This window comes from Aegilops tauschii, chromosome 1 (assembly GCF_002575655.3).
Source record: "Aegilops tauschii subsp. strangulata cultivar AL8/78 chromosome 1, Aet v6.0, whole genome shotgun sequence".
NCBI lineage: Eukaryota > Viridiplantae > Streptophyta > Magnoliopsida > Poales > Poaceae > Aegilops > Aegilops tauschii.
In genome coordinates, this window is record NC_053035.3 from 239,054,062 (window position 1) to 239,126,150 (window position 72,089).

Consider the following 72,089-nt stretch of genomic DNA (forward strand, 5'->3'; position numbering starts at 1 on the left):
AACCTGAGGACACACAGTCCTCACTGTATTCTCCTTGAGCTAAGGTCAGACAGACCTCGCACAATCACTCGTGGTAAGTCTTCAGGTGACTTCCGAACCTTCACAAACTTGGTCACTCGGTGATCCACAATTCCTCTTGGATGCTCTAGACCATGACGCCTAACCGTCTGGAAGAAGCACAGTCTTCAAAGGTAACAAGCATCGGATCCACGCGGGATCAACCTCTTCAGTGATGCTCAATCACTTTGGGTTTGTAGGTGTTTGGGTTTGGGTTTTCCTCACTTGATGATTTTCGCTCAAAGTCCTCGGAGGATGGGATGCTCTCAAATGACAAATGTAAGTTTCTCTTGGAGCAGCCAACCAGCTAGTGGTTGTAGGGGGCGGCTATTTATAGCCTAGGGAGCAGCCCGACATGATAAGACATAAATGTCCTTCAATGATATGACCGTTAGGTGGATAAGATATTTTGAGACAGCTGGCTCGAAGCACAGCAACGGTCGGAAATTTGAGGCTCAAATTCCTCAGGGCTACCATGTTCCTCACTGTGTAGGCAATCCGCACTGGCGAATTCCTAACTCCTCAGTCAGAACAAATTCCTCAGAGACCAGAAGAACTTTGTCTCTATCACTGAAGAATATGACTGAACTGTATGAGATTTCCAATGGCTTCACTCAAAGGGATTGGTAGGTGTAGGATTTTGAGTTGAGCATCACATGGAAATTTTTCCTTAGTATTTCCTCGACCCCCTTTAACAGTACGGTGTTTCCTATGACTCAAGAAAGAGAAAATGAAACTACGAAAACAAAGTCTTCACGCTTCATGTTCCTCAAACTAATACCAAGTCTTCAAGGTCACACCAATTTCTTCACTTTCAAAGTCTTCAGAAATCCAAAGTCTTCAGTCGAAGAACTTCATTTTTAGGGGTCAACTTTCTCTGTAAATATCAAACTCCTCATAGACTTATAGACCTGTGTACACTCATAAACACATTAGTCCCTTAACCTATAAGTCTTCAATACACCAAAATCACTAAGGGGCACTAGATGCACTTACACACCGGCGAAGTTTGCACCAACTCTCGAGGTGAGAAAGGGCAATGCACGGTACCGAAGAGGCTAGCAATGATGGAAGGGTGAGAGTGCGTATAATCCATGGACTCACATTAGTCATAAAGAACTCATATACTTATTGCAAAAGTTGATTAGCCCTCGAAGCAAAGTACTACTACGCATTCCCCTAGGGGGATAGATTGGTAGGAAAATACCATCGCTCGTCCCCTACCGCCACTCATAAGGAAAGCAATCAAAGAACACCGCATGCTTCAAATTTGTCACACAACGTTTACCATACGTGCATGCTACGGGACTTGCAAACCTCAACACAAGTATTTCACAATTACTCAACTAGCACAACTCTAATATCACCACCTTTATATCGCAAAACTATTGCAAGGAATCAAACATATCATATTCAGTGATCTACAAGTTTTATGTAGGATTTTATGACTAACCATGTGAATGACCAGTTCCTGTCATCTCTCTAAATAGATATAAGTGAAGCAAGAGAGTTTAATTCTTTCTAAAAAAGGTATGCCCACGCTCTAACAAATATAAGTGAAGCAAAAGAGCATTCTACAAATGACGGTTTTCTATGTGAAGAGAAACAGGCAATCCAAACTTCAAATGATATAAGTGAAGCACATGAAGCATTCTATAAAGCCATACTCAAAAGATATAAGTGAAGTGCAAAGAGCATTCTATAAATCAACCAAGGACTATCTCATACCAGCATGGTGCATAAAATAAAAGTTAAAACTGAATGCAAAAGACGCTCCAAGATTTGCACATATCGCATGAACGAAACGAATCCGAAAACATACCGATATTTGTTGAAGAAAGATGGGATGCCTTCTCGGGCATCCCCAAGCTTAGATGCTTGAGTATCCTTGAATATTTACTTGGGGTGCCTTGGGCATCCCCAAGCTTGAGCTCTTGCCTCTCCTTCTTCTCCTCACATCGAGACATCCTCGATCTTCGAACACTTCATCCACACAAAACTCAACAGAAAGCTCGGTAAGATCCGTTAGTATAATAAAGCAAATCACTACTCTAAGTACTGTTGCAAACCAATTCATATTTTGTTTTTGCATTATAGATACTGTAATATAACTTTTCCATGGTTTAATCCACTGATAGGAATCGATAGTTTCATCAAAACAAGAAAACTATGCATCAAAAACAGAATCTTTCTTAAACAGGACAGTCTGTAATAATCTGAACATTCAACATACTTATGGTACTCCCAAAATTCTGCCAAAATTAGAAAAAAAAATAAACAATTTGTATAGAAAGACAGTGCAAAAAATTTCAGAACCGTTTAACGTTCCAGTAAGAAATGTAAAATCGCGCACTACAGCCAAAGTTTCTGTCTTGCACCGCACAAACCAACAAGTAATCTAAAACATCCTAAAGGCAAACCTTGGCACATTATTTTTATAATACGATGGAATTTTACAAGGGGATAATTATTTTTGTTGAAAAGGTTCTGTAATCAATATTCACAAAGTTTCCATGAGCATGAACAAAGTTCAAGGCGCTCCCCCACTTCAACAATGCTTGTCTTTCTCACTTTCACTTTCCTTTTTGAAAAGTTTTGGGTTACCCTCTATATTTTTTTGTTTTTAAACTATATAAAAGCACTCAACAGAAATAAATGACTCTCTAAAACTTCCGGGTTGTCTCCCTAGCAGCGCTTTCTTTAAAGCCATTAAGCTAGGCATATAGTGCTCAAGTAATGGATCCACCCGGATCCCAAGGTATATCAAAGCCAATTTTAATTAACAATGATTTGTAATTTAGTAGTGAGCACAAAGTAACATATATCATGTAATGACGAAGTCTAACTCTCTTCCTATGCATCGGCATGTCATAAAAGAACAATTCATGCACACAAAGTAAAGGCCAATGCATAGTATAAACAGTTTCTTGCAATTTTATCGTGTTGGAAACATAGAGAGGTGGAGATGTAGTTCCTCTCTCATAATAATTGCAAGTAGGAGAAGCAAGCACATGCATATTATATCTATCAAAATCATCATGTGTAGTAGTAAAACGCAATCCATCAATATAATCCTTAATAAAGGCAAACTTCTCCGATATAGTGTAGTTTGGAGAATTCAAAAAGATAATAGGACTATCATGCGTGGGTGCAATAGCAACAATTTCATGTTTAACATAAGGAACTATAGCAAGTTCACCTCCATAAGCATAATTCATATTGGCATCTTGGCCACAATCATAGCAAGCATCATCAAAAAGGGATATTTCAAGAGAATCAACGGGATCATAATAATTATCATAGCATTCATCCCTGAGTAAATTCAAAGGGAAATTAAACAATGTATGAGTTGGAGGGTTACTCTCATTAGAAGGTGGGCACAGGTAGCTAATCCGCTCTTCCTCCTTTTGTTCTTCGCTCTCCTCCTCATCTTTTTCATCCAATGAGCTCACAGTTTCATCAATTTCTTCTTCCATAGACTCCTGCAAAATAGTTGTCTCTTCTTGGACAGCGGAGAATCTCTCAATAAAATCATCAATATCGGAATTGAATTCATAATTCTCATAGCAATATTTAAGTATAGCAAAATTTTCAGGTCTGTAAACAGCATCATCAAGATTTTCACACTCTTTAAACAAAGATTCAATTTCATAAGCACCCATAAAAGCAACGAATTCTTCTATTTGTTCCACATCATTGTAATCATATATACCATTAGCATAAGAAGCCAAGGTTTTATCATCATTAAATTTGCATGAAAAGGGAAGGTGTGGAGCCTTCATCCTAGAGCAACAAGTATAATCATATCTCAAGCATAGTTCCCGAGCATACCAATGCAACATATGAATTTGATCCCACAATAGTTTCCCTTTTTGAGTCAAGCGATAATCCCTAAAGAATTCACGTTGATCCAACGTGTCTCCCATTACATAATTGAATGGGGTTTTCTCAGGATTATCAAAGTAGTACATAATATTTTTCACATAACCAGCATCGAGGGTTTTAGGAGGTTCCCCATCTCCATGAGTAGCAAGTACACCTAATTTTTTTGGTATTTCGTGTTCCATATCCATAACTAAAGATAGAGAACAACTTGGAACAGCAAATAAAAACTACTTAGTGATAAAGCAAACAAGCACACACGAGAATATTCACCCCACGTTATGACTCCCCGGCAACGGCGCCAGAAAAAGGTCTTGATAACCCACAAGTATAGGGGATCAATTGTAGCCTCTTTCGATAAGTAAGAGTGTCGAACCCAACGAGGAGCTAAAGGCAGAACAAATATTCCCTCAAGTTCTATCGACCACCGATACAACTCTACGCATGCTTAACGTTCGCTTTACCTAGAACAAGTATGAAACTAGAAGTACTTTGTAGGTGTTGTTGGATAGGTTTGCAAGAATATAAAGAGCATGTAAATAAAAACTAGGGGCTATTTAGATAAAGACACAATAAAGTTAGTATAGCGAGTGTGGAAAAGTGGTGGTAGGAGTTGCGAAATTGTCCCTAAGCAATTGACTACTTTACTAGACCGATAGCAAGTTTTATGTGGGAGAGGCCACTGCTAGCATGCCATCCCTGAATTGGAATTCTATGCACTTATGATTGGAACTATTAGCAAGCATCCGCAACTACTAACATTCATTAAGGTAAAAACCAACCATAGCATTAAGATATATTGGTCCCCCTTCAATCCCGTATGCATCAATTTCTATGCTAGGTTGAAGCTTCTATCACTCTTGCCCTCCAATACATAGTCCTATCAACATACAACTAACCCTATGGTGTGATCCACGCGCGCGCTCATATGATGGGCACCAAAGGACAACAACATAACCACAAGCAAATTAAACCAATCATAGCAATTCACCAATTACCGATAGGACAACGAAAATCTACTCAGACATCATAGGATGGCAACACATCATTGGATAATAATATGAATCATAAAGCACCATGTTCAAGTAGAGGGTACAGCGGTTTGCGGGAGAGTTGACCGCTGTAGATAGATGGGGGAAGGTGATGGAGATGTTGGTGAAGATGATGGAGGTGTTGGTGTAGATCGCGGTGATGATGATGGCCCCGGCGGCGTTCCGGCGCCACCGGGAGAGAGGGGGAGAGAGCCCCCCTCCTTCTTCTTCTTCATTGACCTTCTCCCTAGATGGGAGAAGGGTTTCCCCTTTGGTCCATGGCCTCCATGGCATGGGAGGGGCGAGAGCCCCTCCGAGATTAGATCTGTCTCTCTGTCTCTCTCTGTTTCTGCTTTCCAGATTCTGCCCTTTCACCGTTTCTTTTATAACCGGAGATCCGTAACTCCGATTGGGCTGAATTTTGGACACGATCTCTATCCGGATATTAGCTTACTTGCAGCGAAAGAAGGGCTCCAACCGCCTTACGGGGTGGCCACGAGGGTCCAAGGCGCGCCTGACCCCCTGGGGCGCGCCCCTGCCTCGTGGCCCCCTCGGGCATTGTATCGCGTTGATTCTTCTTCCCAAAAATCACATATATTCCAAAAAAATCTTCGTCAGTTTTTATCCCGTTTGGACTCCGTTTGATATGGATTTTCTGCGAAACAAAAAACATGCAACAAACAGGAACTAGCACTGGGCACTGGATCAATATGTTAGTCCCAACAATAGTATAAAAAGTTGCCAAAAGTATATGAAAGTTGTAGAATATTGGCATGGAACAATCAAACATTATAGATACGATGGAGACGTATCAGTGTCTAGATTGGATCTGGTGGTTCTGGACTCTGCGGCGGTTGGAATTGTTTTTCGTTGCCTCCCCTAGGGTTTCTGGAATATTGGGGTATTTATAGAGCAAAGAGTCGGTTCAGGGGGCACCCGAGGTGGGCACAACCCACCAGGGCGCGCCTGGGCCTCCTGGCGCGCCCTGGTGGGTTGTGCTCCCCTCGAAGCACCCCCAGGCGCTTCTTCGGCCCACTGGATGTCTTCTGGTCAAAAAAACTCCAAAAAGTTTCGATGCGTTTGGACTCCGGTTGGTATTGATTTCCTGCGATGTGAAAAACATGCAAAAAACAACAACTGGCACTTGGCACTATGTCAATAGGTTAGTACCAAAAAATTATATAAAATGATTATAAAACATCCAAGAATGATAATATAATAGCATGGAACAATAAAAAATTATAGATACGTTGGAGACGTATCACTCCTGCTGCAGGCCTGTCACCTAGCGGTGCATCAAGGACATAATTCTTCTGTGCAACAATGAGGATAATCCTCAAGTTACGGACCCAGTCTGTGTAGTTGCTACCATCATTTTTCAACTGACCTTTCTCTAGGAACGCATTAAAATTCAAGGGAACGGTAGCACAGGCCATTGATCTACAACATATATATGCAAAAACTATTAAGACTAAGTTCATGATAAATTTTAGTTCAAATAATCAAATTACTAATGAACTCCCACTTAAATCGACATCCCTCAAGTTGTCTGAGTGATACATGATTGAAATCAACTAACCCATGTCCGGTCATCATGTGAGATGGGGGAGTATTCAGTGGTGAACATCTCTATGTTGATCATATCTACTATATGACTCACGTTCGACCTTTCTGCCTCTAGTGTTCCGAGACCATGTCTGTACATGCTAGGCTCGTCAAGTTTAACCCAAGTATTCTGCATGTGCAAAACTGGCTTACACCCGTTGTATGTGAACGTAGAATCTATCACACCCGATCATCACAAGGTGCTTCGAAACGACGAACTTTGGCAACGGTGCATACTCAGGGAGAACACTTTTATCTTGAAATTAAGTGAAGGGATCATCTTATAATGCTACCGCCATTCTAAGCAAAATAAGATGCATAAAGGATAAACATCACATGCAATCAAAATATGTGACATGATATGGCCATCATCATCTTGTGCTTTTGATCTCCATCTCCAAAGCATTGGCATGATCTCCATCATCATCGGCATGACACCTTGATCTTCATCGTAGCGTCGGGGTCGTCTTGCCAACTATTGCTTCTACAACTATTGCTAATGCATAGTGATAAAGTAAAGCAATTACATGACACTTAAATGATTGACACGCAAGTCATACAATAATTAAAGACAACCCTAAGGCTCCTGCCGGTTGTCGTACTCATCGACACGCAAGTCGTGAACTTATTACAAAACATGATCATATCATACATCAACATATATCACATCATATCCTGACCATATCACAACACAAAATGCACTGCAAAAACAAGTTAGACGTCCTTTACTTTGTTGTTGCAAGTTTTACGTCGCTGCTACGTGCAACTAGCAAGAACCGTTCTTACCTACGCAAAACCACAACGGTGATTATCAAGTTTGTTGTTTTAACCTTCTGCAAGGACTGGCTGTAGTCAAATTCAATTCAACTAAAGTAGGAGAAACAGACACCCGCCAGCCACCTTTAGGCAAAACAAGTTGCATGTTAGTCGGTGGAACTGATCTCATGTGCGTGGACATGTAAGGTTGGTCCGGACCGCTTCATCCCACAATATCACCGAATCAAAATAAGACGTTGGTGGTAAGTAGTATGAACATCACCGCCCACAACTCCTTTGTGTTCTACTCATGAAAATCATCTACGCATAGACCTGGCTCATGATGCCACTGTTGGGGAACGTTGCATGGAAAACAAAAAAATTCTACGCACACGCAAAATCTATCCATGGAGATGCATAGCTACGAGAGGGGGGAGCATCTACATACCCTTGTAGATCGCTAAGCGGAAGCGTTTATCAACACGGTTGATGTAGTCGTACACCTTCATGATCTGTCCCGATCAAGTACCGAACGTACGGCACCTCCGCGTTCAGCACACGTTCAGCTCGATGACGTCCTCGCCTTCTCGATCCAGCAAGAGAGGCGAAGTAATAGATGAGTTCCTGCAGCACGACGATGTGGTGACAGAGGTGGTGAAACTATCCGCAGGGATTCGCCAAGCACAACAGACATGGACGGAGGAGGAACTAGAGCTAGAGGGAGATGGGGCGCCACACACGGCTTGCGGATCATGGTGTGTGTTGCCCCTCTCCATCCTCTCATATATATAGGTGGGGGAGGCAGCCCAGGGCGCCCCAAGGGGCCGACAGCCAGCCCTAAGGCGCCTGCCCTAGGCGCCCCCCTTTCCTTCCTAGGGAGGTGGAGGAGAAGGCAAGAGGGGGGCCGGCGGCTCCCTTGCCTTAGGCGCCCCTTTCCTTCCCAAGAGGGCCGGCGGCCAGAGAGAGGGCGCGCCAGCCCCTTGTGCGCTGGTGTGTTCCTTCCCTTGGCCCATTAGGCCCATAAACTCCCGTAGGTCTCCCGGAACCCCTTCTGGTGACCCGATGAATATCCGGTGCATTCCGAAACCTTTCCGCAGACAAAATAGTATCATCCTATATATCAATATTTACCTCCAAACCATTCTGGATCTCCTCGTCATGTCTGTGATCTCATCCAGAACTCTGAACAACATTCGGTCACCAATTCTCATAACTCATATAATACTATATCACCAACGAACGTTAAGCGTGCGGACCCTACGGGTTCGAGAATGATGTAGACATGACCGAGACGCTTCTCCGGTCAATAACCAATAGCGGGACCTGTATGCCCATATTGGTTCCTACATATTCTATGAAGATCTTTATCGGTCGAACCATTATGACAACATACATAATTCCCTTTGTCTGTCGGTACGTTACTTGCCCGAGATTCAATCGTAGGTATCTCCATACCAAGTTCAATCTTGTTACCGGCAAGTCTCTTTACTCGTTGCGTAACACATCATATCGTAAGTAACTCCTTAGTCACTTTGCTTGCAAGCTTCTTGTGATACTGTATTACCGAGAGGGCCCAGAGATACCTCTGCATTACACAGAGTGACAAATCCCAGTCTCGATCCATGCCAACTCAACAGACACCTTCGGAGATACATGTAGAGCATCTTTATGATCACCCAGTTACGTTGTGACATTTGATAGCACACAAGGAATTCCTCCGGTATCCGTGAGTTGCATGATCTCATGGTCGTAGGAATATGTATTTGACATTAGGAAAGCAGTATCAATAAACTGAACGGTCATATGTTATGCTAATGGATGGGTCTTGTCCATCACATCATTCTCCTAATGATGTGATCCCGTTATCAAGTGACAACACATGTCTATGGTTAGGAAACCTTAACATCTTTTGATCAACAAGCTAGTCTAGTAGAGGCTCACTAGGGACACGGTATTTGTTTATGTATCCACACATTTATTTAAGTTTTCGGTCAATACAATTCTAGCATGAATAATAAACCTTTATCATGATTAAGGAAATATAATAGCAACCACTTTATTATTGCCTCTAGGGCATATTTCCAACCATGGGGGCGGCTATTTATAGTGTAGCGACCCGACCCGAATCATCCCTGGATCGGTATGCTGACACACACAGTACTCGAGGATTTATAACAAAGGTAAATCACATGTATAAAGTAACGTAAATACTATTACCTCAATCCAAATAGCGGAAGTAACAACAAGGTTGTGGATTCCCATCAACACCAACGGCAAAGTTGATTGTAGAAATCGTAACCCTAACGTATCACTTACTCGTCGTAAGATTCCTGCAACATGAGACGTTGCAGCCATGTAGGTCAGTGCATTGAATGTACTAGCAATTTCACACTATAGAGCAATGCTGAATAATGGCTATCACTACATGCATGTTTGGCTAGTGGAGAGCTCTAAGTTTATTTTTGCATAAAGCCTATTTTTTCCTACAGCAAAGGAATATATTTTATTTAACTACAAAGTTTGTTGAAAACATTGAGAAGGTTCCTCCAACTCAATCCCAAAATAATAGTTATACCCCAACAAATTAATTAAGTAAAGTGTTGAGATCAACATGATAATCCAAGTACCAGAGACTCAAGATGTCCATAACCGGGGACACGCCTAACCATGATTAGTTTGTACACTCTGCAGAGGTTTGCGCACTTTTCCCCACAAGACTCGATCTCCTCCGTTGGATTTCTCGCACTTCATGATGTTTGAGAAGCGAATGACCGAGACACAGTCTTTCAGAAACGTTAACTCTTTACTCTGGGTAGACAGTACCACCTACATCCCCTACATCTGCTAGCCTACCACTGAAAGAGGTCACGCAACATACTCAACTATGCCAGAGCCCATAATGGCTTGTGGCTGCACACGGAAGTTTCTAGCATGAATAATCTTATGATCCCTTTGAGCCTGGGTGGCATTCCATAGGGTGATCACACGGGTACTCCGGGATCCCCTTGGGCAAGCACTAGGTTCTCCAGGTGCCCGAGCAAACCATTGGGTGCTCCAGGGTGCCCCAACCAATCCACCCAGATGTGTATTTAAGTAGCCTCCTTAAGTTAACCATTAATTAACAACTCTCACTTCTGTCATGGATACACTCAACCAATCCACATCTACGAGCATAGCATAGCAGTATAAGCATAACGTAGTAACCCCCAGGGTTTGAATGCAAGACAATAGGTTCCTACCTCATCAACTACTTCCCAATACCCACATGTTATCAAATCCTAACCATGCAATGTTTGAGGGGTTGAAACTAATGCATAAAAACTGGGTAATAAAGGTATATGATCAAAGTGTGAACTTGCCTTGTACTGTTGATGAAGATGATTCGCACTCATAACTCCTGATAGTTCAACTCTTCACACTCCGATCAATCTATCGTAAGCAAGCAATAGTAATCACACATAAGCAATCAGCCAAAAGATCAGAAAAAACGAAGAAACAATTCGGGAAACTTCAAAACCAAGCGAATAACTCTTGCAACAGGAAGAAATTTCTAAAAGTACCAAAATTAAGTGAATTTGGCCTTATCAGGAAGTTTAGGTCAAGACATTCGATTTGCAAAAAGAATCAACTCAAACAGAGTTATAAAACTCGAGTTACGATCAAACGAAGTTCAAATACAAATCTGTTTGAATTCAAATTTTAAAACTTTCAAAAACAGGTTTGAGTTGGATTACTGGATAGAGGGGATCATAACGAAGAATTTGGCGTTGGTTTCGTTGAATTTGGACTAACGAGTAAAAAGTAGCGAAGGTTTGAAAATCAAGGACTAAACTGTAAAAACTTTAATTGCGAAAAGGTCCCTGGCCTAAATAAAACAGAAAAGGAAAAACTTATCAGACGAACGTTCGCTACAGAAGCATAAGCGACGAAAACCGATCGCTACAAATCCTAAACTAGCGAACGTCCACTAGTTAACCTAACTAATAACTAAAACCGGCTTTAGAAGAAAAACCAAGAAAACCTAAAAAAATTAAACCGTACCGGGGCGGTTTATACCGGTTCGGGGCGGATCGGATCCAGCGGTGGCGGACGTGGCGGTGGCTGCGGGCGAGGCAACTCCGGCGCGGGCGGCGCTACGCAGCGGCGGCGGCGGCTGCGCGGGGCAAGGCGGCAGCGGCGGCGCGTGATGCGTGGGCGGCGGGTGGCGGCGCGAAGCGAGGAGGGGATCCGGGGGCGGCGCTTTATAGGAGGGCGGGGCGGGTCTGCCTTGGCGGAGGGGACAAGGCGGCGGGTGGCCGAGTCGGCCACGGCGTCCATGGCGGTAGCGATGCGTGCGGGAGGCGGAGACCTCCCGGGGTCGGGGACGGCAGCGTGACGTGGGCTGGGCCGCGGCCTGTTGGGCCGCCCAGTTCGGCGGCGGAGGAGAGTTTTTTTAAAACAAGTGATAAAATAAAATAAAATCGAATAAAATAAAAATATAGTACAGACATATAATATATCAAAATTTTCAGAAAAAGATTTTTTACAACATGAACATTTTTCTAACATTAAATAAAATTGAATTTTTTTAAATAAAACAGAGAGTGCTACTGTTGCAATAAAATCTAATAAAAATCATTTTTTAAATTCCAAAATGATTTCAAGTTTATTTCTCTCCAATTTTCTGATGTACGGAATCATTTTACCCTATTTTCCATATATTTAATTTTTGGAGAAAAATAATTTGAATAAAACCCCAAATTACTCCAAATTGAAAATAATTTCAAAATGACTTTAAATTTGATCCTTTTAGACTTCCAACTCATATTTCATATGTTTTGAAGAAGTTATTTTATCTTCTCTCATGAAAATCATTGAGTTGCTTAAAGTTTCTGAGTTTGAAATATTTTCAACAACCCTTTTCATTTAAATAAATGGAAGAAGTCATGTCATCTTCTCTCTAGGGTTTTGTATTTGAAAAGAATTTGAATTCATGGAGATCATAAATGCAAAAATGAAAGTTTGGCAAAGTCCTTTTATTCCCTCTCATTTAACTTTCAAAAGTTTCAATTTCACTCACTTTCAGCCAATCAATCACACAACAATCAAACAATCAACGAAAACTATTTATTTAATATAACATTCCAAAATTTAGAATTTTGGGATGTTACAAACCTAACACCCTTAAAATGAATCTCATCCTCGAGATTCGGAGAGGCTAGAAAGAAATAGGTTAGGTTTGGGGTTCTTCTCAAAATCCATCGATCGTCTCCGGGGGTCTCGGGTGCTACCACCATTAGAAGCATTGTTACGGTTCCATCAAAACTCCTATACTCCATCCTTATTCTTGACAATGTCAGTCTTCTCAGATTCTCGGGAAAATTCCTTCTCTGGGCTCTTCCGGTAGTGGCATAACCTTTTTCCCCAATTCCTGTGTCCTTCCATCTTGGTAAGGTTCTTCCATGACTGGGTCTTCTTATCTGACGGGTCTGGCGCCAATACTAAACAACTATAGATATCTCATGGTGGTCATCAGACAAGTTGACTGGGTTCCTGCAGAAAACGGGTCTGGGCTTCATTCTCACTGTATGACCTACGACTGGGAACAGCTGCCTTGTACAAGGGGAAGATTGTCATACCATTCTAAGGTTTAAACAAGGTTTTGATCGTCGTCGCTCTACTATGGGTAAGTCACTCAGATTTACCATCCCACATAGCAAGGCGAATAATAAGAGTAAGTCGGTATGGTGATCAATCCATCCCGCATCCAAATCATTACCTCGTATATGGTTTAGCGAATCTCGCATTCTAACACTCGGTCATCCTAACAAGCATTGAAGAATTTCTCTTGTCGACAAACTAAGTTCGGATAAATCCATGTATTCTGCAAGCCAAACAAACATCTATCGTTTCTTCACATCTCTCGGGTTTTGCGTTACTCCTATAAGATCGTCTGTTGATAAAGGCATATCTTCTTCCAGGGTTTTTCCTTCAGCAAGAGTGTGCTTGCTTCTTGGCAGGTCCTGGGGCCTGTGGGTTATGGCCCATCTCATCACTTGTAATCCTTGAACTCATTATCGGGGCAACTGATCATTATTCCAACATCCAGCTTCCTAGCATACTTAAAATCCATCCAATTGTACTGTCTCCCTTCCTTCTATTGGTACCAACTAAGACGTGATTACTCAGACTCATCATGGAGTTATAATTGCTCCATATTACCAACATTCTACCTCCTTTATATCCAATAGTACTTCATCCCTTCATATTCTTGGGATAGCCCACATATCGAGACAAAACTCGTACTTATTTTGTCCAAAGTCCACTCCGTGTAATATCATCTTCTTTTCCAGGGGTCAAGGGTCCTCACAGGGTACTACCACCCTTGAAATGCACAAATTCATCCATAGACCATATTTCTCATATCCTCGAAAATGGTCAAAATCTTTCTTCATAGAGTAACAACTCGTAAAATCCAAATCAGTACCCACGGTACTAACTTTATTGATTATCAAATTATTTCAATCTCCTGCATTTCTATTACATGCATCAACTCAACACCTCACTAATAAAAGAAATGTCCCCACTACTAGTACTGTATTCCTCGTTGCAACTCAACTATTAATCACAAGTCTCCTTCTCCTTGGGGCATTCTCTGGCAAAGTGCCCTGCTCCCTTACAACGAAAACATATTACTTCTGACAAGTCTCGAGGTTTCCTTTTTTGGGCAACCGCTGAAGTAGTGCCCTGACTCCTTACACCTGAAACAGGTGATATGACTCAGGTCCTTCCTGGAATCCAATCTATTTCTCTTCTTGGACTTTTCCGTTCCAATCAGGGCTTCTATTTCCTGTGGATCATACTCTACTTCCTCTGTCGGAAATTCCACTAGGTCCCCATTCAAACAATTCTGGGAGATGTGTCCTTCTTCTCCACATGAATAGCATGACTTGGTGCAGGGTTTAATTGGGTCTCCTTCGGGTGTGTCCTCCACCTCTTCCTTCATCACATGTTCTTCTAAAATTTCCATGAGGGCTCCTTTCATTACTTCTTTCTTCTGCTGGATGGTTCTTTGTACCATGGGGTAAATGTGACACTGAGCAGGGTAGTGGGTAGTCCCTTCGCACAAGAAACAAATGGCCTGCCTAGTTGGGCATTCTTCAGCTGGGTGACTTCCTTCACAATTAGGGCATTCATCCTTGTGTTCTTTATGGTTGTGTCCTATTTCTCCACAGAGCTTGCATGCACAAGGTTTCTTCATATCATTTCCATAAGGCTTCAATTTCTGGGACACAAACCGAGACTTTGGCAAAGTCAACTTAATTTCTTTCCAAGTGGTTACTCCTTGACATCCATTGATGGTTTGGTACATCCTCCACCAAGTAGCAGCACCTCTTTCAAAACACTGAAGAGCATGCTGGGTCATATCCTTTCCAGCTATAGTGTTATTCTTCATGTGATCCTCCATGTTCTGAATCCATCAGTCTGTCTCCAATTGACTTATCGGTCCAGAAAATATGAGTTCATCTCCATTCATCCTCTATTGGGTCCATGGGTTTTGGGGTGAGATAAGAGAGATAGAGAGGGGTACACACAAAACAAACAAAAGTTTTGAAAAGACAGATTTTATTTTGTGGCTGTCAGAAAAACAACAAACAAATGACAGCTCACAAATGTTGCATCTAACGTAAGTGTATAACAGGGGTTTGGTCTTCTAAAGGTCAATAAATCTTCAACGTCGCCAAACTCTCCAGGTCTTGTTCATGTCTCCGATGGCTACTTCCGATCGTGCTTGTCCTTCTCAAATTCTTCCGCCAGGCCATCTCTGTTGACGCGAAGTCTCTCATGATGTCTTTTAATAGTCTGGAGTTGCATTCCAAAATTCTGTTGGAAAAGGATCAAGTATGTGTCCAGGCATGCGCCGAGGAGGACCCAAGTAAATTCCCTCTCCGGAGTTGTTCAGGAGGAAGTGCCTGTAGTGAAGAATTACCCGGATGTGTTTCCAGAGGAGTTACCAGGCATGCCGCTGGACCAAGACATTGAGTTTTTGATAGAGCTGTTGCCAGGCACCGGACCGATATCGAAGAGACCATACCGGATGCCCGCAAATGATCTGGAGGAGATTAAGAAGCAGATCAAGGAGTTATGCCCCAGTGCTCTTGGTTGAGAAGAGGGATGGATCCTTGAGAATGGTTGTTGATTATCGGGCATTGAATGAAGTGACAATAACGAACAAGTACCCACTGCCGATGATCAATGATTTGTTTGACCAGCTGCAAGGAGCTAAAGTATTCTCCAAGATCTATCTGCAATCAGGATACCACCAGCTCAAGATTCGAGAACAGGATATACCCAAGACAGCTTTCACCATAAGGTACGGGTTATATGAGTATACGGTTATGTCATTTGGATTGACTAATGCCCCAGCCTATTTCATGAGTATGATGAATAAGGTGTTCATGGAGTTCTTGGATAAGTTTGTCATGGTGTTCATTGATGATATCTTGGTGTACTCGAAGAATGAAGAGGAACACAAGGAGCATTTGCGTTTAGTTCTCGAGAAGCTCAGGAACATCAGCTATATGCCAAGTTCAGCAAATGCGAGTTTTGGTTGAAGGAAGTAGGATTTCTTGGACATGTTATATCAGGAGAAGGTATAGCCGTGGATCCTACCAAGGTTAAGTCAGTCACTGATTGGCTATCACCCACCTCAGTTGGAGAGATCCGCAGTTTTCTTGGACTCGCGGGATATTATCGGAGATTCATTGAATTTTTTTCAAGATTGCGAAGCCTATGATGGAGTTGTTGAAGAAAGACACCAAGTTCAAATGGACAGATGAATGTGAGGCAAGTTTTCAGGAGTTGAAGAAACATTTGGTTACAGCTCCAGTGCTGATTCTGCCGGATATACGCAAAGATATCCAAGTGTATTGTGACGCTTCCCGCTTAGGACTTGGAGGTGTACTTATGCAGGACGGAAGAGTTGTTTCATATGCCTCACGTCAGCTTCGACCGCATGAGTTGAATTATGCCACACATGATTTGGAGTTAGCAGCTGTAGTGCATGCGCTCAAGACCTGGAGACACTTTCTTATTGGAAATCGTTGTGATGTGTACACGGATCATAAGAGTTTGAAGTACATTTTCACACAAAAGGAGCTGAATCTCAGGCAAAGGAGATGGTTGGAGCTTATAAAAGATTATGATATGAAGTTGCACTATCATCCAGGCAAGGCCAATGTCATAGCAGACGCTTTGAGCCGGAAGAGTTATGCCAATACCCTCGTAAGCGGAGGATTACCAAAGGAGTTGACCGAAGATCTCAGGGAGCTTCGTTTGGAGATAGTCCCTAGAGGTTTTGTTGCAGCATTGGAAGTTCAGTCAACATTATTGGGAAAGATTCGAGAAGCTCAAAAGGATGATAAGGAAATTGCCGAGATAAAGGAGAGGATGAGTAAAGGAAAAGACAAAGGTTTTCGTGAGGATGAGCATGACACCTTGTTGTTTGAGGACCGTGTTTATGTACCCAATAATGCAGAGATCAGGAAGTTGATACTTCAGGAAGCTCATGACTCGCCATACTCGATACACCCCGGAAACACCAAGATGTATTTGGATTTGAAGGAGCGTTTCTGGTGGACTGGTATGAAGAAGGATATTGCCGAGTATGTAGCTGTATGTGATGTGTGTCAGAGAGTGAAGGCAGAACATCAGAAGCCAGCAGGATTACTGCAGCCTATGCCGATACCCGAATGGAAGTGGGATAAGCTTGGCATGGATTTCATCACCGGATTGCCCAGGACCCGATCTGGATATGATTCTATCTGGGTAGTAGTGGATCGTTTGACCAAAGTGGCCCACTTTATCCAAGTGAAAACCACCTATATGAGTGCGAAGTTGGCCAAGATATATATGACCAGGATCGTATGTCTGCATGGAGTTCCGAGGACCATCGTATCAGATAGAGGAACACAGTTTACCTCGAAGTTTTGGAATCAGCTGCACCCGACTTTGGGTACCAGGCTAGAGTTTAGTACGGCCTTTCATCCGCAGACAGATGGGCAGACTGAGAGAGTCAATCAGATTCTGGAGGACATGTTAAGAGCTTGTGCGCTAGATTATGGATCTAGTTAGGATGACAATTTGCCTTACGCGGAGTTCTCATACAACAACAGCTACCAGGCCAGTTTGAAGATGGCACCTTTCGAAGCTTTGTACAGAAGGAGGTGCAGGACACCATTGATGTGGGATGAAGTTGGATACCGCTAGTTGTTTGGACCAGATTTGATCAAAGAGTCCGAAGAGAAGGTTAAGTTGATTCGGGATAGACTGAAGGTAGCTCAGTCCAGGCAGAAGAGTTACGCAGATTCAAAACGCAAGGAGGTAGTCTACGAAATCGGAGACAGAGCATATCTTCGAGTGTCACCTCTGCGAGGAGTTAAACGTTTTGGAGTTAAGGGAAAGTTAGCCCCGAGATTTGTAGGACCATACCGAGTTTTGGAATGTATGGGAGAAGTGGCCTACAAGTTGGAGTTACCCGAAGGACTGTCAGGAGTTCACGATGTGTTTCACGTTTCTCAGTTGAAGAAGTGCCATGCTGAGATGGCCGATATCCCTCTGAGAGATACAGTGCGCCTGGAAGCAATTCAGTTGGATAGTGATCTAACCTATGAGGAGAAACCTGTCAAGATTCTCTAGTTTGCCAGCCGAGTTACACGCAGCAGCAAGTTTTCCAAAGTTCAGTGGAGCCACCATACCGAGGATGAAGCCACCTGGGAACGAGAGGAAGATCTACGGAAAGACCACCCACACCTATTTTCTAGCCAACCCGAATCTCGAGGGCTAGATTCACCTTAAGGGGGGTAGGTTTCTAACATCCCAAATTTTCAATTTGGAATGTTATACATAGGTCATCATATGCATATCATATTTTATTTGCATTTTGGATTTTGATCCTAGAAATTCTAAGCAACTCAAGGACCCACGGAGAGAGTTGGGGATTTCATTCATTTTCATATTTGAATTTTTCTCAAGTATTGAAAAGAGGATCATTTTGGTTTTAATTATTTTTCTCTCCGAAAATATTTCCAATATAAAAATAAATGAGAGGAGATAATATGACTTCTCGAAAATAAAAGAAATATTGGAGGAAAAATGTTAAAATCAAATAAATAATTTTATTTGGAGTTTATTGCTATTTTATTTGAATTAGAAAAAATATGCATTTTTCAAAACTGCATTTTAGGCCAAGAAAATGTTCACTTTGTTCTAAATATTTTATTTAGACGGTGAAAATTGTTTTTGGTATTTTTAGAATTTTTTATATTTATTTAGGATTTTTCATTTTCGGCGAAATTGTTTTTATTAAAAAAAAGGTTCCTGGACCGAACTGGGCCGAAGCCCAGCCGCCGTCACCGCCCCCGCCGCCGCGGCTTGCCACATGGGCGAAGTCGGACCCCCTCCCCTTTAAATGCCGCCCCCGTCGCCCCCTCCTCTCCTCGACCCGCCCCGCCGCCTCTGCACCGCCATCGAGCCGGTCGCGCTGCCGCCGCCGCTCGCGCGCTGCCGCCCGCGCCGCCCCGCAGCCGCGCCTCGCCGGAAGCCGCCGCCGTCGGATCCGCCGCCGCCATCGTTTTTTCGGTTTTAGGTAAAAACCGCCGGTTTTTCTTAAAACCCTAGATCGTTTTTTTTGTTTTTTTAGATCGGTTCAGTTTTTCTCGGTTTAGTTCCGTTTGCAAACGTTCGTTCGTTCGTTCGTTTTAACGAACGAATTCGCCCATTCATCTCTGTTAGTGGACGTTCGTCCGATAGAATTTTCTTTTTCCGTTTATTTTCGGCCAGGGACCTATCCGTGATTATTTTTATCGCAGATTAGCCCCTGATCTTCAAACCCTCGCAACTTTCTCACCGTTCGTCCAAATCCAGTGAAACCAACGCCAAAATCTTCGTCTCGAACCCCTCTTTCTATTTAATCAACTTGAACAAGGTTTTGACAATTTAAAATTTGGTTTCAAGTAGATTTGAATTCGAAGTTCTTTTGATCATAGTTTCAGTTCCGTAGTTCCGATTCGATTGATTCTTTTTGCAAATCGAATCTCTTCAGTTGAACTTTCAGATTCGATCTTCTTATTTGAGTTTTACCCTTGCATCTATGCTTGAGTGCTTATGTATGCTATTGTTTGTTTGCGATAGAATTTCCGGAGTGCGAAGCGTGCTACTACGAGTCTCTAGGGTTTGCGGATCGTCAGCAAGGCAAGTAACACATTGATCATACCCTTTTATTACCTAGTTTTTATGCATTAGTTACAACCCTCAAACACTACATGATTAGGTTGTGATTAACATGTGGGTATTGGGAAGTAGTTGATGAGGTAGGAACCTATTGTCTTGCATTCAAACCCTGGGGGTTACTACGTTATGCTTATACTGCTATGCTATGCTCGTAGACATGGATTGGTTGAGTGTATCCATGATAGATGTGAGAGTTGTCAATTAATGGTTAACTTAAGGAGGCTACTTAAATACACATCTGGGTGGATTGGTTGGGGCACCCTGGAGCACCCAGTGGTTGCCCGGGCACCTGGAGAACCCAGTGCTTGCCCAAGGGGATCCCGGATTACCCGTGTGATCACCCTATGGAATGCCACCCAGGCTCAAAGGGATCATAAGATTATTCATGCTAGAAACTTCCGTGTGCAGCCACAAGCCATTATGGGCTCTGGCATAGTTGAGTATGTTGCGTGACCTCTTTCAGTGGTAGGCTAGCAGATGTAGGGGATGTAGGTGGTACTGTCTACCCAGAGTAAAGAGTTAACGTTTCTGAAAGACTGTGTCTCGGTCATTCGTTTCTCAAACATCATGAAGTGCGAGAAATCCAACGAAGGAGATCGAGTCTTGTGGGGAAAAGTGCGCAAACCTCTGCAGAGTGTACAAACTAATCATGGTTAGCCGTGTCCCCGGTTATGGACATCTTGAGTATCTGGTTCTTGGATTATCATGTTGATCTCATCACTCTAATTAATTTGTTGGGTTATTAATACTGCTTAATTGGGATTGAGTTGGAGGAACCTTCTCAATGTTTAACAACTACCATGATAGTCAAACAAAATATATTCCTTTGTTGTAGGGGAAAATTGGCTTTTCGCAAAACACTATAACCATAGAGCCTCCACCGGCCATATATGCATGTAGTGATAGTATTTATTCTGTTCATTGCTCTACTGTGTTACATTGCTAGCATATTCCATGTGCTGGCCCGTTTCGGGCTGCAACATATCATATTGCTGACTTTTCAGACAAAGAGTAAGGTGCGCTAGGTCGTTGTCGTGCACTCAGCTATGTCGTTGGAGTTGATGGACTCACTTTATCTTCCAAGCCTTCCGTTGTTATCTTTTTAGATGGCCTTAAGCCATATCTATTGTAATAAGTTCTCTTTTGAGACATTCAATGTAATAAGTGTGTGATTGAACTCTGTTATAAATCCTTCAAGTACTGTGTGTGTCAGCATTACCGATCCAGGGATGACACTTATGCACAGAGATTTTACCGCCTGAGGTTGGATCGCTACATATAGACAGGGGCAATCAGACATGAATTGTCATAAATGCCCTTCTCAGACATGACCGTTGTCAGGATAAGGATCCACTCGACAACTGGCACGCGGCGCAACAATGGTCAGAAATTGAACTCTCAATTTTGTTGGGGCACTCAATTTCCTCACGATAGGCATATCACACTAGCAAAATCCTAACTCCTCAGTGTGACCAAATTCGCCAGCGACCAGATGAACTTCGTCACTATCGCTAGCAAAGTCGTCAGCTATTCCGGAGATTTCCAAAGGCTTCACTCGAAGCGGCTTGTGTATGTATAGGTTTGAGCATCACTTTGGAAATGTGAAATATGATTCACCTAGACCCGCTTTAACAGTACAGGTTTTCCTATGACACAAAAATAAGAAGAAAACTATAAAAACAAAGTCTTCACATTAATTTCTTCAAAGGCCTTACCAATTTCTTCACCTGAAGAAATACATTTTTAGGGGTCATCTTCCATGGGTTAAACCAAACCTTCATGGACTAACACATGTGTACACTCACAAACACATTAGTCCCTCAACCCATTTGTCTTCAATACTCCAAAACCATTAAGGGGGCACTTGATGCACTGACAACATCCAAGGATGATTGTGGGTTGCAAGGAAGGTTGTTGGATTATCACCACCGTGGCTCGCTCAGAATCAAAGGATTTTACAGTGTCACCACTAACCCTTCTTCTTCGGTTCGCCGAATCGCCTTCGATCACTCATCTCCCCAAGTGACAGGAATTATGTTGCAAACTCGAGTGGCCAGCGTACCTATCGAGCTTGGGAGATCGAGGGCAAGAATCGATAAGTCAAGATTCACGTGGTCCGTTCTGACTGTTGGCCCTGGTGGATCGCACCTGGGTTTGTTACCAATACGATAACCTTCTGGCCCAGAAAACTTTAGGATTCAGTAGGGTTAACTCCGTTTGACCCTGGGATCGAACCATATGACAGCCACACAGACGCTCCGGCATCACACAGCTGCAGCCGCAACAAGATGCAAGTTGGAGGGTAGCCGGTCGGTCGCCGAAATAAGCTAGTCAGCACGCCCCCCATGCTGCTTCCTCTGTCTTCCGCCTCTCCTATCTCCCGCTAGAGTCGGCTCACCCCCATAACTAGAGACGGGCCAAGCATATCACAGGGATGGTGCGCCACTCCCAAATAGCCCAGAGCGCGTCCGGTCAAGCAGAGTACGTCGGGGAGCGAGTCGGGAGCCGAGTCAGGGCAGGGATGGTGCTCATGTTTCTGCCTCCTTCCAGGCTTTCTCCTGTTTGCCTCTCCTCTCCGCGCAAATCACCAAGTCCTCCCCACCGCCGGATGCAAAATGGCAATCCAAGAGAAGCAAGATGCTAACGACCATGAGGTGGTCATCGCAGGAGAAACAAGGAGAGGATGGTGAGCTTTGATACATCTCCAACATATCTATGATTTTTTATTGTTTCATGCTATTACATTATCACTTTTATATACTTTATAAACCATTTTGTATTGTTTTTATGGACTAACCTATTAACTCAGTGTCCAGTGCTAGTTCCTGTTTTCTGCATGTTTTTGGTTTTTCAGGAAATCCATACCAAAAATGATGAAACTTTTTGACGATTTTTCTTGATATAAAGAGACCCTGGAAGCTTTGGGAGGAGACCAGACGATGCACGAGGGAGCCACAAGGCAAGTGGATGCCCCCTGGGGGTAGGGTGCACCCAGGTGCCTTGTGGCCCACTCGTGGCTCCGTTTGCCCTAATTCATGGCCTATAAATTCCATAATATTCAGAAACCCCCAGAGTGAGACCCGAAACAATTCTTCCATGGCCGCAAGCCTATGTTCCGAAGTGATCCCATCTGGAGGCCTCCGCCGGTACACTGTCGGAGGGGGAAACCATTGGGAGGGCAATCTTCACCAACCTTGATGCCTCCATGATGATGTATGAGTAGTTCCCACAGGACCTATAGGTCCATAGAATTATCTAGATGCCCCCTCTCCCTTTTGATCTTCAATACAATGATCTCATATGAGATCAATCTAATGTAAACTTTTGCGATGTGTTTGTTGGGATCTGATGAATTGTGGAAGTGGTGCATAGCTATGTATGCCTTTTCCGATCTATGAGTTTTCTTTAGCCAAGTTGATGATTAGATCTTCAACGGAAGTGGTGCATAGTGGTAGGTTCAATCTTGCGGTGTCCTTACTCTATGTCAGGAGGAGTTGCAAGACACATATTGTATTGTTGCTACTAAGGGTAAAACAACGGGGTTTGAACATATTGCATGATCTTATTTTGTCTACATTATGTCATCTTGCTTAATGCGTTACTCTGTTTGTCATGAACTTAATACTTTGAGATGCATACTGGATAGCGGTCTTGGGGTGGAGTAATAGTAGTAGACGCCAGTAAGTTTAACAGTCTACTAGTCACAAACGTAATGTCTATATATTAATTATGCCATGGATGATCATCATAACTATGCACTTTTCTATCAATTGCCCACTAGTAATTTGTTTACCCCCCGATGCTATTTATGAGAGAGATGCCTCTAGTGAACGCTATGGCCCTTGGGTCCATTCACTTCTATATTAAAACAAACCTTATAATTCCTTGTTGTTTTCTTTTTTACTTTTATTTATTATATCTACCACTACCAGATTTGATACTTGCAACTGGCAGGAACAAGGGGAGTGTCGCCCCCTTGCCTTTGTTAGGTGCAAACATTTGCTTTCTGTGTGTGTAGGTATTGCCAATATTGTTTGTGTGTCGTATCCTATTGGTTCGATAAACCTTGGTTTTTAACTAAGCGAAATACTATTTGCTACTATACTACGTCGCCCTTTTCTCTTATGGGAATCCCAGCAATATCACAAGTAGCAAGATTCTGCATTAGTGAGGTGATATACAAATTAAGGCATCATGTGGTGCAACCTACTTGTTCATGATTTTTGTTGCTACACCACCTAATTTTTTGGCACAAGCACAAGATGTTGTACAACTATATATATTGCTCCTAGTCAACAGTTGTTGTACTAATGTATGGCCGGACCTAAGAACCTAAAGGTTACTCCAACACCAGAGACGGACTAGATCCCTTGAATCTTGGCCGATAAGGCTCTCATACCCTTGTCAGGATCGTGGAGAAAGTCGGAAGGTTTAGGTGGGGATCCTCGCCAAAATTGGGGAAAACTATAAGAGCAACTAGAACTAGGGTTTCTAAGTGCAAAAAAGTAAAGGCAATAAAATAAGGGGTTTCCTTCTTATCCTTCATTAACGCCGTCGAGGAGCTTATATACTGCTCGCGAGGTAATTCGATCTCAGCCAGAGGAGTTGTTTTACCGTCATTGATTTTTTTTACAAAGGTTAAGAAGTGAAACAATTAATAAGGTAACATTTTTTAATAACGACACCCAAGGGGCATCTTATATCCGATTAATATCGAGGAAAACAAAGGCCAGTACGACGATAGACAATTGACGTAGAAGGACCAGTAAAAAAAATTAAGCACTTCTTCCATTGATTGTATGTAACTCGCCGAAGATTGAAAAATGCACTGAACCAACAACAAAGAAAAGTGACACCTGCGAATGCCCTTGCCATACTAGGCTTTAAAGACTGCAATAGCCACTCGCCCCTTGAGACGAGATATAAAAACCGCTGAAGCAACATTGGCTGGAGCATCACCGTAGAATATGCTTGCAACACGACTAGCATAGAGGCTTGAAGAAACCGGGCCAAGCCAAAGAACAACACAGAAGATGTCGTAGTCGCCACATCAATAGTCAGCCAAAACCTCTTCTTGAAAGACACACAAACTGAAGGGAAATAATAGATCTGGGGATGCAAACTATCACAATCCTTCATTAGCGTCTGATCGAACGTCGTCGAGGTGGGGAGAAACCAAATAGACCTTATTTCAACACGTCATTGTCGCCACCACCTCGTAGGCGAAGCAAAACCTAAGAAAAATAAAATAAAACTTACAGATCCCCACTCCTCAGATTTTTTAGTGGCATGGCCAAGCGGTAATGCAGAGGACTACAAATCCTTTATTCCCAGTACAAATCTGGGTGCCCAAAAGAGGTCGCTCAGAAGAAATAGATATATTCCAACCTCTATTGATCTCACGTAAGACTTTTTTTATGCGACATGAAAAAGTACCTACGAAGTCTTCTTTTTGTTTGCGAATCTTAACATGCACATAGATGCATTTTCCTTTTTTACGCGACACGAAAAAGTGACTATGAAAAAGGCTAGGTTTCCTTTGTCTCCTACCGGCTCCCCTGTCGGTCCGCCTCGTCTCCTGTGGCCTTAGGGCCATGGCGGCGCGGTGGATCCAGGCTCTTGCCGACTGGAGGGCTCCGTCTTTAGATGTATTTTCGAGTTTTGTTAGGTTTGTGTCCTTCTCAAGAAGATAAGACGGTGACGACTTTTTGAAGATGGAATAAGGTTCTCCGTGTCAAGTCCCCGTTTCGGTGGTGCGTTAAGCATCGTCGGTGTGCGTGTGGAGGTATGTTTCCGGTGGATCTGTCATTGGTGGATTTGTTTGGATCTTGTCATGGTTCGTCTACGTTCGTGTGTCTTCAGGTTGGATCCTTCCGAACTATGCTCCTCTTCAACGACGGCGGTTGCTGTTCTCATGCGCTGGTCCTATGGGGCCTTAGCACGACAACTTCCCGGTTGTCTACTACAACAAGGTTTGCCCTGCTCCAGCAAGTAGGGGCGATGACGGTGGCGCGCCTTCGGTTCGCTTCAGTGCTTGTAGTTGTCGCTAGGTGGTCTACGGATCTAGATATAATTTTATTATTTCTAGTGTTTGTTGTACTACCATGATTGAATATGAATAGACTGGAAGTTTCTTTGGAAAAAAATAGGAAAACGTTTGAGATCGGCAGACTGGCCGAACGCAGCGTCGGTCGCCTCGCGCATGCAGCGCTCACTCCATTACGCGCGACGTTGTACAGCGGGTCCCACGCACCGCCTCCCTTCTTTTTTTCTCTGTGCAACTTATGTTTTCCTCATCCAAACACATCCGTGGACAACTCCTGGCCACACCTCCTCATTTTTCTGGATCGGGAATGAGATACTGAGGAGGCAGCACACCGTTGTTTGGATGCTCGCGACGCCGACTTTCGCTCCCTCGCCATGCTCCGCCGCATTCGCCCCCGCAAGTCCTACGAGTTAGCTCTCCACTCCCCTCAGCAAACCACCATGGATCCCTCGAGTTGAGCTCTTCTTCATGTTGTTTTCTTTCCTTCCTGCAGCAATCCTTCATGGACCACATGAGATTCAGCTCACACGTGTGCTACTGCACGACCACACCGTGCTGTGAACCGGTGTTTGCTGTGAGCTGCGACGGGCAAGCGACGGTTGGTGACCACGACCGGCGAGTGCTACAATTGCGGCAACCAGATGCTGGGACCAACGCTCAGTTTTGCTACCACCAACGTTTTGATTTGGCCCAATCTTACATTTTTTGCTACCACCGTTTTTTGTTTTGCTGGAACCAGAACAATTTTTTGCTACCAACAACATTTCGGTTTTGTTGGAATCAATGCCAAATTTTTGCAATTTGCTACAACCGGCGTTTTGGTTTGCTGGAACCAGCAGCATTTTTGCTACAACCGGCATTTTTTGCTTTGTTGGAAGAACGCCCAATTTTGCATTTTTGCTACCAATGTCATTTTGATTTGCTGGAGCCACCTTCAACTTTTGCTGCCACCGGTGTTTCGGTTTTTGCTATAACATCGCCCAATTTTGAATTTTTGCTTCCACCGTTTTTAATTTTGCTGGAACCCGCACAAAAATTTGCTACCACCGCTGTTGGCTGCGAGCTATGGCGTCGTCGCCATTGAATCTGCAGGGGGTGAGGGGGCGTAGTACCGGCGAGGGGCGAGCGGCGGCGGTGGCTGTCGACAGAGGGACGACACACGCTATGCGGCGCGGCGGAGGTTGCTGCCGCCATGTCTCCCTGTGTTTGGTGGAGGTTGCTGCATCCCGAGGATGTGGACGGGCTTCGGACACGGCGCGGATACTGCGAGGAGCGGGGCTGACGTCGAGAGGATGCTGCTTTTGTGCCTCGCCAGAACTGCACGCGTGTGGATTGAAGGTGGAGATGAGTGCGTCAATTCGCCATTAAAAGGCAGAGGACATTTTTTTTCTTTTCATGCGTTGACTGTGTGTGCGGGGAAAAAATAGAAGACCATTGAACGGTGCCTATTGTTTCCATCCAAAGGCCGCGCGGCGACCGGCCGAAGTTGGGCCGGTCGACCGACGCCTAGCGTTGGCCAAAAAAATATACTATAGCGAGGATCAACTTCTTATGTATACTACTAGATTTGTTCAGGTTTTTTTGTTGTTGAAATAAAACAGTAAGGTCACTTTGCCGAAGACTAGCTGGACCTTTGGATGCGACGCTCTACTGCCGTCAGATGAACATAACGATTCATAATACGCCTTCTCCCCTGTATGGTTACGCTTTCTTCCCTGTTTCTGACTGACGAACTGGACGCTGTGCATTTGGGTCCTGACACCCGCCCGCCACCACTGCCGGTCCTCCGTTGCGGCGCCTAGCCAGCCGAAGCCTCCGCTGCCTCGCCGCCGGCACAGGAGCCCAGCAGCGCCTCCTTCCGCCGCTCCCTCCCAACAACGCCGCCGCCCGGAGCTACGCCGCTGACCAGTCCATAGGCAGGTAGCCACCTTTCCTTCGTCTTCCCTCCCTCCCTCTTCCCTCGGCCCCCCTCCCTCCTTCCTCTTGCATCCTATGTTTGTTCGATTTTTTCCCTGATTTTTGTATTGGTGAGTACTTGCGTAGATTGGATATTCTGAGAATATAATGACGACTATTTCTTGATGAGTACTTGCTGCATGATTTTTCCGGTGCATGTTCAAGTTTACATGTGAAAGGATTTTGCTTGGTAGGTGTTTGTGCTAATGCTTGTAGGGGCAAATGTTTAGTTTGATTTTCTTTTTTTTTTCAGATGAGCAATTGTTTTGGTTGAAACGCATTAGCAGTGGAATATGCAATGACTGGCGATATATGAAAAGGAAAAGATTAAGTTGTTTTATCTGCACCCTCTTGACCTGAAATCAAAGCTTAGCAGTAACATGCAATTCGAGAGAGCAGGGTTTTGTCTTGGTTATACTGGCCGAAATTGGTTAACACATTAGTACTACTAGTGGTATTGTTGTTGTTGATTTTGACAGTCAGACCTAAAATATCACCGTTTAAAGTGATTGTTTCTCCTTTTGCATGTTAGCTGATTGATCTCCAGGTTCCACCTTTCCTGTTATGCCATGCTGCAAACCTTTCTGTATTTTTGCTCAGATCGTGCTACTGTGCACACAAGAGAAATTGTTGGTTTCTTGTTTATTCATACAATTTCTCCTGCAATTATGTGTTTCATGTTACACAAGTCAACCATTCTTTGGGTTTTCATCTAGTCAACTTCACTAGCAATGTTACACATGGCTTCATTTTCTGGGTTTGAAGTTAAAATTAACTTCTGTGTCAATATATACGCTAGGAAGGTATTGAATTGCATGTGTATGTACTTCCCAGTGCTAAAAAAGGGGGTGTCCCCAACACAAGCGGATCCTGTTCAAGAGGAGGAGAATGAAAATATCTTGAACAATATTCATAGTAGGATAGCCTATGCGTGTTTTGCGAGAGCAAGATAGGTTAGCTATGTTGATGAAGGCCATCATCATGTGAACCATATGTGTTCCATATGGTTCATGTCTTAGTAATAATAATTATACGTATGCAACATTACAAATAGTCGTTGAATTTCCTATATGTTAGCCGTGAATTGTCTATATTGTCTAATTTTCCTTTCCAAAATGGTTGTTGAAATGCCTAACAATGCTCAAACCACTGCTTTACGGTCAATTAGCACATAAATATTCTTTCAGCCCTGAGGGGCATTACAAATAATTCATGCCAAAACTACAATTTCACAGTTGTTTCAATCAAACAACTTCCAGCCTTTTCATAGTTCTCAGCTCACAGCAGCTTTCTCACAGCTCACAGCTCACAATTGCCTTTTCAGAATCCGCAGCTCAATCTAACACACCCTAATTCTATCCCTTTGGAATTTGGAGTTGGAACACGGCATCAACATTGTCAATTGGAGAGGCTTGGAGCTGCTTCGGCATCCTCAGAACAAACAAAAAGGTAACATGCTGTTCCTAGCTTATATACATTTTTTTGTGAACTAAAAAAATAGTAAAACGTATCCCCGTATTGAAGCTTTTCCAAAATGGCGAATTTATGTATCCCTACTGGCCCAATACCGATACACGTATCCGTATCGGTGCATTTTAGGATGCCACTAACAAAATGAGAATGCTTTTTCCCTTGTATCACACTTTTGCTTTGCGTTTGTTTTTTCCATCATCTTGTCAAAACAAGGATGATCGTATGAGGATTTTTATGCTAGCTCTCTAACTCTCTAAATATTGTTTATGTGTTACCTTTGCAGCTTCTTTTTGGGACTTCCCAGAGATATTCATGCACCTTCATGCCTTATTCACCTTTCCTTCCTTGTCAAATGTGTGGAGTTGCAGTGAGGAATAGTTCAATAAGGAAAATGTCTCTAAGAACTAGCTCTCAGCTCGCCCTACAGCTCAAAAGTAGTGTCTTTTTTACTACTGGGCTCTCGGGTTATCACAGTTTTGTAAGTTCCAGAACAGCAGATGTCTGTGGAGTTGCTTTAAAGGCTACCAATAGTGTTAATTCACGGTTCTTCTCAACTGCATACGGTAAAAAGTTAAGGTTTCTCATTAGCAATAAGAGCTCATTTATCAATCCAAATATAAATAGGGAAGATGGAGGTGCTGCCCATAGGTACTTCCATAGATCTGAGAGACGCCAAAGCACACTAGCTGCATGCAGCACCATCGCTGATGAGGCTTCCACATCTACGAGCAAGTGCAGTGAGAGTGGTACAGGTACTAAAAAGGACATTGCGAAGAATAAAAATTCTGGAGGCAGCAAAAAAGAAGTTAGCACAGATGTGAAAGAAAAGAAAGTATCTACCAAGAAAAAGAGCAGTTCTACTAAAACTAGTAAATCAGCAGCAAATACAACTGAGAAAGCAAGTGCGAAGCAAGAAGAAAAGAAGGCCGACACATCTAAATCAAAGAAAGGGGTTGGTAGTTCCAAAGAGAGAAAAACAGTAACCAGTTCGAAGAAATCTTTGGAAGCAAAGGAATCTGCTGCTATTGCAGCTGCCGAAGCCAATAATTACATGAAGACCACTGTTGATGCTTCTGGTAGTGAGAGGAGGCCACTTGTACCTCTGTACCCCCCCTTAGCTAAATCAGTTGTTGTTGTTGAATCAGTTACAAAAGCAAAAGTTATTCAACAATACCTTGGGGACATGTACGAAGTATTACCCAGCTATGGTCATGTGAGAGATCTAGCTCGAAGGTCAAGATCTGTCCGCCCTGAGGACGACTTCAGCATGGTATGGGAGGTGCCTAATGGTGCCTGGACATGCCTTAAAAGTATTAAAGTTGCATTGAAAGGGTATGTTTTATAGGCTGGTTATCAGTAACTTTGTTCAAATTTCGTTCTTGGCATATAGGTTTGCTATGCATTAGTTGCTGGGAAAGTAGGAAAAATTCACATAATTTGTTACTTTTATGGTATGAGTCATATCTTTGTCTCTAAAAACTTGTATTCCATGCAATACCATTTGTCCATATCCTTGTCACTTTCTGCAAGGCTTAGTTGGGTGAACACATGATAGTCGTCTTGGTTTCTGTTTTACAACTTGTAGTTTGTAATCTTTATTGGAAGTAATGCAATGTTGTGAGTACTAATACCTTTTGGATCCATGCGCCACTCACCTTTGAGCATAAGTTAGCTTGTCCGTGAAGTGTGCACAGAGTGATAAACAGTACCATGTCTCCTAGATTTATTATGTTCTATCTAAACTTGATGGCTTTTCGAGGACACATAGACAGAAACTATAACAGCAGTATGGTGTTGGTGATGGTTGATTCATCTCATATGCAGATTTCGTTGTTAAGCTGTCCCTGTAGATAATTTTGTGTCAAGTATCTTATGCCTATATTCTTGTATGCGAATGTCACTATCACCAGGTGTATGTTGGCATACTATACCTGCACATCACTTGCGGATGAATACATCTCTATTAGACCCATACATGTTCTGTGAAAATATATCAACTGAACTATTTAACTGTATACTTAAGTAATAGACGCTCCATTACCAAGTTACAGTCTTGGTTGTTCATTTACTTCTATTTATTTTAATCTTTTGCATATTTCACATAGCTGATTAAATTGGTTTCAACCGGAGCTTCAATTAAATTCTGAACTCCGTGAGTATTTTCTTCATTGCTACATCTGAGTATCCGTTAATTAGTTGAACCTTTTTTCTCTAGATCTGCCTTCCGCTTATAGCAAGTGTCATACATGTGTTTGAGTTAATTCTTTCTTGTATATGTTACATAAATTTGTTAAACTTGTGCTGGTGCAAGTTTCCATGTTGAGTTCCCCTGCTTTATGAAGTTGTTGCTGATTGTCTTCTGTTATTGTTGCTTATTTCTTATCTCCAGAGCAGAAAATTTGATTCTCGCTTCTGATCCTGACCGTGAAGGTGAAGCAATTGCTTGGCACATAAAAGAAATGCTTGAACAGAACTTGGCTTGCCATGTTACTGTTGCAAGAGTTGTCTTCCATGAAATTACAGAGGATGCTATTAAAAACGCCTTAATGTCTCCAAGATATATTGATATGGACTTAGTTAATGCTTATCTTGCACGCCGTTCCCTTGATTATTTGATTGGGTTCGCCATATCACCACTTTTATGGAGGAAGTTGCCTGGTTGTCAGTCCGCTGGACGAGTCCAGTCTGCAGCTTTGTCTGTTGTTTGTGATCGGGAGACTGAAATAGAAAAGTTTAGCCCACAGGAATATTGGACTGCTGATACTGAATTTGAAACCCAGTGTTCAGATTCTTCAAAAGGCATATGTCTTACATCCTGGATAAAGCATCTCAATTCAAAAAAGTTGGATCAGCTTTCTATAAGCTCTCAAGAAGAAGCACGAGCTCTAGAAAAGAGGATTTATTCTTGCCAATTTGAAGTAAGAGGTGTTCATAGAAGCAAAATTCACAAGAATCCTCCGATGCCATATATAACGTCCAGCCTTCAGCAAGATGCAGCAAACAAACTACATTTTGGTGCAGGGCATACCATGAAGGTTGTTTCTACTTAACAAGAACTTAGATGCATAGCTTTACTATTATAATACTGTCATTTACATGTAGTGACCTTTTGACTCATATGGTTCACTATGTGACTGCAGGTAGCCCAGAAGCTTTATGAAGGGATCAATCTTTCGTCAGAACAAGCAACAGGATTAATAACTTACCTCAGAACAGATGGGTTTCATGTACGTTCATTCTACTTTTAGTTGATTGCCAAAGTAGTCTTTCTGTTTATAAATGTATCTGTAGGTCAGGTAAAACACACTCTTGGTCTCTTCTCTGTGATCTGTGGTTGTTGGTTAAAATTGGTGCATTCACAAAAAAACCCATCAAATTGGTCACTATATATACAAGTGAACTGTAGAGAAAGATTCCACATGGCGCTGACTTTGAGGGGTTTGACACTCAGATAAAGGAGAGAGATTATAGAGTGGGATGATCTAGGTTCTTGCTTGAATCTGATGCTGACACAGTGACAATACTCATCCTTGGATAGGAAGGCGGAAGCTGAAAAGTTTTTCGAGTAGAGAGGCCAGCTTGATGCTATGGCCAAAATCTGGATACTTTTGCTTAGTAGAAGAAAAAACTTAGTATATCGGCTCAAACATCTGATCAAGAAAATGGAGTTCTATAGGTCCTTATTGCTATTCCAAATAAACTGTCAGCTCTATGATATTTTGACTTTCTGTTCTCATTATTTAGTTCCATTCATGTATATTTCTAGGACCCTGGGTTAACTACAGTAGTAATAATATCACAAACGAACATGTAGAAGGAACTCATGTGCATTTTAATACAGAAATATATGCATGACTTTTTCAAGTGGTGATGACTTGAACTTCAGCGGTGAGATTGTGCATCCATTCCCGCCCAAGCGAGCTCAGCGTAATTTTAAATTTAAGGCAACTTCAGTTACATGAAACACATCATGTGTATATATGAACATTAACTCAAATACTCGATTTGGCTACAAAATCTTAATTGTGTTGCGTGCATGAAAGATATCATTTTAATAGCCTGAAGCTGTTGCCTTATTTGTTTATTCTGTCCTTTCCATTGAAGATTTCTCATGGAGCTGCAGAAGATATTCGTTCGTTAGTGAAACAAAGGTATACTCTACTGGAATATTTTGTCAAGCTTGTGTTACTAAGTTTGTTCTGGATTGCTAATCTATCTTGTTTCATGTTTAATTGATCGGTTATGTTGTGCCAAATAATCTGATTAGTGCTCCAGTGATTAATTTCAGCAAAATTGCAGTTTGCAGTTCTGCTTATTTCTTTCTCATTGTCAGGATTTATGGGATTGGATATTGTGAGACACAATATTTGATATCACTAAATATTTACAACCCTTCAATTGTTTTGTATGTTACTATGTTTGATGGAATGGCTGGAGAGCTTTCTGGTATCATTTTTATGAGTTTGTTTCTTTTCCTGTCTAATCTTATTCTTTAGAAGCTAGTTTGAGAGAATCAGTATCTTGGGAGTTCAAACATGTTACCTTCCTGTTTATGAGTATGTCACCTGGGGCTTCCACTCTTGCTAACAAGTATTTGTTCTAGGTATGGTGAGCAATATGCATCAGAGGATATTAGGAAGTACTTGAAGAAGGTGAAAAATGCTCAAGAGGCCCATGAAGCCATAAGGCCCACCAGCATAAGGAGGTTGCCATGTAATAAACCCACCTGTAGTTCTGTGTTCATTAACGATGTTGCACTACAATAAATCATTTTTGGGTGTGTGTGGGGGGGGGGGGGGGGGGGGGTTGTTATCATTACATACTCATTTCCCAAGTTTCTGATTACCATTGATGGTTTTGAAAAACATACTGGGTATGTGCTAGTGGCTTGTGAGTTGCAGATTTCATGTATAGATTATTTGACAGTTCATGCCCATTGCAAGCTTTGGTTGCGGAAGTTCTTATTACTCCCTCCGTTCGGAAATAACTGACGTGGTTTTAGTTCAAATTTGAACTAAAACCATGTCGGTTATTTCCGAACGGAGGTTGTATTATGTATTAACTAAAGGTGTTTCCTTTACTTATTGTCCTTTCTCTGGCTGTTTAATCCTTTTAAACATTTCTCATTTGTTCCCATGGAGAGAATTGGGACAAGGAGATTTGGAAGTACAATGGCACTGGGTGATGGAGAGCCACTGTTGGGTGAGGAATACATCCAAAAGAGACTATAAAAAATAGATAACCATGGGTGAGACAGTCGTAGGATTCTAGGGACCATTGAGCTAAATCCGATAGTCGGCTTTTTTTTCTCTATCGATGTTCTACGAACAAGAATCTCTTTTTTTCCCCCTGTAGATTTGACCACCTGCACCCTCCCTCCATTACGACACTGACAGCCCAAACCCTAGCTCCTTCTACCCACCCTTCTCTCTTCCCTATGGCTTTCTTCTGCAGGATTTGGTGCTGTGCTGGGTGTTGTTTACTAGTTCATTACGAATCCAGAGGTGATATATATTATGTATTTGAATGGCATGCTGGGTGTTGTTTACTAGCTAATTGTAAGTTCGCATGTACTCGCTGTTCCACATCTACCATAACCTTCTTTATGCCACCTCTTGATTTGTAATTAGCAGGGTTTTGCCATCTGTTGTGAACATGCTTTAGAATTGACACATTCATGATGAACGATGGTTATACATGAAGTCATGCGCTCTAGGGCTGAAAGAGTACCTGAATGTGTTTTTCATTTTCAGAATTATGAGTTGCTAATGTTTCTTTCGTTTTGCCAAATCTTCTGTAGCATCTCTTTTTCTTACTTGCATATTTATATTTAAGCATTATAGTTTTGGTTTCTTGTTTTCCATTTATAGTTCTATGACTATCATGGTATCTCTTTCAGCATCTTTGATTGGAGTACTTGATGAGGATTCTTTGAAACTGTACACTCTAATATGGAGAAGAACAATGGCTTGCCAAATGGAAGCTTCAAGGACTGAGCTGGTGGGTTACTGTTTTACTTCATGTTTATCTGTTGTTTATTACTCCATTCTTTGGGCTGGCTGGCCACTATGTGTATTTTTGCAAAGCTATATTGTCGACAGTAATAATTTACTGAACCTTGGCTCAGCTAGACCAAAGAATCTCACTGTACACATGTTTTTGAGATTCGAGACTGCAAAAAATATGCCAATCACCCTCCTTCTCTTTCCTCATTAAAAATCATGAATAACACATGTTTCCAATTTGAAGGAAATATGAATTCAACAAGTTTGCAGTGTATAGGTAGCTCGCTGCTCATATTTGTATGTTATATTCGTTGGTGCAGCACTGTTGGTTTAGAAAACTCCTCATCTGTCTATGGAAATTATGACAGGTATAGAATTAAGAGGGATTTGTAAGTTGACATCTAATCAAGCAAACCTATGTTCAACTCTTTTCTGTAGATGAATGAGGCAACCCTGTGTTTACGACAGAACATCTTGCCTAAATGTACTGATATTTCTTTGTCTATCGGTCTGTTTTTCCGTTACCAGCTAAGGCATCTGTTCCACAACTGTCACCTAGCAATCTTATGAACAAAACCAAGTAAGCATGGAAAGCTGGCCGATGGCCATATGAAGCGAAATACTTTACCCGTGAACCTTTCTTATTTTTTAAATAATGGTAAAACAGGAGAGAATCCGGCTATTTTAACATTCTGAATTGGCATTTCTCAATAAAATGGATAAGTGTGGTGAAACAGAGGAATTACAATCTACCGGCATGTATGCGAAGTGTAAGAATAAATGTGGTGGTCATCTTTTGAGATTAGTTGTATATGATATCGTTGAGTACGAGAACATGATGATGAGGCATCTACCTATTAAAATTTGTTATAACTTAGGCGAGAGAGATTTCATCCCATCTGTTGTGGCTCTTCAAACAGAATTCTGGTTGTGTGCTAAATATATATATTTGATGCCTTGGTAGTTAATGAAAATGACTTCCATTTTCCTTGATACGCAATTTCAAGACATGCTAAATTCTTACCTTTTTGTTTTGGATTTTCATTATTTTATATATCCTGTAAAATCTCATGCTTATTTTCTTACTCTGTGTGCACTTTAATAATTGCATTGTAGATACAAGTTGGTATTGGTAATCCTGAAGGAGACATGATTTTTCATTCATCTGCATCAAGGCTTGACTTCAAGGGGTACCAAGCTGTCTATGAGGTAAGTATCTAGGCTTCTTGATCTTCTGTTACTTATGTTTGCCCAGGTAAGAAAATATGTTGATTGTCTTCTAATGTAGCATTCTCCACTTTCCTTTATGCTACTTTGGCCAGCCCATGAGTAGATTTAGTAGGAAATATGTTGTATTCATCTCACTCATGATATCATTTCATGTTTCAAGGGATGAGGATGATTGCATAATTGTGTTCATCTTTATCATCTCTGTAACCTTAATTTGGTCTGTATCTGTTACAATGTGAGCTGGTCCACATCAACATCAAAGGATGTGCCCAGTGCCTGCTGCAAGATATAAATGTGATTAGATTCCTTGTTTAATTTCACGGACCTTAAGCGAATTATTTAAGATATGACCAGATTCCTTTCTCTCTGTTACTTCAAGTTGTTAGGTCTTCTACCCCTCTTTGAAACGTGAGGCTATCCATTCAGTTGAATTAACCAAGAATTAGGGAGTTTTCCCTTTTCCCTTGTCCCTCTCTTCCCAGTTCCCACCACAAACCCTACTTCATAACTCTGCATATATATATGTATGTGTGCATTAGGGGTGACATGGCTCAAATGCAATCTGTCTGATCCACCACTTTATTCTTTTAGGATCTAAACATAGAAGACAATATGTTCTCAGTTGGATGTGGATATAATTTAGGATATCGGGGCCAAACTAAATCTAACAGTCATTTTATGCAACAATGATAATACTAATACACCTATTCTGCATAGGATGCACATCAGAGTGTGCTTAATGGTCTCAACTCTCAACTGGTCTTGTTTTTGACAAACCGGGCTTTGGCCTGTTATCAAAACTGGCCATTTTCAGCTACAAATTCAACATGTCCTAACTCATTTTTTGCTGGGAAGTTTGGACTCATTTATGGTGTGAATTTATGAAGTATACAAACAATACTGTACGTTATTGATTTTTTCTACTGAACTTGCTTGAAGGTTTATCTTCAACTGATGCAATTTTGATCTTTTTGCATTCTGTATTCTTATACTATGTATGGGAATAAAATATGCTTTATTTTCACTAGTAAATCTACTGAATAGCTTATCTATATTGAATTTGCTTTATAGTGCGTTTTGTGTTGTACGTAATCATGTAATACCCCATAGATTATTATGTATTTTCCGCCACAGGATGTCTCATTTCCTGCCTTCGCTGGAAGCGTGAATTTCTGCTGATTCATCAGCATCTCTAATTTTTACTGTTATGCGTTAGCTTCTAGTTTTCCGTAAGTGGTTGTGTTATGAGCGGCATATATTACAGCCCAGGCAGTTAGGGGTCTGGCCCAGTTATCTTATCGTGTTAGGGGCTTAGCCCAATTATATCATTAGGAGGATTATATAAACTCATGTAAGGACCCGTTTTGAGATTAAGCAAGAAGCAATCATTATTTGCCCGGCTTCCCGAAGGGAGCCGGGAGACCTAACCCTAGCCGCCTCCTGCCAACGCCGCCGCCTCTTCCCTCGCGCCCGGCCGCCGGCGACCGCGAGTTCGCCCACGTCCAGCCCCCTCCTTCCCCTACACCCTCCGGCCTAGACCCGGTAGAACCCTAGTTTCTACCACTTTGGTATCAGGTAGCTCTGTTCCGATCATGTCTTCGCCGCCGCCCATCCCGTCGCTTCCGCTGCCGACCGTCACCACCGCGCTGCTGGCATTCTCCACCGCGCCGCTGCCCTCCCCGTCCGCGCCGCTGGTCGCGTCCTCCGGCGCCGCCACCACCCAGATGACGGCGCCCTCTACCGCACCACCGGCCGCCGCCTACACCCCGGAGGAGATCACCGGGGTCCTCAACGATCTCGTCACAGCCGTCCAGGGGATCTGCCTCTACTTGTCCGGGCCCTACGGGCTGCCGCCGGCCGCGTCACCAACCATCGCCACCGGGCTGATGCTGCCGCACCCGGCGGCCTCCGTCGCGCTCGCCGAGCCGCTGCAGCCACAGCTGCAGCTGCCACCGCCGCCGCTCTGGCAGCCGCCGCACCCAGGGGCCCCCGAGGCGTTGGTCGGGCCGCTGCAGCCCCCGCTGCAGCTGCAGCCAGCCCCTGCCACCGCCCCGCTCTGGCCACAATGGCCGGCCGCGGCCATCGCGGCGCCCGCCACCTCCGCCGTTTCCATGCAGCAGCAGCTGCCGCTGCCGGCGCCTCCGCCGCCCAGCACCGGGCTGACTACAACCGCGCCAGCGGGCGTGCCGATTCAGCAAGTGCGGTTCCCGCTCTCGCCGTCACTGCCGCCAGTCTACACCATGGCCGCGGACCAGCCGGCGCCCTCCCTGTCGTACGGCGGGCCCTCCGGCTCCGCGGGTTTCCACGCTGGCTTCGACGGGCCACCGCTTCCCCGCGGACCACCTGTGCACAGCGGACCGACGCCATCCTCTTCGCTGCTCCGTACCGCCGAGTTGTACGTTCACGGCGGTCATGCTCAGACACCGCCGCGCTTTGCCAAGCTCGACTTCGCCACCTACGGCAGTGTCGAGGACTTCCTCAACTGGCTCAACCAGTGTGAGCAATTCTTCCGGGGGCAACGCACGCTCGTGTCGGAACGCACCTGGCTCGCCTCATATCACCTTCGGGGCGCCGCACAGACGTGGTACTATGCCCTCGAGCAGGACGAGGGCGGCATGCCCCCGTGGGAGCGCTTTCGCGAGCTATGCCTCCTTCGCTTCGGGCCGCCGATACGCGGAAGCCGGTTGGCGGAACTCGGCCGCCTCCCCTTCACCTCCACGGTGCAGGACTTCGCCGACCGTTTCCAGGCCCTGGCGTGCCACGCGCCGGGCGTGACGGCTCAGCAGCGGGCTGAGCTCTTCGTCGGTGGTCTGCCGGATCACATCCGCGTGGACGTGGAGCTTTGGGGACCCCAAGACCTCCAGGCGGCCATGTACTACGACCGCGCGTTCGAGCGCCGCGCGGTGGCCATCCAGCAGGCATCACCGTCCCGGGCCGCTGGGCCGTCACCCGGGCCAGACGTTTCCGCGCAGGGTCGGCCTGCTCCGGCTTCCGCGGCACCCCTCGCTGCGACCACAGTGCGCCCGTTCCGCCGGCTCACCTCGGCCGAGCAACTCGAGCATGGCCGCCAAGGGTTGTGCTTCAACTGCGGCGAGCCCTACGTGCCCGGCCACGTCTGCCCGCGACTCTTCTACCTGGAGGCTGCGGACTACATTGAGGCCACCGCCGCCGCCGCCGGCCTCGGCGACCTGCCCGCCCAAGCTGCCGCGGAGGTGTTTGGCGACGGTTGATCACCTCGAGGAGTTCCGCAAGCGCTTCCCCGCCTTCCAGCTCGAGGACGAGCTGTTTGTGCAGGCGGGGAGAAATGTTATGAGCGGCATATATTACAGCCCAGGCAGTTAGGGGCCTGGCCCAGTTATCTTATCGTGTTAGGGGCTTAGCCCAATTATATCATTAGGAGGATTATATAAACTCATGTAAGGACCCGTTTTGAGATTAAGCAAGAAGCAATCATTATTTGCTCGGCTTCCCGAAGGGAGCCGGGAGACCTAACCCTAGCCGCCTCCTGCCAACGCCGCCGCCTCTTCCCTCGCGCCCGGCCGCCGGCGACCGCGAGTTCGCCCACGTCCAGCCCCCTCCTTCCCCTACACCCTCCGTCCTAGACCCGGTAGAACCCTTGTTTCTACCAGGTTGTTTGGATAGCAAGTAGTACCTATCAGTTTTAGTAAACCTTGTTTTAAGAAGATTTTCCAGAAAACCGGTTTTCTTTATATATAATTCAGTCAGGTACGCTCTCATAGAAAATCATGTTTGGATTAAGAAGGCCTTGAACCCATTTGTAGATTTGGCTTTTTGTGGACATGGGTGGGGAGAACATGAAAAGCAGATGGGCCTAATAAGTAGGATCAATGTTGTTGGAATAACATAAGCACATTTATTAAAAAAACAACTAATAGTCGTCTATCCGGAAACTTGGTTTTGGGGTTTTACGGGAACCAATTCTAGATATCATCAAGTTAGTTGGACAAAACCATACAAAGTTTTAGTTTATTGCAGTGCTAAACGAGATCGAGGAAAACTAGCTTCCTAAATACCCGTTATCCAAACAACCCCCAAGGAGTGAACAGTTAAGCTTTCACATGGATAGAAGATGGTTGTATTTTGTAGAATGACTGTGTGCCCAGTGTTCAGTTTTATGAGCTTACAGAACCCAATAATGAGAATGTGTTGCTTGTAGGACACTGAAGCAAGTGGGTCCAGTGAAAACCCCGAAGGGGAAACTGCACATCAGGATAATTTCGAGGCCTTGTCCAAATTAGAGGTTAGCAGTTGCTGATTGGCCTCTGACATTCCCTTTCTGTACCCATTTTTTCTTCATGTGACCACAGATTGCTGGCCATCATTGAACTATGTCATAGCATATATCCTTTTTCTCAGATGAAGGATTTGGTGTCTCCCGTTAACGTGAATCTTGAACAGCACTTTACTAAACCTCTGTCCCGTTATTCTGAGGGTGCATTGGTCAGTAATAACCTATGGTTTGGATTTTCACTTGGTATTCCTCTTGTAATTGCACATGCCTGAAATAAGAAGGGTTCCTTAGTATTGGTTTGTTCTATAACCTATGATTTTCACAGCGTGCCTTGTAATGTCAGATTAAAAAGATGGAGGAACTTGGAATCGGAAGGCCGTCTACGTACGCCTCTATAATGAGGGTGTTGCAGGTAGCCTAACGTGCTATCTATTGTTAGGTGAAAAATACATCCCATTCCCTTTCTTGAATGTCCGTTTAGCTATTTCTAGTATATCTGATGATTTCCGAGTCAAGTCTTGTGAACACGTTAATGCTGAATGACATCTTTGGCTTAGTTGGTTCATGTAGTTGGCCTCGAGTGCTGCACATGGCCACATGCCACAAAGCTCACACGTGACATGCGGTAACTTAGCAATGCATGTCACAGTTGACTTTTGGGTTGCTGGGAAAGTTGACTTTTTTAGTGGTCTGCAACATGGGTTCGGTTTTCTGAAACCTGGCGTACTCAATTGATTTCTAGTACAGATTAACAGGTCTCTCTCCCGGGTGGTTACTAGTATGCACAACTGGTTAGTTTACAGTTTTCTCCATGCTAAATACAAGTATCATGTTTTGATAACAGTAACACATGGCCGAGACCAGCAGTTGCGAGGTCTTATGGATTCACCATATGCCAAATTTATAGTTCCATTAATTACCATTGGCGGTACTTTCTTCATTCATTATCATTAGCAACTACTTGTGCTAATGGATAAGAGTTTTTGCCATACTTGTGCCATCCAGGACCGGAAATACGTGACAGTAAAAAGTCGTGTTCTGCACCCTGAATTCCGCGGTCGAATGGTATATTCTTGTTCCTGATGCCATCTTCACCCTTCTGCAAAGATCCTGTTTGGTCAAAACAACTGTCGTGATGCCATCTGAAATTCCATTATGTTGATTTGCTCAGAAATAATGTCTGACAGCTACGTGCATTGTTTTTGCTACATTGTCTGCACTGCCAGTGCATTTGTATGCATTGTACCAACTCATCATCTTTGTAATTGTACCTTTATTACTCTTTCTCATGTCTCTTATCAAGATGAAATGATGTCCTTACAACGCTGTACATTTCATGGTTTTTCAAATGCCCAAGTACACTTCACCTGTTATTTCATTTTTCTGCTGTTTAATTTTTTTGCATATCGCTTTAGCCTGTGTTTTAAGGCGTTCTTTCAGTTCACCTAGCTGAGGTTGCACTATTTCAGTTTTCTTGTGTATGAGATTTCAGCTTTCTTGTGTCTAATTTTTACACATGCTCAACACCATCTGTTTTACAGGTCTCAGCATTTCTTTCACATCTTTTCTCTGAGATTGTCGATTACAGCTTTACTGCTAACATGGAGACGGAGGTACTAATTTTTTTTCAGCCTATAGCTTATCTGTACATTTTTTTTGTCCATGTTCTTTGCTATGGTTTCAGAAACCAGCTTAGCTAGTGGTTTTAGGATAATATGAAATTCCTGGAAAGCTGCAAGTTGATTTCAGTAGGAAGTTAGATCCACATACTTTGAAAAGAAAGGTTATACCGTGTTCATTTTTCCTGTTGCTTTAAATAATACTATTAACAATATTATTTAGAAATGTGTAACTGGTTCAAAATATGCAAAATTGAGTAGTTTTGGGCTTTTGTCCTGTTGTTACCTCAGCATTATGGCTGCAGAATAATTTAGGAATTGTGATTCTGAATCCATTATGGGAAAACTGGTTGTGGCAAGTAGCCATAAAAAAATGACTAGTATTTGTACAATAAATTAAACCCCTCTACCCAATGTTGGCCATGTGGAGATGCGCAACCCTGTTCGTCCATTTAAACAATATGAATCTGCACAGTGGAGTTCCACTAAAATCATAACTGAACGCAGGTTACTATCAGATGAATTGTTTAGAAGGAGAAAAGGCTTTTGATCACAATTTACAATGGAAATACAATACGAAAACACTTGGGAGATATCCAAATCGGTCAATAAGCCTCCTTGCATGTGTGTGTGTGTGTGTGTGTCTGGTGTTGATGTTCGTGTTGGGGGTGGGGGTCTGTACAAACCCTTTGGCACTAGATCATAGCAATCTGTTGAAACCTCGACTACATATTGTTCCATGAATTTTCTGATGAATGACATCTTCAGAATTTTTATAACCAACAAATGAGGATAACCATTTCTTCTGGATCAATTTTCTACACTTCCAGCAGAGTGCCTATCATAAACCTGGTTTATCATTGGTGGTAAACATGTAAAGAGGGAGGTCAGCAGTGGCGACTTGAGGTAGAATGACTCTAGATGGTGGTCACAGCTTGGGTGAAGAGATCTAGAATAGCCAGCCAAGGGAGAGACCAACGGTGGACTTTAGGGATTTGGCAAGACTTTGTTATTTATTACTTGATGAAAATAGATGGTGATATCATGCTTATATTGGCAGCCACCTGACAAGGATATCTAGTGCGACAAATCAACTAAAGACAATACCGTATCCAAACTAACCAGATGTGAAGATATGCATCTAACAAATGTTGGAGTTGTGTCGAATACTATGTACAAGGTAGGTCACAGTTGGACTCTGAGTTGTATTTGTCGGATTTCGGGTTCCGACAAAACCCTTGAGGTTCGAACACTGGGGTACGCACGAAGATTTTCCCCTACCTAACCACGCCCTCAGCCTCACCGTGATCTCAAAGCCTAGCTCGACGAACTCGCAACACAAGAGACACGAGATTTATACTGGTTCGGGCCACCGTTGTGGTGTAATACCCTACTCCAGTGTGGTGTGGTGGATTGCCTCTCGGGTTGAGGATGAACAGTACAAGGGGAAGAACAGCCTCCTGAGGAGAGGTGTTCTTGTGCTTGGTGGGTGCGAGGATGGTCTGAATCTCCGTCCAAGATGAGTGCCAGATGCCTCCTACTGTGGTGTCTAGTCCTATTTATAGAGGCCTGGTCCTCTCCCCAAATATTGAGCGGGAAGGGATGCCACAACGGCCAATTTGAAGGGGGGCAGCTAGTACAAGCTATCCTGACTAAAGGTGGTCTTCGTCTGCCAAAGGCTCTGGTGGTGACGCCGTCTTGGGCTCCACGGTGACCTCCCTCCTGCCGTCCTGCTGGTCTTGGTCTCGTTGCACCGATATGGAAACCTTTGCCTGATGCCTCGGTACTCCTCGCCTGTGCTTGCCTCCTTAGCACCAAAGAGGAAACGAGGACACTGTGCGCGCTGGCGCCCGCCTGGCCTTGGTCGTCATGGCTTACGTCATTGGAACCTCGCGAGGTTCGCCTTGCCTTGATCTCTCCGCCCCTCGCGAGCCAGCCTGGTGAGGTTGCCCCTGAGGAGGTCTTGTGTCGTCCGCCTCGCGAGGCTTGGCCCCTCGCGAGGGTCTTGAGTGATTGCTGGTGAAGACGGGCCGTACTGGGCCGCGGGTGGAGCCACGCCGTGGGCCGCAGGCAGGCTAGTCTGGGGACCCCCGTTCCCAGAACGCCGACAGTATTGTGTCTAGATAAGGTACGGGTCGTGTCCTAATAGGGCACTTGTATCCTAGGCCTCGTATATAATGTGAGGGTAGACACACGATGTAACCTATGTTAACATAATAGCACAGGCACACAGGGGGAGCTGGCGGCGTGTGCCGGTGCCTGGGTGGCCGGTGTGCGGTATTGTGATGGTGTCACGGGGAGGAGTGCCCATAGTCGGCCCCCGGGGATGTAGACGAGTTTGGTGAACCTCGTTAACAAATCTCGGTGTCGTGCCTCGTGTGATTGTTTGGTCCTCTGATGATTGACGACATGCCTCAGATTATTCCAGCTCCACTTTCAGCGAAGACGACATAGGAATCGTGATGCTGATGGCGACCGACTTATCTTTTTCGAAAAAGGGAATATATTAATATCGTGGAGATACCAATTACACCCGGCCTCTGCAACAACGCAATATCGTAAAGAGATTACGGATGCACACAGCCAAAAACAATAAGAAGAAGAAGAAAAAAGATCCCGCAACAGTGATCAATTCCTCGTAGCTGCAGCACGAACCACCGCCTAGACAACACCCGAAGTCCTAATTCTCCAAAAGCGACGCTTCCAAGAAGTAAACAGTGCAGAAGCACCGTCATCGCCCGATCCTAGATCTTAGGTTTTCACCCTGGAGAAGATCTGCGCTCTCAAAACAATGCCTTCAACAAGGTCACTGCCAGGCACAACCAATTAAGGCCGGACCTTGGGTTTTCACCCTGAAAGTTAAGACCGTGTACTCTGCTTGTGCTGCCGCCCCCACTTGCCGATGCCGCTGCCACGAGTCATGAATCACCAAGCAATGTCCTCATCGCCGCAAAGACTCGATCCGCTATTACAAGACCTCAGACCTCAGCCACCATGACGTTCTCTGTCATTGTCTTCACCATGGAAATCGAAATACCGACGTGTCCCATACTGTCAACAGACAACAGAGCTTCGCGTCACATCCTCTTGAAGCCACTCAGGCTGAAATAGGGGCGCACACGACCGAATCCCATCCGATCCAGAAATCTACAGGCGTCAAGCACCCAATGAAGATCTCCAGCGGAGCATTGCAAAACTCGTCAATGGCCAGATCCATGAGGGTCGGTAACCGGCAGAACACCATCTTAGAGCAAAAAGAACCAAAGGACTGCGTCACCCGCCGGCTCCCAACAGCAGGCCGGAGATCTCAGCGGGCACCACCGCCACCACCCGCACCACGCGGAGATGAGTAGCTGAGCCACACCGAGCCCCCCGAACCAGACGCCGTGCCACCCTCGTGGCCACAGCGGTAGTCGTGGTCGCCGGAAAAACCCGGGGCCGCCGCCCCGGCGCCCATCTCCGCCATAAGAACCATGTCGTCCAGGGCCGCCATGGAGCTCCACCTGGAGATCCCACAATGCGAGAGGGATGGGGTCCCCGCCACCATTAGTCGCACGAGGAGGATGAGGACCCGCCACCGCCGTCAGCCTTGCGGCCTTAGACCGGAGGCGTCCTTCGGCGGCGGTGAGGGGAGGAGGATCGGAGGAGGAAGGCAGCGGCGGCGCGCTTGTGGGATCCGCCCGAGTCGCCCCTCCTGGGAGCGACGCGGGGGCAATCCCCTTTTTCAGCTGGGCCGTTCGCTCGACCGCCAGATGTCTCGGTGACCGACTTATGGGCGTGGAAACATGTGGCACATGTCCAAGGGCTTGTGTGGCTTCGACAAGACTATGGCGTGGGGTTGATTCAAGACGGCGTATGCATGAGAGCTTGAAGTCGACGGGGCATGGGGTGGACTGATCATCTACCATGGAGTTATGTTGAAGGTGGAGCTGGAGTTCAACAGAGGATTCCACTCGGTGTTGATTGAGGGGCTACGATGTAAGTTGACAGAGAGTCGAAGCCTATTGAACGGGAAAAGCGAGAGACACATGGTTCAGACTGGAGCCCAGTGGTCCGATGAAAAAGTGAAACTCGTCATCGGTCAGTGATGATCAGTGGTACTCTGCAGTGGGGGTTGAGTGGTGTGGGTTTGTGACCCTTGAGACTCGACGAGACAGCAGAGGCTCGACGCGGTAATAGGCTAATAGCGGCGAGGTGTGCAGTATGCACGGGACATGGAGACGGACCACGGCTCTACTGGTCAGGCATGTGGTGAGACAACTGCGAATTTGACTCGGGGTGACTACAAGCAACGGTGAAATTCCTTCAAGTTTCAGACAGGCGGTCCAAAAAGAGTGAGGATGTTGAGTTCACGTTACTCTTATGCGTGGCACGTAATAAGTGAGCTGTTCACTTTCATGCAGATCAATGATCGGTGTGTGATGGTGTTGAACGGATACTCCGGAAGTTGGGAGCACAAAGTAGAGTAAAGAGGAACAAAATTTTGCTCGAGTGTTGACTGTGATCAACAAAAGAAGGGACTACAGTTGTAGGTGGAGTCACATGGAGTCTAGAAGTAGCAGTGGTACTCATGGATAAGCTTAAGTCCAATGTACATGGAAGTTTGACACATAGACGGATTCAAGATGGTGGAGAATATTCGCCAAGGTGGAGTGTTTTGGAGTTGTGCCGAATATTGTCTACAAGGTAGGTTACATCTGGACTCTGAGTTGTACTGTGTCTAGATAAGGTAGGAGTCGTGTCCTAATAGGGCACTTGTATCCTAGGCCTCCTATATAATGCAAGGATAGACACACGATGTAACCTACGCCACCATAATAGCACAGGCACACTCGGCGTGTGCCGGTGCTCGGGTGGCCGGTGTGCGGTATTGTGATGGTGTCACGGGAAGGAGCGCCCGTAGTCAGGCCCTGGGGATGTAGCCGAGTTTGGTGAACCTCGTTAACAAATCTCGGTGTCGTGTCTCATGTGATTGTTTGGTCCTCGGATGATTGACGATGTGCCTCGGATTATTCTAACAACAAATCTCAGTGTCGTGCCGGCGTGTGTGGTATTGTGATGGTGTCACGGGAAGGAGCGCCCGTAGTCAGGCCCTGGGGATGTAGCCGAGTTTGGTGAACCTCGTTAACAAATCTCGGTGTCGTGCCTTGTGTGATTGTTTGGTCCTCGGATGATTGACGACGTGCCTCGGATTATTCTAACAACAAATCCAAATATGAAGATATGCAAGCATAGCCCAGTCCAGCGGGGTAGTTCCTATTCCTTGTGCAGTCTCCTACTGAGCTTGGCTAGGTAAGTCCATGACCATGACAGCCTCTGCATCACTATTTATCCTTTCTTAGAAGCTTTGATCAATGATCTTAGTGGAATCGAGGGTACAGAGTCAAGATGGAATTCTACCCTAAGCCTATGATTCTTAAAGCCCGTATGGAAGCCCAGTTTTATCCTAATACAGGTGTAAATTACAGGCCTATGAATAAATTAGCTCAGACCTTTCAAAATTCGTTTGGATCCCCTGTTTTGGTCCAACCCCAATACGTCGTATTCCTCGACGCCCGGAAAGTAATAATTTGGTAGGCTGGTTCGGATTTCAATAGAACAAATATCAGGTCAGAGTGAGACGCGACCACCGACCACCACACGCGGGGTGATGCCGGCCGCCACGAGCTCTCCTCCTTAGTTGCTTCTCCAGCTTGTCAATGGCTCCACGCGCTCCTAATTGGTCTAGCACCACCCTTCCCCTTGCCCTCACCGGCGGCACCCAGCTGCTCCTACACCCTTCCTCTGTTGCCGTACGAGCCTCCTTCACTGCCCGCCTCCTCTACTCGCCTGATCTGCTCATGTCTTCTCTATCCACGCCTCTCACGGACAACTCCCTCCACAGCTTCTCCATGCTTGGCCTCCCCAGCAAGATCTGCGGTGTTATAATTGTCAGATGTGCTACTCAATTGAGCATCTTGATCGCTTGTGATATTAAGATTTTAGGTTACCAAATTTGTGATTCAGATATTGGATCTCTTGTTAGGTTGACCAGATTATGTTGTGTGTTGAATACTGAAACTTCTATTCATCTCCCTGTTCCTGTAATCATGTCTGAGCTCACTTAGTTCTGTGTTTAGCTCAGGATTCCCAGCAAGCAAACTAAATACCTTTTATCCAAACAACATTTACAAGGGAAAGAAATACGAATGTATACACTGGTTTTATTGGTGCTCAGTAGAATACTGGGGTATGTGATTTACAGGTTTGCAACTTTACATGGTTCCCAAAACAGAGTAACCGGATAGCCCTTTTCCTTCAAGATATTAATTGTAAATTCATAATAGAACCAAGGGTACAGAGTCAATATATAATTCTGCCATAAGGCTATGATCCTCAACTGGATAACCCTTTTCCTTAAAGATGAGAACTACGCTGATGTCCGAATAGGAAACGTGGTAATATGAAGATTTTTCTTTCTTTTGTTAACAGCAAGTAACTAGGCATATGAGAAATTCAGTTGTGGTAATAATCCTGTTAATGTTCCTTTTTCTGCTTCATTAACAGCTAGACAATATCTCTGCTGGGTCAACTGAATGGAAGGGTCTCCTGAAAGATTACTGGGAACGACTCAGCAAATATTGCGGAGATGCTAGTCAGTGGGATGTCAGAAAGGTAATTTTTTTTGTGTGGTTCCTTGGAAAATATCTGTACCCTTGCACCCAGAAGGTTTTTCACGTAAAACAACTACATCTCGCATGTGGTTATTACTCCCAAGTTTTACTATCTCATAGTCAAACCAGCTTTTGTTTGACATTTCATCTGAAACTAGCAAGTTTTGCATTTCTTCCAGGGACAAATGATAAGTTGTGGGCTAAGACCATTCTCTTACATCTGCGGATACATCTTATTTTGGATGGATAGTTTGTCATTATTGCTTGAAAGGCTGCTATCACCCAACTAAAACACAGTTCTAGAGCCCTTATTCTTACTCAAACAAAATTTTGTATGTATTTACCTAATTACCCTTTTTTGCAGTGCTCGCTATAATATTTTGGGAACAGGCTTATAGATGAACAAAGTAAGATGTAACCAGCTCACTGATCCCCCAGCTAAATAACATACTAGTCCTAGATGGGATTGTTGCACCTCCAGTAGGATGTTGAATCCCACCTGAGCTCATCTGAAGTAGCGCAAGGTTGAGGAGGCTGGCTGGGATTGAACTCCACCTTGCTGCTACAAAGTGGACAACACTTACGTTGAAGGAACTACTTCAATGTGCTGCGCTAGATATCGCTCTAGAGGCGAATATAGGCCGATATGGCAGCAGGAGTTCAATCCAAAACTCCTAGAGCACAAGATCTAGTCCAAGATCTTAGATAAAAACATCAAGTCTCTTATAGGTAGTGGGGTACATAGGCTGGTTACGAACTAGAGGTGAGGACTCCAGAACACTCTAGAAAATGTTACTTAAGACTTAGGATTATACTCACAGCTAGAAGACCCTAGAAAACAGGGATTAGACTTGTGTGAGATCTCACATTAGGTGAGATCAATGAGATGTATTTTTTTGAAAATACATGTTCAAACATTCTCAATTTTTTGTAGGCACACATCAATGTTTGATGTACAACCTCAAAAAGTTTCACCTCCTAATTCGACTTACATTAATAGAAACAAAAAAGACAAAATCGGATGTGAATAGCGTCAAACTACTACTCACCTAAAGCTGCCACTATTCACATTCGAATTTGTCTTTTTTGAATATCTAAATGTACATCGAGTTTTGAGCTGATCTTTTCCGGAGTTGTAGACATACCCCACATGGATGTTGTCAAATAATTTCAGATTTTTTCGGAATGTCTAAATATGATTTTTTGGGGTTGATCTCACGAGCTCACATGTGAGATCTCATACAAGTCTCCCCCGAAACAGTAGCTAAAGCTAAGACAAACAAATAATTAGACTAGAGTAGAAGTACCTAGGAGTAGTCAAATGGATTTGTCTTCTGATTTCCTTTTTCTTTTCCTCCTCTCTATTGTTCCTCATCATCATCCCACCCATTGTAGCATGCTATAATGGATAATTATGCAGATCTAGTCCTTTTGATAGATCATTGTTAGTGTAGCTTCTGTAGCAAATAAGTTGCTATCTTATCATCCCGCAGTTACTTAAGTACTCCCTCCGTAAGGAAATATAACTGAAATTTGAATCACCCACCTTGTTGCAGGTAGAGAGAATGCTTGAAGAGAAATTCCGTCCTATCCTCTTTCCTGACCTTGACACCGATAGTAGGATTTGCCCTAGGTAAGGCATGCCATAATTATACTTGAATAATTTACTCCCTCCATCCCATATTATAAGATCGTTCCGTCCCATAATATAAGATCGTTTTCCAAGCTAACATAGCTTGAACGATCTTATATTATGGGACGGAGGGAGTATTTAATCCTGTTTAGGAAGTCTAGTTTTTAATACTTGCCATTTCCCAAACGTAGATGTTTGCACAATTCGTCCATATTAAGTTGGCAGGGGAAACCTAGGATGTTACCATATTATGCGATGCATTAACCATGTTTCTTTCTTAATACTACTTAACTGTTTGCTGAATATCTGCAGTTGTTCTGAAGGAACCCTCAGATTTAAAGTTAGCAGGTATGGTGAAGGCTCTTTTATAGGCTGCGATCGACATCCGAAGTGCAAGTATGATCTTGTTATCCCTACTCATGAACATTAAATGCCTTGAAGTTGGAGCTTGATCTCTGCAGTAACCCTTGTTCTCTATTTTTACAAGTTGTAATTTCCACTGCAGTTTCTTGATTATAATTGAATATCATCTTTTTTTTTACGGGGACACTACCAATCATACCTAATGGCTAAATTAATTATGATAGGTACATCGCTCGCACATTATCAGATGAAGATGATGAAAATGAAACCTCCGAGCAAATTCCAAGGTCTTTTGAACCTAGGTTACTTGGTATCATGCCTGATACAAGTGAAAAGGTCCTTTTTCTTTCAGTCTGTATGGCATCTGGCTTTATTTATTTTTCAGGTAGGAAGTGTGTACAACAGTTTTGCTCATTCTACAGGTCTTCTTGAAACAAGGTCCTTATGGTTACTACATCCAGGTTGGAGAGGATCGGAAGGGGGCATCTCAGAAAAGAGCTCCTCTTTCTGAGGTAATTAACTAATTATTACCGTTTCAAATTGTCTTTCCAGAAACTTATTGCAAATATCTACTCAGAAAAGAGCTCCTCTTTCTGAGGTAATTAACTAATTATTACCGTTTCAAATTGTCTTTCCAGAAACTTATTGCAAATATCTAACTTTTCAGGTCAAAGATGTTGAGACTATCACTATCAAAGATGCAATTGAGCTATTGCAGTATCCAAAAATTCTGGTATTCTTTTCTATAATGTTAGATATTTGTACGCGTTGTTCAGTTGAATCATGATGATATCTTTGCCAACAGGGAAAACATCCTGATGACGAGCATCGAGTACTTATGACACATTCTAAAGCTGGATTTAGTATCCGGCACAGGGGAACCCTTGCTCCAGTGCCAAAGGTACGTGTTGGTGTTGTTAAATACCAGAAACCATACGAAATGGGATTCTGATGTTGGCGGCATTGTTGTCAACTGGTTATGAAGAAACTTTAATAGAAATCATACGCAGTTACAATTGTACAGTTCTCAATTTGGACGTTCTCATTGCAAGTCTAACAATGCCTTGAAAATGGCTGATTACAGACTCAAGACCCAAAGAAGATTACGCTCGAGCATGCACTGAAGTTTCTGACGGGTAAAAATGCCAAACATAATGGTCGACCAAAGGGAAAAACTAACAAAAATGCAGAACCCATCGAATGGCATTAAGTGATCAGCTGCCACAAATCCAACGTGGAAACTTGCACACGCCCAAAACCACAAAGGTCAATGTCAAGCTCAAGCTTGTCCACAAAATTCAGAGTGGATCAGGGATAAGAATGAGCAGTCAGTATTTATTCAAGTGGTCGTGTGCCTCAATTCCCAGTAATGCTTTTTGATGCTGATGGATCTGCATGCGCGGCAGGACAATTGGTCAAGTAAGCATATAAAACATGTGCTCAGATGCTCATGCCTTCTGAGTTGTATTTCTTGCCGGATTTCTCCGTACTACGAGGTTATATACGGCAGACGAGTAACATCTCTCATTCTTTTACGGGGTCGCCGTCAGCAGCTGTATAGAGAACATAGATCATATTGCCAAATAATGTAAAATTAAGAGTTTTGGTGGTTTGATTTAAAGGTCACTGATTGTTGGTTGCAATGAACTAGCATGTTCTTGGGCAAAGTAGTCGAGTGCTCACCGCATTCGATGCCAACCAGTGGCATGATAGCACTTGAATCACCACGTCTATATCTTGTCACATCGTTGCATCCTTTCCATGGTTGTTGGATGGTACAAGGTTAATCACTCCACTCTGCCCTTATTTAAAGTTGACGAAGGAGAACTGGTGCTTCAACAACAAAGCGAAATGAACATTATCTGGACTGAGGAGAAACATATCCATGTATACCATACTAGTTCAGTCATCTCTGCAAGTTCATGCACACTGTCTTCTCCATGGTTGTGAGATTGAGCAGCCCCAGTGTAGTAGTAGAGCGCACTTCATGTCTACTATGCAAGGGGGTTGGAGGAAGAGAATTATGTATTTCTTATGCAAAGGTAAAACTATGGCAATTGCAAATATGTCTTCATCTAACTATGATTTCTGTAATTTCAACAAACTAGTAAACATGCCCGTGGGTTGCAACGGGAGAAAACAAAAAACATCTCACACTCCTAATGCAATAACCCCCCCCCCCCCCCCCCCCCCCCACGCACATGCATAGGTCCACTTCCTTCATTCTAACATCGCATCCCACCCATGGCGCCACTTATCCTCCTTTTTACTGTGTTCACTAGATCACACACGTCCGAACATGAGGCGACGAGCTCGATCACCGCATGACACGCCTGTCATTGAGCTGTGCCAACGCAAGGGAATGTTTAAAACTCAACAAATCTGATCTCGCCAAGCAGGATGTGAGGGCCGCCCTCCGCTAGCTACTTCCTAGCACAATGCATGTGCTTCGCTATGGAGAAAATGCCGGTAGCCATGAATCAGGGTTGGCCTGGTCTAGGAACTTTGAAGATTGATCAATTGAGGGTAGGGTTCGTGGGACGCCACTTCGAGACATGGGTTGTGTGCCATTAACAAATGAACTATGGTCACTGTGTGCATTTTTATCAGAAATGAACACATCTACCCCCCCCCCCCCCCCCCCCCCCCATGTCGGAAAGTGAACTTCCCATGTGGCTAAAATTGAATTGACAGAACACAAAATATATAATCTAGAGATGATAATTAAAGCAATACTGGAGATCATAAATAAAGGTGAAGTACTTTTTTCCTCCAAGTTATTTGTCTCGGCCTAATAATTTATTATATCCTAAAGTGGTACCTAATGGAAGAAATGCTATTACAAAATTGAGTTTTCTTGATTCTTCATGCAAGTAAATAGCATTGAAAAAAAGATATTGACATGACAACCGTGAGTTGTGACCCTCGAATTGTTTAATTACCATTAGTGGGAGGAAGAGGAACACGTTTCATATTCAACATATGGACCCACAAGATAAAAATAAATCATTACGCATACCCGAAATTCATATCACATGTAGTTACTTTCAAGTCTGAGTGGATTAGCAAGAGCAAGTTCGAATGCTGCTCGAGTAGTAACTTATGTAGGGGATGAAACACAAATATTTTGTAAAACTCAAAGAATTATTTGATATCTTCATGCAACAGGAAATTTACAAATTCCATATCCGTATACCTGAATCTTGCCAAATTGTGAGTGAAACAATTTAATTACATTTCACAAATTAATGGTCATGTATTTGTCCTTCAGAACTTACAGTGTGTACAAGCGATGGATCCAATGTGTTTCCGGGATCACACTTGCCATTTAAAAAAATCACATATCTTTACAGAATGATTGACTGTAGTTGTATCTTGCTGTCGCATGGCCCGTCACTTGGTGTGCGCCTTGGGGGTTATGGCCCGCTTCACGAAGGCAATCGAGGCGCTCCCGAACCATTTATGCTCATCATCAGGATCAAACGAGCTCATTTAGTCCTTGTGCTTAGCTTGGCTTGTTCATGTTCCTTGGGGCTCTTGTTTGGCCTTATTTGTGCTTTACTTGTGTAGTTGCCATCCTTAACAGGGTTGGTAGTTGTTTTTTACCTTTGTATGAAGCATGGTTGGTGTTTGATCTATAAGGAGAAAAGAAAAACTATTTGATAAAAAAACTCATTAGCACGTATCACACTCTGAGAGTAAGTAGTTTTTTTTGCGGAAATCTGAGAGTAAGTAGTTGTCATGTGTTGCTATCTACTTATGATTAATTTTGTATTTAGGAAAAGAAATAGGTAAAGCCCTTTTTAGTAGTAATTAGCATTTTTCTTTATTTATTTATGAGATGCAGTTTTTTTAGTAAAATTTAGGACATGAAGTTGGTACATGTGTCAATTCCTATTTGACGCTTCATGCGCCGTTTATAAGCTTTTTATTTTGTATATGGCGAACACCCTCCCAGTTCACCTTCGTAGTAAATGGACCGGCCCATGTAGGTTGGTTTTCTGTACTTACAACACCAAGTTTTGTGAAGCTTCTAAAAACTTTCAACAAATTTTATTTTTAGTTTTTTGTTTCTTTTTTCTTTTTATATTTACTTTTGTGTTTCTTCTTATTTAAAATCCATAAAAAAATTGAATTCACAAAAGTTTTTCAAATTCTTAAAGCTTCTAGAAGCTTCCAACTGATTTTTTTCTATTTTGGTTATATTTTTCATTTTCTAAATTCAAATGCACGCTTTTTAACCTGTGAACTTTTTGAGTTTGAGAATATTTTCTAATTTATGATTTTTTTTATCGAGATTTTTTTTTCAAATTTGTGGACTTTTTTGGAAACCACGAACAATTTTCAATTTTGAGATTTTTTTTCCAAATATATCAACCTTTTCAAATTCATGAACCTTTTCAAATTTGAGAAATTTCTAAAATTCATGATTTTTTAAACAAATTTAAGAACTCTTACAAATTTGAGACATTCTTTGAAATTCATGAACTTTTCCAAATATATGATTTTTGACAAAAAATGAATATTTTTATATTTCATAAAACTTTGAAATTCTATCAGAAAACTTGTAGTCATGTTTTGAAAACCAGAATTGCTTGTTTATTTAGTGGAAAAAATAGACGAGTGTACACGGGTGAGAACGTAACTTGACGAGCGTTTGGGTCAACCCATACGAGTGTGCGCACAATGCACTGCTGAGGTAGTCGACGCCTTAAGCGTTGTTTAGGAGAGAGCAACTAACCGAAGGTTCGGGTAACCTCCAAGGATTACTTTTGATGGCCTGGCAGCATGTCAAGTGGTGTATTCAGCTGTCGCCACATGTCATGTGTTGGGCGGTCCCTCTGAATTTCGTTTTTCTGTGTTTTTCGGCTTTTCAGTTTCCGCCTAGTTTTCTTAGGTTTTGAAGAGAGACAAAATGCGCGTCATTTTCTTTTTACGTGGAAAAAAGTGCTTCCACAAAAAGCACAACTTTGCATCCTCGTGGAAGCACACATTTGCTTCCATAAGAAGCACTGCGCTCCTCGAAAAAGGAAAAAAAATCCGTGCTTCCATAGAAAGCACATATTTGCTTTTGGTGGAGATATTGATTTGCTTCCATGAGCAGCGCAACATCTCGAAACGGGAAAAAAAATTGTGCTTCCACGAGAAACACAAATTTGCTTCTTGTAGAGGTACCGATTTACTTCCAGGAGACCGTGCTTCTCAAAAAGGGGGGGGGGGGAATCTATGCTTTCACGAGAAGCACCAATTTGCTTCTCGTAGAGGTACATATTTGCTTCCGCGAGCTGTGCTTCTCGGAGAAGAAAAATAATTATGCTTGCACAAACAGACTTGCCTCTTATGAAGACACAAATTTGCTTCACTAGAAACATCGCTGTGCTTCTTGAAAAAAAAATTGTGCTTCCACCAGATGCATATATTTGTTTTTCTTGCAAGCACAGATTCGAGAAGCACAAAGTGAAAAATCGCAAACATGTCTTCTGACTCTAATTTTTCTTGTATTTTTCGTCATTTATTTTCTCGGTTGTCGTTTTCTTTCAGTTCTCGCTTTTATTGGTTTTTTGGTATTTGTTTTTTTCACAATTCTTATTCGGTTTCCAATATTTTTCATGGAAAAAAATCGTTGAAACCTATTAACATACTATCTAATTTCAAAGGTCTCGATGTGAGAAATCCAACAGTGAAATGGTTCAGGATTTGGACACATGGTTCAAGAGATAAAATGTTTTGAATAAACGAATCTATCAAAAAAGTTAAAGACTCCCATGTTATGACAAGTGGCGCACATGCAGTAGGCCACTTGCTAGAGCGTGAAAAGGTAACTAGTGATTTCGTGTAGGGTGGCTGCGAGGCGTCAACCGACTGATTTTCTAGAGAAATCAGTCGGGTCGCCAACCGCTCGATGCACTCATCCTAGCCCTTGAATAGGTCAACGACACACACACACACTCGTTCTCTTTTGCATCGCACTAGCTAGCCCCCTATTTCGATCTCTTCTAGCTGTAGCAAGGGTGCAGCTGTAACGCCCATGATGCGGCTATATCTCCCACGTGTCGAGGCACGACTTAGAGGCATAACCGCATTGTAGGTATTGTCGCAAGAAGGGTCATCTTCACACAATCCCATGTAATGAACAAGAATAAGATAACGAGAGTTGGCTTACAATCGCCACTTCACACAATACATAAATAAATTCATACATCATCCAAAATTCACACATAGACCAACTACGGTCAAAACCAAATGAAAAATAAGATAACCCCAAATGCTAGATCCTCGATCGTCCCAACTGGGCTCCACTACTGTTCATCAGGAAAAGAAACATAGTAACGACCACGTTCCTCGTCGAACTCCCACTTGAGCTCGGTTGCGTCATCTGCACTGGTATCGTCGGCACCTGCAACTGTTTTGGTAGAATCTGTGAGTCACGAGGTCTCAGCAATCTCACACCCGCGAGATCAAGACTATTTAAGCTTATAGGAAAGGATGGTGTAATGAGGTGGAGCTGCAGCAAGCACTAAGCATATGGTGGCTAACATACGCAAATGAGAGCGAGAAGAGAAGCAACGCAACGGTCGCGAAGCTAGAACATGATCAAGAAGTGATCCTGAAACTACTAACGTTCATGCATAACTCAAACCGTGTTCACTTCCCGGACTCCGCCGAAAAGAGACCATCACGGCTACACACACGGTGGATGTATTTTAATTAAATCAAGTGTCAAGTTCTCTACAACCGGACATTAACAAATTCCCATTCGCCTCATAACCGCGGACACGGCTTTCGAAAGATAATACCCTGCAGGGGTGTCCCAACTTAGCCCATTATAAGCTCTCACGGTCAACGAAGGATAAACCTTCTCCCGAGAAGACCCGATTGAAGGAAATATGCCCTAGAGGCAATAATAAAGTTATTATTTATTTCCTTATATCATGATAAATGTTTATTATTCATGCTAGAATTGTATTAACCGGAAACATAATACACGTGTGAATACATAGACAAACAGAGTGTCACTAGTATGCCTCTACTTGACTAGCTCGTTAATCAAAGATGGTTATGTTTCCTAACCATAGACATAAGTTGTCATTTGATTAACGAGATCACCTCATTAGGAGAATGACGTGATTGACTTGACCCATTCCGTTAGCTTAGAACCCGATCATTTAGTATGTTGCTATTGCTTTCTTCATGACTTATACATGTTCCTCTGACTATGAGATTATGCAACTCCCGTTTACCGGAGGAACACTTTGTGTGCTACCAAACGTCACAACGTAAATGGGTGATTATAAAGGTGCTCTACAGGTGTCTCCAAAGGTACTTGTTGGGTTGGCGTATTTCGAGATTAGGATTTGTCACTCCGATTGTCGGAGAGGTATCTCTGGGCCCACTCGGTAATGCACATCACTATAAGCCTTGCAAGCATTGTGACTAATAAGTTAGTTGCGGGATGATGTGTTACGGAACGAGTAAAGAGACTTGCCGATAACGAGATTGAACTAGGTATCGAGATACCGACGATCGAATCTCGGGCAAGTAACATACTGATGACAAAGGGAACAACGTATGTTGTTATGCGGTCTGACCGATAAAAATCTTCGTAGAATATGTGGGAGCCAATATGGGCATCCAGGTCCCGCTATTGGTTATTGACCGGAGACGTGTCTCGGTCATGTCTACATAGTTCTCGAACCTGTAGGGTCCGCACGCTTAAAGTTACGATGACAGTTTTATTATGAGTTTATGTATGTTGATGTACCGAAGGAGTTCGGAGTCCCGGATGAGATCGGGGACATGACGAGGAGTCTCGAAATGGTCGAGACGTAAAGATCGATATATTGGACGACTATATTCGGACTTCGGAAAGGTTCCGAGTGATTCGGGTATTTTTCGGAGTACCGGAGAGTTACGGGAATACGTATTGGGCCTTATTGGGCCATACGGGAAAGAAGAAAAAGGGCCTCAAGGGTGGCCGCACCCCTCCCCTTGGTCTGGTCCGAATTGGACTAGGGAAGGGGGGCGCCCCCTTCCTTCCTTCTCTTTTTCCCTTCCTCTTTTCCTATTCCATATGGGAGGTGGAATCCTACTAGGACTAGGGAGTCCTAGTAGGACTCCACACTTGGTGCGCCCCCTCCTAGGGCCGGCCTCCTCCTCCCTTGCTCCTTTATATACGGGGGCAGGGGGGCACCCCAGAGACACAACAATTGATCCTTGAGATCTCTTAGCCGTGTGCGGTGCCCCCCTCCACCATATTACACCTCGATAATACCGTTGCGGAGCTTAGGCGAAGCCCTGCGCCGGTGGAACATCATCATCGTCACCACGCCGTCGTGCTGACGAAACTCTCCCTCAACACTCGGCTGGATCGGAGTTCGAGGGACGTCATCGAGCTGAACGTGTGTAGAACTCGGAGGTGCCGTGCGTTCGGTACTTGATCGGTCGGATCGTGAAGACGTACGACTACATCAACCGCGTTGTGATAACGCTTCCGTTGTCGGTCTACGAGGGTACGTGGACAACACTCTCCCCTCTCGTTGCTATGCATCACCATGATCTTGCGTGTGCGTAGGAATTTTTTTGAAATTACTACGTTCCCCAACAATGGTATCAGAGCCTGGTTTTATGCGTTGATGCTATGCACGAGTAGAACACAAGTGAGTTGTGGGCGATATAAGTCATACTGCTTACCAGCATGTCATACTTTGGTTCAGCGGTATTGTGAGATGAAGCGGCCCGGACCGACATTACGCGTACGCTTACGCGAGACTGGTTTCACCGTTCGGAGCACTCGTTGCTTAAAGGTGACTGGCGGGTGTCTGTCTCTCTCACTTTAGTTGAACCGAGTGTGGCTACGCCCGGTCCTTGCGAAGGTTAAAACAGCACCAACTTGACAAACTATCGTTGTGGTTTTGATGCGTAGGTAAGAACGGTTCTTGCTAAGCCCGTAGCAGCCACGTTAAACTTGCAACAACAAAGTAGAGGACGTCTAACTTGTTTTTGCAGGGCATGTTGTGATGTGATATGGTCAAGACATGATGTGATATAATGTGTTGTATGAGATGACCATGTTTTGTAACCGAGTTATCGGCAACTGGCAGGAGCCATATGGTTGTCGCTTTATTGTATGAGATGCAATCGCCATGAAATAGTTTTACTTTATCACTAAGCGGTAGTGATAGTCGTAAAAGCAATAAGTTGGCGAGACGACAACGATGCTACGATGGAGATCAAGGTGTCGCGCCGGTGACGATGGTGATCATGACGGTGCTTCGGAGATGGAGATCACAAGCACGGTGCTTCGGAGATGGAGATCACAAGCACAAGATGATGATGGCCATATCATATCACTTATATTGATTGCATGTGATGTTAATCCTTTATGCATCTTATCTTGCTTTGATTGACGGTAGCATTATAAGATGATCTCTCACTAAAATTTCAAGATAAAAGTGTTCTCCTTGAGTATGCACCGTTGCAAAAGTTCTTCGTGCTGAGACACCACGTGTTAATCGGCTGTGATAGGCTCTACGTTCAAATACAACGGGTGCAAAACAGTTGCACACGCGGAATACTCAGGTTAAACTTGACGACCCTAGCATATACAGATATGGCCTCGGAACACAGAGACCGAAAGGTCGAGCGTGAATCATATAGTAGATATGATCAACATAGTGATGTTCACCATTGAAACTACTCCATCTCACGTGTTAATCGGACATGGTTTAGTTGCTTTGGATCACGTAATCACTTAGATGATTAGAGAGATGTCTATCTAAGTGGGAGTTCTTAAGTAATATGATTAATTGAACTTAAATTTATCATGAACTTAGTCCTGATAGTATTTTGCAAATTATGTTGTAGATCAATAGCTCGCGTTGTTGCTTCCCTGTGTTTATTTTTGTTCCTAGAGAAAAATTATGTTGAAAGATGTTAGTAGCAAAGATGCGGATTGGATCCGTGATCTGAGGATTATCCTCATTGCTGCACAGAAAAATTATGTCCTTGATGCACCGCTAGGTGACAGATCTATTGCAGGAGCAGATGCAGACGTTATGAACGTTTGGCTAGCTCAATATGATGACTACTTGATAGTTTAGTGCACCATGCTTAACGGCTTAGAATCGGGACTTCAAAGACGTTTTGAACGTCATGGACCATATGAGATGTTCCAGGAGTTGAAGTTAATATTTCAAGCAAATACCCGAGTTGAGAGATATGAAATCTCCAACAAGTTCTATAGCAAAAAGATGGAGGAGAATCGCTCAACTAGTGAGCATGTGCTCAGATTGTCTGGGTACTACAATCGCTTGAATCAAGTGGGAGTTTATCTTCCAGATAAAATAGTGATTGACAAAATTCTCTAGTCACCATCACCAAGTTAGTAGAACTTCGTGATGAACTATGGTATGCAAGGGATGACGAAAGTAATTCCCGAGCTCTTCGTGATGCTGAAATCGACGAAGGTAGAAATCAAGAAAAACATCAAGTGTTGATGGTTGACGAGACCACTTCAAGTGTTGATGGTTGACGAGACCGCTAGTTTCAAGAAAAGGGCAAAGGGAAAAAGGGGAACTTCAAAAAGAACGGCAAGCAAGTTGCTGCTCAAGTGAAGAAGCCTAAGTCTGGTCCTAAGCCTGAGACTAAGTGCTTCTACTGCAAAGGGACTGGTCACTGGAAGCGGAACTACCCCAACTATTTGGTGGATAAGAAGGATGGCAAAGTGAACAAAGGTATATTTGATATACAGATTATTGATGTGTACTTTACTAGTGTTTATAGCAATCCCTCGGTAATTGATACTGGTTCAGTTGCTAAGAGTAGTAACTCGAAACGGGAGTTGCAGAATAAACAGAGACTAGTAAAAGTGAACAAAGGTATATTTGATATACAGATTATTGATGTGTACTTTACTAGTGTTTATAGTAACCCCTCGGTAATTGATACTGGTTCAGTTGCTAAAGAGTAGTAACTCGAAAACGGGAGTTGCAGAATAAACAGAGACTAGTAAAAGGCGAGGTGACGATGTGTGTTGGAAGTAGTTCCAAGATTGATATGATCATCATCGCACACTCCCTGTACTTTCGGGATTAGTGTTGAAACTAAATAAGTGTTATTTGGTGTTTGCGTTGAGCATGAATATGATCTGATCATGTTTATTGCAATACGGTTATTCATTTAAGTTAGAGAACAATTGTTGTTCTGTTTACATGAATAAAACCTTTATGGTCATACACACCAACGAAAATGGTTTGTTGGATCTCGATCGTAGTAATACACATATTCATAATATTGAAACCAAAAGATGCAATGTTAATAATGATAGTGCAACTTATTTGTGGTACTGCCGTTTAGGTCATATTGGTGTAAAGCGCATGAAGAAACTCCATACTGATGGGATTTTGGAATCACTTGATTATGAATCACTTGATGCTTGCGAACCGTGCCTCATGGGCAAGATGACTAAAACGCCGTTCTCCGGAACTATGGAGAGAGCAACAGATTTGTTGGAAATCATACATACAGATGTATGTGGTCCGATGAATATTGAGGCTCGTAGCAGGTATCATTATTTTCTGACCTTCACAGATGATTTGAGCAGATATGGGTATATCTACTTGATGAAACACAAAGTCTGAAACATTTGAAAAGTTCAAAGAATTTCAGAGTGAAGTGGAGAATCATCGTAACAAGAAAATAAAAGTTTCTACGATATAATCGCAGAGGTAAAATATTTGAGTTACGAGTTTGGCCTTCAGTTAAAACAATGTGAAATAGTTTCACTACTCACGCCACCTGGAACACCACAGTGTAATGGTGTGTCCGAATGTCATAACCGTACTTTATTGGATATAGTGCAATCTATGATGTCTCTTACCAATTTACCACTATCGTTTTGGGTTATGCATTAGAGACAGCTACATTCACGTTAAATAGGGCACCATCAAAATCCGTTGAGACGACGCCTTATGAACTGTGGTTTGGCAAGAAACCGAAGTTGTCGTTTCTTAAAATTTTGGGGTTGCGATGCTTATGTGAAAAAATTTCATCCTGATAAGCTCAAACTCAAATCGGAGAAATGTGTCTTCATAGGATACCCAAAGGAGACAGTTGGGTACACCTTCTATCACAGATCCGAAGGCAAGACATTCGTTGCTAAGTATGGATCCTTTCTAGAGAAGGAGTTTCTCTCGAAAGATGTGAGTGGGAGGAAAGTAGAACTTGATGAGGTAACTGTACCTGCTCCCGTATTGGATCACAGAAATCTGTTCCTGTGACTTCTACACTAATTAGTGAGGAAGTTAATGATGATGATCATGTAACTTCAGATCAAGTTACTACCAAACCTCGTAGGTAAACCAGAGTAAGATCTGCACCAGAGTGGTACGGTAATCCTGTTCTGGAGGTTATGTTACTAGACCATGACGAACCTACAAACTATGAAGAAGCGACGGTGAGCCTAGATTCCGCAAAATGGCTTGAGGCCATGAAATCTGAGATGAGATCCATGTATGAGAACAAAGTGTGGACTTTGGTTGACTTGCCCGATGATCGGCAAGCAATTGAGAATAAATGGATTGTCAAGAGGAAGACGGACGCTGATAGTAGTATCACTATCTACAAAGCTAGAATTGTCGCAAAAAGGTTTTCGACAAGTTCAAGATGTTGACTACGATGAGAGTTTCTCACTCGTATCTATGCTTAAGTCTGTCCGAATCATGTTAGCAATTGCCGCATTTTATGAAATCTGGCAAAGGGATAAACAAAACTGCATTCCTTGATGGATTTATTAAAGAAGAGTTGTATATGATACAACCAGAAGGTTTTGTCAATCCTAAAGGTGCTAACAAAATATGCAAGCTCCAGCGATCCATCAATGGACTGGTGCAAGCATCTCGGAGTTGGAATATACGCTTTGATAAGTTGATCAAAGCATATAGTTGTATACAGACTTGCGGTGAAGCCTGTATTTACAAGAAAGTGAGTGGAAGCACTACAGCATTTCTGATAAGTATATGTGAATGACATATTGTTGATCGGAAATAATGTAGAATTATTCTGCAAAGCATAAAGGAGTGTTTGAAAGGAGTTTTTCAAAGATAGACCTCGGTGAAGCTGCTTACATATTGAGCATCAAGATCTATAGAGATAGATGAAGACGCTTGATAAGTTTTTCAATGAGTACATACCTTAACAAGATTTTGAAGTAGTTCAAAATAGAACAGTCAAAGAAAAGAGTTCTTGCCTGTGTTACAAGGTGTGAAATTGAGTAAAGACTCAAAGCCCGACCACGGCAAAAGATAGAAAGAGAATGAAAGTCATTCCCTATGCCTTGGCCATAGGTTCTATAAAGTATGCCATGCTGTGTACCAGATCTATTGTATACCCTACACTGATTTTGGCAAGGGAGTACAATAGTGATCTAGGAGTAGATCACTGGACAACGGTCAAAATTATCCTTACTGGAATAAGGATATGTTTCTCGATTATGGAAGTGACAAAAGGCTCGTCGTAAAAGGTTACGTCGATGCAAGTTTTGACACTAATCTAGATGACTCTAAGTCTCGGTCTAGATACATATTGAAAGTGGGAGCAATTAGCTAGAGTAGCTCCATGCAGAGCATTGTAGACATAGAAATTTGCAAAATACTTACGGATCTGAATGTGACAGACCCGTTGACTAAAATTATCTCACAAGCAAAACATGATCACACCTTAGTACTCTTTGGGTGTTAATCACATAGCGATGTGAACTAGATTACTGACTCTAGTAAACCCTTTGGGTGATGGTCACATGACGATGTGAACCATGGGTGTTAATCACATGGTGATGTGAACTATTCATGTTAAATCACATGGCGATGTGAACTAGATTATTGACTCTAGTGCAAGTGGGAGACTGAAGGAAATATGCCCTAGAGGCAATAATAAAGTTATTATTTATTTCTTTATATCATGATAAATGTTTATTATTCATGCTAGAATTGTATTAACCGGAAACATAATACATGTGTGAATACATAGACAAACAGAGTGTCACTAGTATGCCTCTACTTGACTAGCTCGTTAATCAAAGATGGTTATGTTTCCTAGCCATAGACATAAGTTGTCATTTGATTAACGAGATCACCTCATTAGGAGAATGACGTGATTGACTTGACCCATTCCGTTAGCTTAGCACCCGATCGTTTAGTATGTTGCTATTGCTTTCTTCATGACTTATATATGTTCCTCTGACTATGAGATTATGCAACTCCCGTTTACCGGAGGAACACTTTGTGTGCTACCAAACGTCACAACGTAAATGGGTGATTATAAAGGTGCTCTACAGGTGTCTCCAAAGGTACTTGTTGGGTTGGCGTATTTCGAGATTAGGATTTGTCACTCCGATTGTCGGAGAGGTATCTCTGGGCCCACTCGGTAATGCACATCACTATAAGCCTTGCAAGCATTGTGACTAATAAGTTAGTTGCGGGATGATGTGTTACGGAACGAGTAAAGAGACTTGCCGGTAACGAGATTGAACTAGGTATCGAGATACCGACGATCGAATCTCGGGCAAGTAACATACTGATGACAAAGGGAACAACGTATGTTGTTATGCGGTCTGACCGATAAAGATCTTCGTAGAATATGTGGGAGCCAATATGGGCATCCAGGTCCCGCTATTGGTTATTGACCGGAGACGTGTCTCGGTCATGTCTACATAGTTCTCGAACCCGTAGGGTCCGCACGCTTAAAGTTACGATGACAGTTTTATTATGAGTTTATGTATGTTGATGTACCGAAGGAGTTCGGAGTCCCGGATGAGATCGGGGACATGACGAGGAGTCTCGAAATGGTCGAGACGTAAAGATCGATATATTGGACGACTATATTCGGACTTCGGAAAGGTTCCGAGTGATTCGGGTATTTTTCGGAGTACCGGAGAGTTACAGGAATACGTATTGGGCCTTATTGGGCCATACGGGAAAGAAGAAAAAGGGCCTCAAGGGTGGCCGCACCCCTCCCCTTGGTCTGGTCCGAATTGGACTAGGGAAGGGGGCGCCCCCCTTCCTTCCTTCTCTTTTTCCCTTCCTCTTTTCCTATTCCATATGGGAGGTGGAATCCTACTAGGACTAGGGAGTCCTAGTAGGACTCCACACTTGGTGCGCCCCCTCCTAGGGCCGGCCTCCTCCTCCCTTGCTCCTTTATATACGGGGGCAGGGGGGCACCCCAGAGACACAACAATTGATCCTTGAGATCTCTTAGCCGTGTGCGGTGCCCCCCTCCACCATATTACACCTCGATAATACCGTTGCGGAGCTTAGGCGAAGCCCTGCGCCGGTGGAACATCATCATCGTCACCACGCCGTCGTGCTGACGAAACTCTCCCTCAACACTCGGCTGGATCGGAGTTCGAGGGACGTCATCGAGCTGAACGTGTGTAGAACTCGGAGGTGCCGTGCGTTCGGTACTTGATCGGTCGGATCGTGAAGACGTACGACTACATCAACCGCGTTGTGATAACGCTTCCGCTGTCGGTCTACGAGGGTACGTGGACAACACTCTCCCCTCTCATTGCTATGCATCACCATGATCTTGCGTGTGCGTAGGATTTTTTTTGAAATTACTACGTTCCCCAACACCGATCAGTCTCGGAATCCCGGTTTACAAGACATTTCGACAATGGTAAAAACAAGACCAGCAAAGCCGCCCGAATGTGCCGACAAATCCCGATAGGAGCTGCACATATCTCGTTCTCAGGGCACACCGGATGAGCCAGACGTCGGGTTAGCATAGACCCTGGTTGCCCAGGGGGCGCCGGACATCGCTCGGTTTGGGCCAGCACTCGAAGGAGCACTGGTCCGGGGCGTTAAAATAAAGATGACCCTCGGGCTCGCGAAAACCCAACTGAAAAAGGCTTAGGTGGCAAATGATAAAACCAAGGTTGGGCCTTGCTAGAGGAGTTTTATTCAAGGCGAACTGTCAAGGGGTCCCATAAATCACCCAACCGCGTAAGGAACGCAAACTCAAGGAACATAACACCGGTATGACGGAAACTAGGGCGGCAAGAGTGGAACAAAACACCAGGCATAAGGCCGAGCCTTCCACCCTTTACCAAATATATAGATGCATTAATTAAATAAGAGATATTGTGATATTCCAAAATATCCATGTTCCAACATGGAACCAACTTCAACTTCACCTGCAACTAGCAACGCTATAAGAAGGGCTGAGCAAAAGCGGTAACTTAGCCAAACAACGGTTTGCTAGGAAAGGATGGTTAGAGGCTTGACATGGCAATATGGGAGGCATGATATAGCAAGTGGTAGGTAGCGCAGCATAGCAATAGAACGAACAACTAGCAAAGCAAAGATAGAAGTGATTTCGAGGGTATGGTCATCTTGCCTGCAGGATTCTCAGAGTTGTCGAAAGCTTGATCCTCGTAAGCGTACTCAACAGGTTCCTCGTTCACGAACTCTTCTCTCGGCTCTACCCACAGCAAGAACACAAGCAATGGAACCACAATCAATCACGGGAAATGCACAAGCAACATGATGCAATACATGCATGATATGCGAGATGTGATATGCGATGCATATGCGTGCTCCGGAAGGAAATGGATGAACAAGGCAGTAACTTGGCAAACCAAATATGCCACTGGAAAGATGAGATGATTTCGGTCAAAATCGATATAAAGATCACCGGAAACGGATGCACGGTTTGCAAATGGCAAGCAAAACAAGAATGACACGATTCTGCGATTAACAGCATGATAGCACTTAAAATACATCAAGTAACTATGCTACAACACCCCAACATAACAAAAAAGTATATGAGAGTGATCTACAGGAGATGCTTGACAAAAGATAAACACTGAGCTACGGCTAGATCACACCATAACAGGTTCAAACAAGCATGGCAAAAGTGCAAAAGATAACAGCTTCACAGACTTGGTGAAAATACTGAACATGGCTGAAACAGCATCAGGTAGCAATGTTCAGAGCAATCAAAACACATGCTACATGAACTTAACATAGCAAAACAAGGCATGGAATGAATCTACTAAAAGCATAGAACAAAAGTCCCTTACTGACCATGAGCCAAAAAGGCACAGAAGATATGATGGCACCCATGTAAACATAGCAAGTTTCGTTAACAGGTTCCAGACTTAGCAGAAAACAGAGCATGACATTAACAACATTATGAAGGCATCTTTGTGAGCTCGATTCACTCATCACAAAACAATTCATGACAAAACAAGCATATCTACAGAAATAAGACATGTTCATGAATTTAACCATGGCAAGAGCAAATTCATAGCATGTATGGATCAACTACAACAACCTTGGCAAAATTGAATATCATGTTAACAATCTGCCAGGAATATTTTATAGCAAAAGTAGAGTAAGATTAAGACATGAAAGGGCACTCCATAATTGCAAACAGGGGCATGGATGGATAGAGCACAACTATATCTACAAAACATCCTTACTGAATATACTCAAAATAAGCATGGATCCCACTTTAGACACATGGATACATGGCAACAAAATAACAGCAGGTAACAGACAGCAAAATCCTAAGTCCCTGGAAACAGAAACATCATGAAGCCTAGTTTGCATGCTTGTGCTAGTCACCACATAGATCACAAAAATACATGGCATACACCCCTGTGAAGATGGAATGGCATAGATCAAAACATCTGTAGAGCTCATGCCCATAAGATGCACACATCAAATGCAACAAAAATAACAAAACATCAAGTTCTGATAATTACCAGCAGTAAACATCATATAGCACTCTTGCACCAGAGATTTGGGCATCAAGCTGGACTCAAACGAGTATGGCACAATGGAACAAAATAAATAGCATCTCGTGATGAACATTTCTATATATCACACGCATGAAACGGAGCAGTATGCAATGAGATATGCCATGATGAACAGAGCAACATATTGCAAGAATTTTCGGGACTTGGCAGAAAACGAGGGGGGGAAACAAGTCAACCTCGCGGATCTCACGCGAACTGAGGTTCACCGGGGTTCCTCGCCGGAGATGGAGAGGAGGAGGCCGGAGGAGGCGTCGGGCGGACGGGGACGGGCTGGATCTGGCCGGATCCGGCGCCGTCGGAGGCGCGGGGCGGCACGGCGGCGGGCGAGGCGCGGGCGGGGTCGGCGGAGGAGCGCCGGTGGTCGGCGGCGGGCGCGGCGGCGAGGCTCAAGGCGGCGGCGGCGGGGATCCGCGGGAGGGCGGAGGCGCGCGCGGGAGGCGACGCACGGGCGCGGGCGACGGGCCGGGAGGGCCCCGGCGGGCCGGCGCGCGGCAGCGCGGGGGAAGTGGGCGCGGGCGGCGGCGAATCCGGAGGCGACACGTGGCGGCGGAGAGGGCGGCGGACACGTCCGTCGGCGGGTTTTTCCGTCCGGCGGCGCGAGGGGAGCGGGGCTAGGGTTTGATCTGCGCGAAAATTTCAGGGAAGCACATATTTATAGGTAGAGGGAGATAGGAGACTCCAAATGGAGTGCGGTTTTTGCCCACACGATCGTGATCAAACGACCGAGAGCATGGAGGGGGCTTAGATAGGTTATTGGGCTGTTTGGAGGGGGGTTTGGCTGCAACACACAAAAGGACTTTGCGGTTACCCGGTTAACCGTTGGAGCATCAAACGACCTCCAAATGGAACGAAACTTGACACGTGGTCTACCGGTGGTGTACCAAGGCCACTTGGCAAGACTCGGTCCATTCCAAGAACGTTTAACACCCGCTCACGAAAAGAGACAAGAGGGGGTGCACCGGTGCATGTGGGAGTGCCGGATTGCAAAACGGACAACGGGGAAAATACTCGGACGCATGAGACGAACACGTATGCAAATGAGATGCACATGATGACATGATATGAGATGCATGACATGAACAAAATGCAAAATGAGAGACAAAACCCAACCACGGAGGGAATATCATAACACATAGCCGAAAATGGCAAGAGTTGGAGTTACAAATATGGAAAGTTACATCCGGGGTGTTACAGCAGCACGCCGCTTGCAGCAAAGCTGCACCGGGAGCCACCGGCTAGTGCTCCATCGCACCACTGGGTCCATTGCAGCACCGAGCATTGCATCGCAGCTCCGAGAGCCATCGGTGAGCACTGCATCGCAACGCCGAGTGCCACCAGCAGTGCTTCGTGCAGCACCGAGTGCTGCATCGCAGCTCCATGTCGCCGGCGAGTGCTTCATCGCAACGCTGGGCGTTGTTGGCGAGTTCCATTGCAACTCTGCCACCAACGTATACGGATCACATCACCGCATGTAGCATCCATCGCAGACGCGATTTGGTTCGTAGCACCACAGAGTTGCATTGCAACTCCTCCACTCAAGGAGATATGTGTCCTTGAAGCAGTTGATGGCGCCCTGCAGCAGAGCTCCCTACGGCGGTGGTCTCCGGTGATGTGCGGGTCTTTGTAGCACCAGCAGCCCGAATCCATGGAAGCAATGGCGCCACTCCCCCCTAAAGCACCAGTGGTCACCATCCTTTCTAGCATCTCACCACCTTGGGTTGCCGCACCAAGGGTAAGCTCATAGCTGCATCGCAAGCGACGACCATCGCATCTTATTGCAGCACTGCCGTCCGGGCTGCAGGCCTGCAATAGTTGTGGCCGGGTCATCTCCCCAAGCTCGCAACAGGCGGGGGGGGGGGGTACTCTCCTTCAACACCCTCCATGGCGAAGGTGAAATAAACGGCTGGGAGAAAGACACTACAGTTGGAAAAGGAAAAATCTAGATACATAAGGGCATCTTCAATGGTTGTAAGATATTTGTTGGTAGACTTTGCCATATAGGATTTTCGATGATGTGTCATATAATAAATGAGGAAAGAGAGTAAGGTTGTACTACCTCCATCCTGGTTTATTAGTCCCCTTTGTAATTTGTGCTAAATTTTGACTAAATATTTAACTGACACAATGTTAGTGCATGTCAACAAAAATTATATCATTGGATTCGTGTTTGAACATAGTTTTCAATGATATAATTTTTGATGACATTCATGAACATCTTGTTAATTAAATTTATGGTCAAAGTTTGGCACAGATTACAATGAGGACCAATAAACCAGGACGGAGGTAGTATGTACATGAACCAACACCCCTTGCACAAGCTCCAATGTAGAATGAGAGAGCACCTTATTTATTATCTCACATCCTATTGGGCAAACTAGATACAACCTATTGGAGTAGTTGTATGTTAAGGTGTTGGTTAATGACATGGCATATTTTACCAACCAGCTAACAAACGAACCATTGAAGATGCCCTAAGTAGTTGGGGGCAGCGATAAGACTGCGGAAATAAAGTGGGAAGAAACGGTGTGGTGTGTGGGCTACATGGCGTTCGATGATGTCTACTACGCAACCTTCTTCTTGTAGACTCGTGTTGGGCTTCCAAGCGCAGAGTTTTGTACGACAGTAGCAAATTTGCCTCAAGTGGATGACCTAAGGTTTATCAATCTGTGGGAGGCGTAGGATGAAGATGGTCTCTCTCAAACAACCCTGCAACCAAATAACAAAGAGTCTCTTGCGTCCCCAACACACCCAATACAATGGTAAATTGTATAGGTGCACTAGTTCGGCGAAGAGATGGTGATACAAGTGTAATATGGATAGTAGATATAGGTTTTTGTAATCTGAAAATATAAAAACAGTAAGGTAGCAAGTGATAAAAGTGAGCGAAAACGGTATTGCAATGCTTAGAAACAAGGCCTATGGTTCATACTTTCACTAGTGCAAGTTCTCTCAACAATGATAACATAATTAGATCATATAACAATCCCTGAACATGCAACAAAGAGTCACTCCAAAGTCACCAATAGTGGAGAACAAACGAAGAGATTATTGTAGGGCACGAAACCACCTCAAAGTTATTCTTTCTGATCGATCTATTGGGCTATTCCTATAAGTGTCACAAACAACCCTAGAGTTCGTACTAAAATAACACCTTAGGATACACATCAACCAAAACCCTAATGTCACCTAGATACTCCAATGTCGCCACAAGTATCCGTGGGTTTGATTATACGATATGCATCACACAATCTCAGATTCATCTATTCAAACCAATGCAAAGAACTTCAAAGAGTGCCCCAAAGTTTCTACCGGAGAGTCAAGACGAAAACGTGTGCCAACCCCTATGCATAAGTTCACAAGGTCACATAACCCGCAAGTTGATCACCAAAACATACATCAAGTGGATCACGTGCATATCCCATTCTCACCACAGATAAGCA

General features: G+C 43.7%; 1 protein-coding gene across 5 annotated transcripts; it reads left to right on the top strand.

Annotated features, from left to right (window-relative positions):
* The first annotated feature begins 25,899 nt into the window (after positions 1-25,899).
* On the top strand, positions 25,900-52,474 carry LOC109740955 (uncharacterized). 5 transcript variants are annotated; one of them, XM_020300024.4, is made up of 24 exons: positions 25,909-26,056; positions 26,141-26,985; positions 27,450-27,567; positions 28,928-29,052; positions 29,360-30,408; positions 31,466-32,111; positions 32,217-32,303; positions 33,181-33,227; positions 33,680-33,789; positions 34,976-35,076; positions 36,198-36,290; positions 40,489-40,572; positions 40,689-40,772; positions 40,907-40,975; positions 41,569-41,628; positions 42,105-42,176; positions 48,729-48,836; positions 50,392-50,468; positions 50,781-50,864; positions 51,056-51,167; positions 51,254-51,343; positions 51,499-51,564; positions 51,637-51,732; positions 51,916-52,474. In XM_020300024.4, the coding sequence occupies exons 5-24, from the start codon at positions 29,399-29,401 to the stop codon at positions 52,039-52,041; spliced, it is 3,222 nt and encodes a 1,073-aa protein (XP_020155613.1). In that variant the 5' UTR covers positions 25,909-26,056; positions 26,141-26,985; positions 27,450-27,567; positions 28,928-29,052; positions 29,360-29,398; the 3' UTR covers positions 52,042-52,474. The 5 variants fall into 5 exon arrangements, 4 of the variants coding, with proteins under 4 accessions (XP_073367911.1, XP_073367910.1, XP_020155613.1 ...); XR_012205837.1 differs by having other exon boundaries at positions 25,900-26,056; positions 26,141-27,567; positions 51,056-51,216; positions 51,293-51,343; XM_073511805.1 differs by having other exon boundaries at positions 26,141-27,563.
* The last annotated feature ends 19,615 nt before the right edge of the window (positions 52,475-72,089 follow it).

Bases quoted from the DNA above. Each gene is read 5' to 3' on its own strand.
- LOC109740955 (XM_073511805.1), top strand. From the start codon at position 29,399: ATGCCTTATTCACCTTTCCTTCCTTGTCAAATGTGTGGAGTTGCAGTG. The intron at 40,573-40,688 runs GTTAGCAGTTGC...CCTTTTTCTCAG, and splicing joins AGGCCTTGTCCAAATTAGAG to ATGAAGGATTTGGTGTCTCC. The intron at 50,469-50,780 runs GTAAGGCATGCC...GAATATCTGCAG, and splicing joins GATAGTAGGATTTGCCCTAG to TTGTTCTGAAGGAACCCTCA.